Source organism: Neopelma chrysocephalum, unplaced genomic scaffold, assembly GCF_003984885.1.
Source record: "Neopelma chrysocephalum unplaced genomic scaffold, ASM398488v2 Primary Assembly neopelma1_252, whole genome shotgun sequence".
Lineage (NCBI taxonomy): Eukaryota > Metazoa > Chordata > Aves > Passeriformes > Pipridae > Neopelma > Neopelma chrysocephalum.
The window spans coordinates 829525-898342 of record NW_020897914.1 but is presented as its reverse complement, the minus strand read 5'-3'; the positions used below and the strand labels follow the sequence as shown (position 1 = coordinate 898342).

The 68818-nt window shown below is 51.2% G+C and overlaps 3 protein-coding genes across 9 annotated transcripts in view; 2 read left to right on the top strand and 1 right to left on the bottom strand.

Moving 5' to 3' along the window:
- The window catches only part of LOC113977588 (diacylglycerol kinase beta-like), a 23839-nt gene extending 16350 nt beyond the window's left edge, over nt 1-7489 (top strand). For all 3 annotated transcript variants that reach the window (XM_027703846.1, XM_027703847.1, XM_027703849.1), the window contains 6 exons: nt 489-553; nt 1484-1574; nt 4235-4436; nt 5627-5747; nt 5846-5906; nt 6458-7489. In XM_027703846.1, coding sequence (XP_027559647.1) covers nt 489-553; nt 1484-1574; nt 4235-4436; nt 5627-5747; nt 5846-5906; nt 6458-6556 — 639 coding nt within the window. In that variant the 3' untranslated portion in view covers nt 6557-7489. The remainder of the gene's footprint in view (nt 1-488; nt 554-1483; nt 1575-4234; nt 4437-5626; nt 5748-5845; nt 5907-6457) is intronic.
- A 3847-nt stretch (nt 7490-11336) lies between these two features.
- On the top strand, nt 11337-24802 carry ETV5 (ETS variant 5). 2 transcript variants are annotated; one of them, XM_027703876.1, is made up of 13 exons: nt 11337-11460; nt 11997-12133; nt 12310-12397; nt 12547-12594; nt 12698-12748; nt 17763-17892; nt 18003-18269; nt 19945-20204; nt 20891-20950; nt 21412-21480; nt 21837-22006; nt 22756-22857; nt 23032-24802. In XM_027703876.1, the coding sequence occupies exons 2-13, from the start codon at nt 12089-12091 to the stop codon at nt 23251-23253; spliced, it is 1512 nt and encodes a 503-aa protein (XP_027559677.1). In that variant the 5' UTR covers nt 11337-11460; nt 11997-12088; the 3' UTR covers nt 23254-24802. The 2 variants fall into 2 exon arrangements, with proteins under 2 accessions (XP_027559677.1, XP_027559676.1); XM_027703875.1 differs by lacking the exon at nt 11337-11460 and having other exon boundaries at nt 11895-12133; nt 12289-12397.
- A 2290-nt stretch (nt 24803-27092) lies between these two features.
- BOK (BCL2 family apoptosis regulator BOK) lies at nt 27093-61994 on the bottom strand. 4 transcript variants are annotated; one of them, XM_027703861.1, is made up of 5 exons: nt 61704-61994; nt 60519-60877; nt 56526-56654; nt 48738-48901; nt 27093-27212 (listed from the first exon to the last, which is right to left on the bottom strand). In XM_027703861.1, exons 2-5 carry the CDS (start codon nt 60739-60741, stop codon nt 27099-27101), a joined length of 630 nt encoding a protein of 209 aa, XP_027559662.1. In that variant the 5' UTR covers nt 60742-60877; nt 61704-61994; the 3' UTR covers nt 27093-27098. The 4 variants fall into 4 exon arrangements, with proteins under 4 accessions (XP_027559662.1, XP_027559660.1, XP_027559661.1 ...); XM_027703859.1 differs by lacking the exon at nt 27093-27212 and adding an exon at nt 27307-28106; XM_027703860.1 differs by lacking the exon at nt 27093-27212 and adding an exon at nt 43328-44485.
- Nucleotides 61995-68818: the final 6824 nt, after the last annotated feature.

The following is a 68818-nucleotide window of genomic DNA, read 5'->3' as shown; positions in this document are numbered from 1 at the left end:
GTTACCCACTTGCAGCTCTATGGGATGCTTCTGGGTTCACATCAGCTCTTGCCAGGGGGTGTCACTGCAGGTGGCATTTGGTGACAGCTTCTGAGTTGGACTCCTTATGCGACCCCCCCTCGCATAAGGAAAGGGTGTGATGAGCTTCAGGAGAGCTGCCACCCTGCTAGGGGAGCTGTCAAGGTGCAGTGTCCCTGGAGCCCCACTGCCCCACTGGTAGCCCTCTCTCCCCCCTCAGCATCCCCTCAATGTGGTGAGGGAAGGAAGCCAAGTGCACTAATTACATCTCACTTAACAAGCTTTGGGAGGAGCCTGGCTGAGGGTCCCTCCATTGCCTCAGCATGGCTGCCACACCGTGTCCTTGTGCCACGGGGGCCAGCGATGACCATGAAGAGCTGAGCTCCCGTACCTTGGCGGATGCCCACAGAGCGCAGAGCGGGGCTTTCTGTGCTGTGCCACTGATGTCTCTGTGCTCCCACTCCCCACAGGACGCCTCCATCGCCCACCGCTTCCACATCATGCGAGAAAAGCACCCTGAGAAATTCAACAGCAGGTAACAGCTTCCCAGGGGCCCCCCGGAAAGCTGGGTGTGGGGGGACACCCTGACGCTGCCGTGCATCATCCAAAGGGACTTTGTGTTCAGTCAACCTTAGGAGACAGGCAGGGCGTGCACAGGGCACGGTGGAGGTCCGGGGCAAGGCTTGGCAGGGGTTTGGGTGCTCCTTCAAGCCCCGTGTGTTGTGTCAGGCTGCTCGAACTCGGCCACGCACCCAGTTACGTTCATTCATGCTTTATAATTAGCATGGAATTCCAGGACAGGCAGGAGCAGGCCAGGCAGTGAGGGCAGGGCAGGCAGGCAGCAGGTCACAGCTCGCTCCTGCTGTGCTTGGGGCATGTGGAAATGGGGTGATGGCAGCAGGAGCTGTGGCTTGTGACCCCCATCCTCAGGTTCAGAAATACCTGCTAGAAAAATCCTGAATGGATGAAAGTGTCTGGTTCTGCCCTGAAATTCAGCTCCCCTCAGCTTACAGCTCCTCATAGCTTACAGCCCCCCATCAAAGCCTGGCACAACAACTGATGCAGGGGATGAGCCATGGTCAGGGGCTGCCTGACATAGTGCCAGGAGGGTTCTGAGGTGTGAGACATCCCCTCCATGGGGTATCCCATCCCCGGCAGTCTTGTCAAGATACACCGGCCTGTCCCATGCCAAGGGAGCACCCAGCACGCCCATCCTCCCCCTGCACAGGGTGTCTAAGCCAGGTCTGCCTGAGCCACCCCTTGTCCCATCACACAACTCCCTAGAGTCATGATGCTGGCAGTTCCTCTCCAGAATGGCTTGTGTCCCCATCCATAGCTCATGTCCCCATCCATGGCTCATGTCCCCACCACAACAGCTCCAGACAATCTCTGGCAGCTCATCTTGCTGCTAACTGGGGCAAGGCACCACTTCCAAGCAGGATGCTGACATGTCTCTGTGCCCCAGGATGAAGAACAAGCTGTGGTACTTCGAATTCGGAACATCGGAGACCTTTGCAGCCACCTGCAAGAAGCTCCACGACTATGTTGAGGTGGAGGTGGGTTTCCTGGGGTGGTCCCTGGCTCCAGCCATGGCACAAAGGCTTTTTGGGAGCTGTTGGCCATAAATTCCTCAGGTAGGGCTTTTGACTGTTTGGAGAGAGGGTGCCACCATGGCTTTGACCCCTCACAGTGGTAGGAGGACACAGTCGCTGGCAGGACCCCCCATTCCACCACGTGGCACTTGCTGCAAAGCCAGCCAGCTGCAGGCAGAAGAATAAGCCTGTATTCCCCACTTCCAGCTGTATTCAAGAGCGTGCCTGGAATATTCTCTCTATAAACTCCGCGCTGCTCCCAGCGCTCGTTGGATGACATGGAAACAGCCTTTAATTAGAGCTGGGAGGAGGGCCCGTGGTTGCTAAGAGCGCTGTCACTTCTCCGGAGGCGCTGGGGGGTTCGGCCGTAAACTTCCGTCTCTCCTTATCTCCAGATAAACCACCCTTTTATAACTTAGTCTGGAGGGTGAGGGGAGAAAAGCAGTGCTTGCTGCAAGAGACTGGTGGGAATCAGAGCAGGTGGCAGGCACAGGGGTGCTGGTGGTGGGCAGAGAGTGGGCAGAGCCTGGAGACCTGGCCCTGCAGACGTGGGGCCACAGGCAGAACAATTTTTATGCCTGTTTCTAGACCAGGAGTTTCATCCCTTCCCAAAGCCTAAGATGAGTAGCTGCACCCATAGAAGCTGGTGGGAAGGAGCAAAGGCAGCATCAAAACCATCTCACCCCCTTCCCCATCCATGCAGCAGGGTCCCAGGGTAGATAAAGTCTCTGTCTGTGGGATTCGATGCTGCTGGAGATGGGCACGAGGTGCCCCCCATTCCTTACCAGGTGCTCCCCACCAAACATCCCCACCAGCTGAGCCCACTGGCAGGAAAGCGTTAATCCCACAGTATATGAAGTTGAAAGCAGCAGCCTGTCCTCCCTCGGCTCCCAGGCAACTGTCAGCCTTGCAGAGAAATGGCAGTTTTGTTTTGGAAATTGGCACTCATTCCCTCTACGACTCCTGGAAATGAATTTGCTTTTTCCCCCAGCTGCAAATTTCTCCTTCCAGCCTCGCTGCCAGCACGCCGTCAGCTGCCCCTGCTCAAAGAGCCCATTGTAGCTCGTTGGCACGCAAACCAGGGAGGACTCCACAGGGAGAATTGCTCCTGCCCGTGGGTGTGTGGGCAGGCGTGGGCAGCTGTGGGCAGGAACAGGCTCCTGCAGCATCCCATCGTCCCGCGCCCTGGGCAGCCAACTCATTCCCATCCCATTGTGGCTGGGTTGGTTCCCACTGCCTTGCAGGCAGGTGGGAAAGGTGCCTGCAGTTGGGGGTGATGCTCAGGTTGTGTTGCCCGTCCCACAAAAATTGAAGCCCTTTCGCTTGGTACCCACTGCTCAAGCGTTGAGGTCTTTTCTCTTCCTACAAATCATAATATCATTAAGATGTATTGAGAATGAAATGATTTACATCCTTTCCGAGCCCTGGAGAAATAGTTCTTCCCTCCCAGACTAGAAGATTCCTGCATTTTGCTTTCAGTGCAAGGCTAAAAATAAGATCCCGCAGCATCAGGGCAGGCAGAATGGATCTGACACACTGAGGTGTTTGCTCGTGTGAGTGTCCAGCTCTGCGTACGTGGGGCTGGTGTCCTCGGCGTTGGCCAAGAGGGTGGTAAAAATAAGCTCCAAACCTTTGCTAGAGGAAAACAACTGGAGTTAGAGCAACAGCGGGGGCTTATCAGCCCGTTTCATTCCTCTTGGCACAGCAAGTGAGAGCAGAGATGCCTTTGCATCACCAAGAGGCAAGGAAAAAGCTGTGCTGGGATTTGCTGAGGTGCAGAGTGGCAGGCAGAGACCAGATGCCTCAAGGAAAATAGGAATGCTCTAAAGAAATTCCACTTGGATGGGAAAGCAGCTGCTTCCACCAGAGGTATCTAGGAAGGGGATCCGTGTCTGGGTAGTGTGAGAAGACCTGAAGTTAAAAAATGCATTTCCACGGCTGCTGCCTTCAATCCTGTGGGAAAGCTGCAGGAAATGGATATTTTTCTTTTTACAGGGAATTTTCAGCCAGGGCAGTCCTGCTGTACGACAGCAAAACCTGGGACGCCAGTCCTGTGTGCTGTCTTGTGGTTTTCACTCCAAAACCTGACATTTTTCCCTCTGACACCTTTCCCATAATTTCCTTCCAGCCTCATTTCTAGTTTCCTAGTGCCTATTGAAAACAAACTGGTTTGAACTATTTTTTGGGCAGCCAAACTTTCCAGTCTTTTGGAGTCAGTTTGAACAAGGGGAGGTGGGGAAGCATGTGCTGGAGCTCCTTGGGTGGAAGTCACTTCAGGGTTGAGGTGATGTTGCCTCCTATTTTGGGTCACAGCACTAAGCCCAGCCAAGGTTTTCTGTGGTCTCCCAGGAATCTACTTTTTAAAACTGCCATTTTGGACAGGTAGTAAAATTTCTATGGAAATAGAGGGGAGAGCAGCACAAGGAGGGTGAGGTGGTGGTAGTCAGCTCTAGGAAAGCAAAGTGGGGCAGGGGGGTATTTGTTTGTGTCTCCAGCCCCACTCACCCTGGCAGACGATCCAGTGTCACACTGTGCTCCTGTGGTGGGGAGAGGAGGCTGGGCTCTGTGCTGATGGGCACCAGCCCCCCAACCCCATGTTCTAACGCTGCCCACATACCTGGCAGTGTGACGGGACCCTGCTAGACCTGAGCAACATGTCCCTGGAGGGCATCGCTGTCCTCAACATCCCCAGCATGTACGGAGGCTCCAACCTCTGGGGCGAGACCAAGAAGCAGCGTGGTTACAACCGGCTGGGCAAGAAGGCGCCGGAGAAGGTGCCCGGCACGGTGGTCACCGATGCCAAGGAGCTGAAGTTCTGCGTGCAGGGTGAGCCATGGGCAATAGGGGAGTGTGGGGTTAGCACGGGGGCACTGGGCACCCCCCAGGTCTGGAGCAACAGCACTGGAGGGGTTGTTATTGGCTCACTGTCTTTTGGGGTGCCAGGGTGACCCCACGGTGTGGCAAAGGAGGAGCTGGAACAGAGCTGCAGAGCTGGCATCGAGGGCTTTTGTAAGCATCTCTTCTCAGGCTCTGCCACAGCCTTGCAAGCGTGGATGTGGGGTTCAGGAGCAGCACAGTGACCACACTGTGTCCTGGCCAGCACCTTGCACTCACTGCTGCAGCCACCAGTCATCCCCATGGGCAGGGGCAGCCCCAAGTGCTGCCAGCATTCCCCAGTGGGTAACAGTGGGGTAGAAGCAGCCAGCGAAACAGTGAAAGTGCCTTGATTTTCCACCCACCACCTCTCACAGCCTGGAGCTGGGGTTGGAAACAGCCCCCCTGTGATGACACTGTCATATCCCAGGCCATCACTGGCTCTCCCTTGCTGGGTGAGGCAGTGGGAACAGGCAGCAGGGAGTGGGACAGAGCAAAAGCCAGTCCCAAAGGCAGTGTAAGGGACAGCAGGGTCGGTACCCTGGGGACAGCCCCACTTGTGGGGGGGTAAGACGGTATGGGAGGCTCAGAGGGCTTCTTAGGGGTGGAGTGGCAGGGGTGTGTGAAAGGTAACCCTGAAGGATTGAGTTGTGCCAGAGTTGGGTGCCCTTGCTGGTGGCCCAGAAGAGCAGGATGAGCTGGGATAAGGGGCTATACCCTGGGATTTGAGCAGATTTCTCACAGTGAGGATTCTGCCATGCATGCTGGCTCCTGGGAGGCTGCAGCACCCCTGGGCACCCAGGGAAGGGGTGTCACCATTTCATACAATGCAAACAAACAGTTGAAGGGCTGCTGGGGATCTGGGCTGGCACCCTGCAGCCATATAGGCCCAGGTGCTATTGCAGACCAGGAGAGTTTTTTCTCCAGAGATTTTGGATAGCAGCATTGCCAGCACTGCAAACATCCAGATTGGTGGTCATGGGACACAAAGGACATCAGGACACATCCCCCCAGTGCCACCAGCCCTGCTGTACTTCAGGACAGCCAGCAGCCCTGGTGTGCTGGCCCTGATGTTTCGCATGATGGCAGAAGGTAGGTAGGGGATCCCTGGGGATGGGATCTCAGACTCCTCTCTCTTGCAGACCTCAGTGACCACCTCCTGGAGGTGGTGGGGCTGGAGGGTGCAATGGAGATGGGGCAGATCTACACGGGGCTGAAGAGCGCGGGGAAGAGACTGGCCCAGTGTTCCTCCGTCACTATCAGGTATTTGTCCCTGTCCCAGCTGAGCACCCGACCAACAGCAAAACCTGACACCCTGTGTGTCAGTGTCACCCCCTGTTCCCTCTCTCTGTGCTTTGCAGGACGTCCAAGCTGCTGCCCATGCAGGTGGATGGGGAGCCCTGGATGCAGCCGTCCTGCACTGTGAGTCCCCGGGGAGGGAGCAGGAAGCAGGGGGGGCAGGGGCTGGCAGGATGTTGGGATGGGGCAGCAGGTGCTGGCAGGATGGGGCAGGAGGGGCTGGCAGGATGGTTGGGTTGGACAGCCTTGCCTCCTGGTGGCAAAGCCTCTGAATTTGAAGGAAGGCTCCTACATTTGCTGGCGGGTGGCCACAGAGCCCAACCAGCTGTGATTGTGCCCATGAAGGCCCCGGACTCATGACAAGCCATCGTGGGAGCTGTGGGGACAGGGTTCCCCTTATCCCTTTCTGGGTCAGTGGACACAGGAGCGTCCCTTCCTGGGGGAGCTGCAGTGGTGTCCCCCACAATTTGGCAGGCAGCTTGCCCAGAGGATAAATCCTCTTCCCATCCCACCACTGCCTGGATGTGATTCCAGAGCTCTTTGCCCCAGTGCTGGGTGCTGAGCTGCTCCCAGCTTGCTGGGGTCACTCCCCAGGGTCCTGGGGCTGGGGGATGCCTGGAGGGCTCAGAGCCCAGGACCCCCTTACTGAGCTGGGTTTTTCCACTTCTTTTTAGGTCAAAATTACACATAAAAGCCAGGTGCCAATGCTGCTGGGCCCGCCCCAGAAGAGCAGCTTCTTTTTCCTGAGGAGGAGAAGCCGAACTCGGGATTAAACAGTATCCAAGGAGCCACAGCCTGGAGGTTCCTGGCATTCCAGCCACCGCCTGCTGCAGGGGGTCCCCAAATCCCTCTTCTGCTGCTGGGACAGAAACTCCCCCTCCAAGCCCAGCAGAGATTATTTATCCTGGGAGGATCTTGGAGGCTCCTTCCCAACCACCTCAAGCATCTTCTCCTTCCGGGATGGAAACAGTGGGTGAAGGCAGACTGGCATACAGGGAGCACATTTGCTGGAGCAGCACTAGGACTGGGATTTTTTCTCCCTTTATTTAAATACCCCCCAGCCAAGCTGTGAGTGAACATGCTCCTGAGGCAATGCCAAGCTCCACCTATTTATTTTTCACCTTCCTGAAGGCCATTGGATGTCTTGCTGTACTGGCTCTTTGTCCTCCAACCCTTGCAATGGGAGGATTATTTATTTCCTTAAACTAGAGGAGCCGTCTCAGCCACTCACCTCTCTGCTGTGGGGTTTAAGAGAGATGCAAAGAGCCATTGGTGCCAGCCTTGTGAGCCACAAGGCATGGGACAGGCTGGGGACTGACCGTGCACAGGGACAACTGTGGGGTGGATGGGAGGAGACTGTTTTGATGGGGAAATGGCAAAAAAAGGAATTTTGGGGCGAGCTGCCAATCCTGGGAAACCCCCGTGCCCCAGCTCTGGGCTTCACGTTCATATTTATGTATTTATTTAGCAAACTTTGGTGGAACTTTGGGGGTCACCTTTTTATGAGCCCAGGTTGGACACAGATACCACCTCCCTTCTCTGCTGGCTGTCCTCCATGGCACCTCCTTCCACATGGACTTTCCTCTCTCCTAAAGCCTGCCAGCCAGCACCAGGGGCTGGGGACCCTGGGGAGAGACATACAGAAGCTCTTCTCACTTGGAGGTGTCCTTGCTACCTTTCGACACATCTGCCCATGTGCTTCATCAGGCTGGTGCTTTTCCAGTGCAACCAGTGCTGCCTCTGGTGCTCCTGGATGGCTGCGGGGAGCAGGGGAGAGCAGTTGCACCTCAGTTTCTGTGTGGCCCCGTCTCCCTGAAACCCACTCCAAATCCAAGGAGTCTCGTGGTTGCTGCTGCCTGCACAGCTGTCGGAGCCCAGCTGGGATGCACGAGCAGGTTTTGCTGATGTCACCCATGGATGGATAGAGCATGTGATGCAGCTTCTCCCCAGGATGCACAGGGACCAGAAAATGGATGAATGCATGGAGGCTGTGGGGGTCTGGATGGGCCCCCAGGACTCGGGAGTTGGCAGGACTGGCCCATAGAAAGGGCTGCTGGTTGCTTCTGCAGGCACCCACTGCCTCCAGCGGTGGCCCTGCATGCGGGGCACACCCAGATCCTGAATCACCCCTGCTCCCAGGCAGCTCCCTTAGGTCTGGTGGAAGCTGCTTTGCTGCTGTGAGCAAGCTAGGAGCAGTGTGTGCCCCACTGATGTCACCTCTGGCAGGAAAACTGATGCTTGTCCCTACTATGCCCCTGCCACACAGCTGGGACAAGCCACGCTGTCCTCCCCAGTGTCCTAGTGCCCATCCTGTCCCTCCTGATGCTGCAGGTCCCCATTCAATAGCATTCCTCTGGCAGTGCAAAGGGTGCTGCCATTATTATGTTTTGGAGGGAACAGCGAGCTGAAAGGGAGGTGTTCATGACCTGCATACACAGGCACACTTCACCAGCAGTGCATAAATCCACCCTCCTCCTCCTCACCCGAGGTGGCTGTTAATGAGTAGCCAGGTGAAAGCAGTTGGAGCAAGGCCAAACAAAACCCAAATCCCATGAACCAGCTGCCTCCATTTCCCCAGCCCGTTCCTGAGGGCAGCAGTGCCTCACAGCCCCACACTTGGGGAGGGTGAAAAAAACCACTTCTGCCATCTCCAGGGCTTTACCAGCAAGAGGGCAAGTTTGTTCTGTGGGATGGCAGCATACAAGGTCAACAGGTTTGGTTCCGTTTCCCATCCAGCCTCAGCCTGGGGTTTTATCCCACTGCCTGCATGGAATCAGCAATGCTCCTTGCCCCTGGTCATGGTTTGCTGGGCTCGGGGCAAAGATCAGCACTGGGGTCCCTGCTGTGGTTTGCTGTTGGTGGTGGTGGAGCCAGGGGAAGCAAGCCCATGTGTCCATGCCCGCACCCATGGCTCTGGCAGCACCATGGGCAGGGAATGCTCCTCTGAGCTTAAATCCAGGGGGGGTGCTCAGCCATGTGTCCTGCAGGGCATGGAGAGCCCAGTGGGACAGCAATAGGCCAGCACTGATCTGCCAGGAGTGGTGGCAGAGACATTACCTTTGATGGTCAGGGAGAGGGTTCCTGCCACCTGCCCCAGGGGACATGGCTCCTATCTGCTCCCACCCTGCCAAAGGCATGGTTCAACGGGCATGGCAGCTCCTGACCTCCTTAGTCTGAGGATGCAAAGGTCCTCAGCCCAGGAGGGACCCTTCAGTCCAGCTGTCCCTGGCTCCAGGGAGGAATATGCCATGCAGCTGAGGGACACTCGAGGCTCTGAACCCCTCTATTCCCCTCAGTGTCTACCAGCTCAGCCCAGTTCCCAAGGGCATGGGATAGAACAGAAACCCCAAACAACAGCCCCAGACACCAGTGCCAGTGCTGCACTGGGGGACTCCCGAGAGCTGGGAACTCCATTCCCACAGGAGCCCCAGCCCCCTCCTTCCGCTGTGTGTGTAGCTGTGGTTGCCTGCATGGAATGGCGTCCGTAGCGTAGCGCGTGTTACTGTGTACACCTGGACTGCTGTGGGCTTGCCTCTAATAAAGATGGTGATGAACATCTCAGCTGGTCCTGGGGTGAATGAGGGTGATTCCTGGCCAGACATGGAGTCCCCACCTTCAGGGACTGAAGCAGGTTGTGCCCAATCCAGGGTGCCGGGGCTGAGGGGGTGTTGGCAGCGGCAGCACGATGGAGCGGTGCTCAGTGGGAGCTGCATCCGGCTAAATTTGGAGCCTGTAAATTTTTTATTTTTATTTTTTCCCTGAGTGGGCTCTAAATTTAGCAGGCACCCATCTCCAGCCCCCTCCCAGCCTTGGCTCTCCAGGGGCTTTGGCTCTTCCCGAGGCACTCCTGTGACCTCTCACCTGCCTGTCCCACAGTTGCACTCGGCCCCATCATCTCTCCCCATCCCAGGGGTACTGAGCAGCCCCTGGGCAGTGTGTGGCTGCAATCAGCGTGGGTCACACACTGTGCCCCCCAGCTCTGCAGTGACCCAGCTCATCCCAACAGCCCGCCGTGCTTCCCAGACCGGGTTTTGCCACCCACCCGCCCATGTGTCATCTGCTAATTTTACCTGCGGTGATTTAATCCTGGTTGCCTTCGTGCAGAGGGGAAATGAGAGCACCAGCACCTGCAGAGCCCCCTGGGAGTGGGCTCCGGGCAGCAAGGACACTCCGTGCCCTCTATGCACTTCCTGCCCCCAGCACACAGGCACCCGGCGGGTGGTGTATCCTGGCAGCCCCCCCGCCATTCCACCCAGGACACGATGGCAGATGAGCTACCTGCCAAGACCAGCATTATCCCTGGGGGGTGGAGTTGGCCCTGAAGGGCTCTGGAAGCACATCAGTAACCCAAAATTGACAGAGGAGCTCCCACCAGCAGCCCAGAGCTGCACAGCTCTCGCAGGACACCAATAAGTCCGTGACCTGAGGCTGAGGATTTCAAACTGGCCAGGACAACCCTGTACCAACAGGCTTCCTAACCCCTGGGCATCTTCCCAGGATCCGAGCAGAAGTCTCCTCTCCTTCCTAAGCTGAGAAGAGCAGTTTGTAACTGAGCACTATCCCTTGTTTTTGCCTTCTCCATCAATAACTTCTCAGTCCACAACAATGTGAGGCCTCCACACAGTCCATTTATCCTGCTGCATCCTCCCTGAGCAGCCACTGGCAGGTCCCCATGGCAAGTCTTACCACGTTCACTTACAGATGGGGAAACTGATGCACTTAGCATGGAAATGATGCAGTAGAGGCCCTGGCAGGACACAGCAACACCACTCTGTCCTAAACTCATTCCCAAACTTCTGGGACATTTGCAGTCCTGAAAGGGCATGTATCCATTAACTCACTTGGAGGGATTTGTAGCTGGGGCAACCCCAAAGCCCCTGCAGATGTGAACTATTTTTCCCATGTCCCTTTCTCTAAGGCAACCCCGGCTCCAGGGTGCCTGCAGAGGAAAGGCTGCCCGAGCAGGCACTCAGGTGTGGGTTAATGAAGGGCTCAAAGGGGGACTCCTGTGACGACACCTCCCAGGAAAGAGGAGGGGATCTCACGGCCTATGCAGAGGGGTCCCCATTGCTGGTGAGGCCTGACGTCCATCCCATTCCTACGGCGTGCAGGTTCCTGGGCACAGTGTGCACGAACCAGGTCCCCGCCACGCCGGATCCGGACCCTTGGGCTGTCCCACCCCCCACCCCTACCCCTCCCAAGGCCGTCCATTAACCCCCCAGCCTCCCTCCTGTACAAGGTCGCGGCCCCTTTAAATGCTGCGCTGCCCCGGCCCCACCCGCCAGCCTTTTTCCCCTTCTATTTTTTTATGAATGAAAAACGTTCTGGGCGGGGCCAGGCAAATCACGCGGCGCCCATTGGCCGCTACCGCCCCCACCCACTCAGCCTGCGTCCAATGGCGCTAGGCAGAGCAGCGCGCGGGCGGGCGCGGAGCGGCGCTGCAGCCAATCAGATGGCGCGGGCCGCAGAGCGGCGGCGTCCCATTGGCCGGCGCGGAGGGTAAACAAGCACGCGGGGCGTGGCGCGGCGGAGGCCGCTGGCTCGGGGGCTGCGGGCCGGCGCAGAGCGGCAGCGCGGTGCCCGGGCTCGGAGCGGCGCCGCGCCTTCCCCGGCTCCGGTCCCGGCTCGCCCCGCTGCCGCTGAGCCCGCGGCGGCTGAGTCCGCGGCGCCCGGCCGGGTACGTGAGGGCCCGGCGGCGGGGGCGAGGCGCGGCCGGGGCCTGGGGCGGGGGCGGTGTTTATGAATGGCGCGGGCCGCGCGGTGTGAATGGCGGGGGGCGCGCGCGAGCGGGGGAGAGGAGGGGGGGGCGGAGTTTATGAATGGGGCGCGCGGGGCGGCGTGGGAACGGGCCGGGCTGCGGCGCGGCCCTGCAGCACCGAGCGCGGTGAGCGGCGGGGGGAGGGAAGGGGGGAGGCCGAGCGAGGGGCGGGGGGGCCAAAGCATGCGGGCCCCCCCCCCCCCCCCCCCCCCCCCCCCCCCCCCCCCCCCCCCCCCCACTGCCTCCTCCCGCCCGCCCCACTGCCTCCTCCCGCTCCCACGGCGCATGATGTCACGGCCGTTTCTATAGAAATTAGGTGACATCACGAGCTGGGGGGCTGCGACCCGCCACGGCAGGATCGGGCCGGCTCCCCAGGGAGGCGCGGCAGCCCCTCACCGAGCCAACCCCGGGGGCGGCAGGGGCCAGGGTCTGATCCTGACCCCTTCCACCCCCAGCCTCGCACCTGCCGGAGCCCAGGCGGGACCCCTCTTCCTGGGCCGGCGTCGATGCTGAGCGGGCCGGGGGCACTGCCTGCCTCCCCCGCGCCATGGACGGCTTCTACGATCAGCAGGTTCCCTTCATGGGCCCCGGGGTAAGTTTGCCCTCCCTGATCCCTGTTGACACCTCCGTTCCCGACCCTGGGGGCAACACCTCCCCATCCTTGGGAGTACTCCCCTTGTCCTTGGGGGCACCCTGCTCTCCTTGGGGGCACCCTCCAGCCTTGGGGGCTGTCACTCTCATGGGCAGCTGTTGCCCTGGTCGTTGCAGAAGTCCTGTGCAGAGGAGGGCCGAGGCCGGCCGGGGTCCGATAGGAAAAGGAAATTTTTGGAGACCGACTTGGCCCACGACTCGGAAGGTAGGCAGGGCTGGCCCAGGCGGCCATGGCCTCTCTTGTGCCCCGCAAGACCATTTGCCTCACGTTCGTTGGTTTAGAAATAATCCTGCAAATAATGGCAGTTTTATTTATTCTTCTGTGGAGCACATAAGTCTTTCACTCTGTTCCAGAGCTCTTCCAGGATCTCAGCCAGCTCCAAGAGGCCTGGCTAGCTGAAGGCAAGTGTTCACCTCCACCTTTTGCCATGTAAAATCTCTCTGCAACCATTTTTTTTGAGAACAGACAAAGCCATAAACCCACTTTTTTGTTTGTTTTTTTTAGCTCAGGTCCCCGATGATGAACAATTTGTCCCAGATTTCCAGTCTGACAACTGTAAGTGATTGTTTTGGGTTTTTGTTCTTCAAGGGGGAGGTGGTTTGGGTGCCTGTGCAAAACTTGGCGCTGGGTTTGGAGTTGCTTCCTTAGGAAGGCAGTTGTTGCTTGGGCTAAAACGTGGAATCGTGGGCTTCTGGGAGAAAGCATGTGCAATTTGGGTTCATCGAGATGAAACTTGCAATGCCCTGTCTTTTGTAAATGGGGAAAATCATGGCCCAACGAATGGTAATCTCTCTGACTGATCTCTGGGCTCCTCTGAGGCAAGCTGCTCGTTCGTAGTAAGGTGGATTTGCTTCTAAACGCTCCTTTTCCATTTCAAGTGGAAGCGAGAGCCCGTGCTGGGCTCCTTGGTTAGCCACAATCTCTGCAGTTTCTGGAGCTTTTTACAGCCCTGGCCCAGCGCTGTTGGCAAGAGTGGGCCTGAGTGGTGAAACTTGAGCCGCTTTAAGCAGCATTAATCACTGGCAAGCGAGCGTGTTTAAAAGGAGGCCAGTGAAAATGCAGTCCCTCGTGAATTGCATAAGAGCGAGTGTTGGTTCTGAGCCGCGGCGCGTTGCTGGAGCGGGTTAGCGGCGGGGGCAGGGGCCGGGTAATGGCGTGTGGGGCTTGCGCAGCTCCGGGCGCTGCTCTCCGGACGTCTTAAGGGTCGCTTGGAGGGGAAGGGAGGGGGAATCAGGATGTTTTGATTCGTTACCTGGCAAACACAAGTAGTAGCTTGGTGTCGGTGGCTGGGTTTTGCTGCTGAGCCAGACAGCTACGGAACTTAAAGGAAATCAAATTTAGCCTGCAGTCGAACAGATTTTTCATTCCGGCTTTGTCACAGCATGCAGCGGGGTATCTCCTCCGACAGCAAATGCATGTTAATTATTGCTCTTTGATTACTTCGGAGTGGGAAGCTTGCCATTAAGCTGTTCCAGACAGCCCAAGTTTCAGATGTGCTTTTTTCCCTGTCTCCCCTGAGATAAAAGGCGAGCCTGGAGTCAGAAACACAACGGGCTGTTGACATCCCGAGCACAGCCCGGCAGCTCTCGCTCGGAGCGGTAGAAACTGCAGTGTGCGTGGGAGGGTGGCTCTTGGAGCTGAAGCTGTTTCCAGTGCCTTTTGGCAGTCTCTTGTTTCCTTGTAACCTGAAGAGCTTAGGGAGGAGAGACAAACTTTTCTGGGTGATGCAGGGAAAAGAGGGGAAAAATAAAAAGGCATTTGGTCAGGACTCTTAAAATGTTTTGACCTGCACAGCCTGCAGACCTGGTGTTGAAACGACTCTGTCGCTTGAAAAGAGATCTCCCTGCATGACTCCCCACTGCAATAACCTTCCTTAACTTTCCTGAGGAGAGAAAGCAAAGGTTTCCTTCGCTGCTGCTGTGTTGGCTTTGAGGGGGCTCAGACTCAGGTGGAGGGGAATGGGGAGCCTGGCTCTTCCATCCCTGCACTGGAGAGATTTTAAAGAGGAGAGAAACTCCAGTTTACAGCTCTCTGACCCTATTTTCTCATTTCACTCCGGTTTTGAACCCTGTGCCATGTAGAAAGGAAGAGAGGGATGGCTCTGGTGCAGCTCCTTCCTGCACCTGGCTTTCACTAATGGAGATGGGCTGCTTTCCTGGTCACATTGGGGTTCAGTGTCCTTTAGCTCCCAGGGGAAGATAAATCCCTCCTTAGTCCCTACAGATGTTTGTGGGCATGCGTTGGACTCTGTTACTGCAGTTGTGTGCCTTTTCACTGAGAAAGCTACTGCTCTCTTATTCTGAGCAAACTTCCATCTCCTGCCCCATCGTGCATTCCCAGGGCCAAGCTTTCTTGGCACAGCAGCAAAAAGGGACAAACCAGGCTCAGTTTGCACCCCACTGCAATGGGGGGATCATGCACTGCCACATGTGCTGTGTGGAGTCTTGGAGATGCTCAGAACTGCAACATCCTTCTTGCCTTGCTAAAACCCTCTCGTAGCTGCCTGCAGCTCCACTGCTTCCTACTTGCTGTTCCCAATTCCATAGCCGAGATCCTCTGCAGACAGGGGCTTAAAGTTGGGGCTTGGGAGCAAAATAACATGCTGGAGTGCAGTGGATTGCTGTGCTGGGGAGGAAATCCCACTGTAGAGAAAGCAGGGCTGCTCTGAATGAGGGATGTTTTGTTCTTAGCGCCCTGGACTGAGCAGCAAGAGGCCTGATTCGGTGCTTATAAGTTGAACAGGAAAGTGGTGGATCCTCCTGGGAAGGCAGGGAGGCCATAGGTAACTCCACAGAGGTCACCACACTGGCCATCGTGCTGCCTCCCTGGCCAGGCATAGGTGTGGGTTCACCAGCAGTGTGGTCCTGGGGAGAAGGGTGTATGTACAGTGTTATACCTCCATCGGTTGTTTGTATACCTGAGAAGCGATGGAATCATTCTGAGGAGATCAAGCATCACAGGAGATGGTTTGTTCCCTGCGTACTTGTGGCCTCCCTGCATGGGAGGCACGTGGCAAAAGCCACGGGCAGGACACGGAGTGGGTTTTCTTACACACCAAAATGAAAGCAGGAGGTTTGTTTGTGAGGAAGAGTCGTTTAAACAAAGGAAAACAGGAGCCCGGCTTCTATTTCTGGCTTCTCTCCTGGTGTGACCTTGGGTGCGTCCTGTAGTGTCAGGAGATGGAGGGGCAGGCGCAGAGCTCAGCTCCCAGGTGACGGCTTGAGCGGGTGCCAAGGTCCCTGTGCTGGAAGGGGTGGTTTAGTTCCCTTCCCCTTGGTTTGGACAGTGGTTGCCACTGGCAAAGCCAGTGTCCTCCAGGCTCGGCATTTTGGAGGTCCATTTATGCTGGTGGGTGGGAACAATCTGCCCGGTCCCTCACCAAGGGATTCACTAAGAATTCAAGGCCTCGAGTGGCTTTGGGGTGTCACCCTTTTCCATGGGAGACCTCTTGGCTGATGGTTGGCATTTGGGGCATCTACAGCTTGACTGGTTATAAGGCACTGTGATGGTTTGCCTGAGCTCCCCCACTTTCCCTTCCTACCTGGGCACAGCAGTGGCACCTGTAGCTGGTCCCTTGCCCAGCCTCCCTGGGATCCTTTCATCCCTAGGGGCTAAAGCAGACCAGAGAGGGGCTGTCAGGCACCCACGGGCGCTCTCGCTGCGCCCATGGCTTAGCCCTGGCATGGATCTGCCGAGGCATGTTCTCCAGCCCCATCTGTAGTTGAGCTGCTCCCTCTGCCTATTTTTATGTATTTTTTTAGCTTTAAATTATAGTGCCGAGGGCAGGACCGGAAAGGGTAAAAGTGCTCACGCATCCTTTGAGGCATTGGGTGCTGGGGCAGGGCTCTCCTTCCCAGGGAACCCTCCAGCCTGGCTGCTCACTGCTGGGATCCAAACCCACCACCTTCCCCACAAAAGCTGTGCCACCAGCCTTGGTCCCCCCTCAACTCCTGCAGCCTCATCAGCCACGAGCTGGGCATCAGGAGTGCATGGCAGGAGCAGCGCCGGCCCGCCCTGCAGTGTTTGTGTAAGGAATCCAAACGTTGCACGGAGTCCGGGCTTGGACAGCTGGTCTCTGTTAGGATCTTAAGGCTCATTTCCCTTTTTTTTTGAATGGCAGAGCTAAGCTCTGGGGAAATTTTTCCTTTCTTTTTTTTTTTTTCCTCCCTCAGCCACATGAATGGAGCGCTCCGAAGTGTTTGTGAATGGAGGGTGGTGCCTGCTCAGGGACTGGAGGGTTTTTTTTTCAATGAATAACCAGACCCCATTGTACGACTGGCGGAAAAACAACCCGCTCCAACAACACGGAGCCTGTTTGGGAGAACCATACCCGCAATAGGCAGCTGGAGCCCTTCCAAAGCCAGTTCCCCTTTGCTTTCCCGTGGCTCGTGGGGCGCCTGGACTTTGCCGCCGCCGTGCCGGCCCCCTGTTAAGGCTGGAAATGCTGAGAGTGGCAAAACCTCGCTGGGGAGGGGGGAAGGAGGAGGAGTGGGATAAATCCGGCTTGGGAGCCAGTGGAAGGCGTGTGGGGGGCTGTGCTGGCTCAGCGCTGGGCTTTGTGTTTCAAATCCTTCTCGGGGGGTTTTATGCCCTCGGTACCAGCTGTGCTGGGCCCTTGCGAGGAAGGGGGACGGGTAGAGAGGGAAGTCAGCAGCTCTTTAAAGGTTTTGACAAATTAGGGGAGCAGCTAATTACCTGGCAAGCTGTGAACAGTTGTCCTGGAGCTACTCCTCTCCACTGTAGCTGGGCTGTGTTTAGGCTTTGCATGAAGCTAATACTCCACTTCCGATTAGTCTTGGCTCTCCTCTGAGGCACTATTTAGGTGCAGATCTCTGAGGCGCTTTCCCTTTCCTAGAGCGCCTGCTTTTAGAAATTAATTAGCTTAAGCATATATTATTCAGTTTATAATTATATATAGCAAGTGGGCTTGGGAGTGGGTGGTGAGGATTTGGGTTTAATGGGATGTTTGTCACTTGAGTTCATACGATTGTGGGACCCTGGGAGAGGGTCTGCTTGGAGCACCTTGGCTGAGGGAAGGTGGATCCTGTTTACTGACTCTCTGGAAGATGGGTACACCCCTGTGAGGACAAGTGGGTTGCTGTGTTCTGTTTATGAGCTCTTGGAGCTCCAGTCTGTCAAGCCCCTGCATTTCTTGCTCCACGGCTTGGGGGAGCAGCCACTGCCTGTGGTGCCTGGGCTCGGCTCCACTTGCTGAGGGGCTCTGGCCACGGCACATGTCTCGTCCATGGCTGTTGTCAAGCTGCCTGTTCCCCTTTCACAGCCCTTGCTCTGCCCCTCTTGGATCCCAATGGGGAAGGACTCCCCCTCTATGAGCAATGTCCTGGGCTGCTGTGACTGTCCCAGTTCTGCCCTCCTCTGCCACCCCAGCTCACTCCACTGTCAATGTTGGGGTCTGCTGGGGCACCCTCCTGCCCTGGTTCAGTTGTCTGATGCTCCTGGGGCATAATTCAGCACCTGATTCCCAAGCAAAGAGCACCGAAGCAGATGCTCCCAGGGGTGATGTCCCCATTGCTCTCTCCGATGTGTATCTTCCTTGTTCTCCTTGCAGTGGTCCTGCACGCCCCACCTCCGGCAAAGATCAAGCGGGAGCTGCCCAGCCCGTCCTCGGAGCTGTCATCCTGCAGCCACGAGCAGGCTCTCTGTGCTGGCTATGGGGACAAGTGCCTCTACAACTGTTGGTAGGTAACGCAGGGACAGCCGCTGCCCGCAGACCCCTCAGGGACTCCCTGTCATGCGGCGGTGTCCCCGTTGGTGTCTCCGTCAGCCCCTGGCCCATCTCCTTTGGCAGTGCCTATGACAGGAAACCCCCCGCCGGGTTCAAGCCATTAACGCCGCCCGCCACGCCGGTGTCCCCTGCGCACCCTGGATCGGCCCTGCCACCACCGCCACCACCGGCCCCGGCCGTGCCGGCGGCTGCCCACGGGGCGGCCCCGGCCCCGCACACGCTGCAGGAGCAGCGGCAGCAGCAGCAGCCCTTTGCTGTGCCACGGCCACCACACCCGCCCATGCACATGCCAAAGATGATGTCTGAGAACCAATACCCCACAGAGCACAGGTAAGGTGTTCCCCACCCCAGCAACCGCTGGGGGGTTGTGACGACTCTTAGGGTGGGTCAGTGACCCCAAAGCGTGGGGAAGGAGGAGGGATGCCTGTCCCTTTGTCCCATGCTGCGATTGCAGACGGTTGGCCAAATGTTGCTGCCTGGGGTCCCATGTGGCAAAACTTGCTACTTCCTATTGGGATCTTGCAGCTCTTTCTCCTGCTGATGGGGAACCTCTCCTCCCAGCCCCTGGAACACCAGGCAGAGCCTTTGTCTCCCCCTCCGGAAAGGTGAGGGAGGCAGAGGCTGCCTCCTGCATCCATCCCTGTGCCAACAGGTGATGGTGCTGAGTCAGGGCTCTGCTCCCCTCATTCCCATCCACTGCAGCTCTGCTCCCAAGCTGAGCCCTGCCGGGCTGGGGAGCTGTGACCTTTCCTGTCCTGTCCCTGTGCACCGCTAGGCTGGGGGTTGGTCCTGAGCTCCCTTTTGTATCACATTGCATTACCATGATTTTGGGGGCTGTGGAAGGAGACCCCTGCTCCCTCCTTCCTCTTCAAGCTGTGGCTTCATCCCCCATCACTGGGTGCTTTGCCAGTCCTCAACCTCACCATGGGTTTGCTCGCAAGGGTGCTCTCAGTAGGTGCCACAGCACAGGTCACAGAAGACCTCTGGCTTTGCTTTTGGCCCCTGGATGCCCTTTGCTGGTGACAGCCACTCTGTCACCCCTGTGGTCCTGGGGCTAGATGTGGCAGCCTGGCAAAGACCATGCAGTGGGGCCGTGGAAACCCTTGGAAAGTGCCCACAGCAGGTGAATGTCCCTCCCCAGCAAAGTGGAGCTCTGGGTGACCTTTGAGCTATGCGGGGGGCTGGCTGCGACCCCTTGGGAAGCACCGTGCCAGCGTGGGGCTTGGGTTTCATTCAGGAAGGGCAGAGGGACATGGCTCGGAAATGGAGTAATCCCAGCCCGGCAGCTGGGAGAGCTCCGGTTACAAAGCCAAATGGTGCAAGGCCGGCCGAGAGGAGCCAGCACGGAGATCCGAGATCGCCTTTCAAGGTGCCGGAGGACGGGGGGATGCGGCAGCACACCCTCGAGATGGTCCCTCATCCATTGCCACCAGCAGAGATCGTGCTGGGGCTCAGACCAGTGGTGGCAGCACCCTGGAGCTGAAAATAGTGCTCCCTGCTGTTGAGTTCAAGGTTTAATCCCAGCTGCGCAGGCGGATTAGCAACCGGCTGGAGTTGCAGAGTGGATTTGGCTTTGCGTAAGCGCCCACCCATGCGCAGCATCCCCGGGCCCTGCAGTGCTGCCCCCCACCCTGGGGCCAGGTTTTACTGGTTTACAGCATGAGGACTGTTGCGGGCAGTTTTTTTTGGTTCCTTTTCTCACTCCTTTCCAGATATCTGAAGCCCAGAGTGCTTTTCTGTGATGGCCCATGTGCTATCCTGCCCTTTCAGCATGGGGTCCCCAGTGCTTGGAAGGGGATGGGGCTCCTCAGCACCCCACTGGGTCCCCATGGGATTAGACCCTGTGGTGGTCATGCTCCTGAGAAACCATCCCAGCCTGCTGTGGGTGCACCCTGGGATCACCTCAAGCTGAAGACACCCAACTGTCACGCAGTCCTGGTCTGGAATGGGAACCGGCAGCAGGGCTCATCTCCACTCTGCAGTAATGCTGTGTCCTTTCCCCCAGGTTTCAGAGGCAGCTGTCTGAGCCCTGCCACCCCTTTCCACCGCAGCCCGGGGTCCCAGGGGACAGCCGCCCTGTCTACCACCGGCAGCTGTCGGAGCCCCTGGGCCCGGCTGCCCCCCGCCCCCCTCAGGGATTCAAGCAGGAGTACCATGACCCGCTCTACGAGCCCAGCGGCCCCGGCCTGCCTGGCCCCCCTGGCCACGGCTTCCAGCCCCCCATGGGCATCAAGCAGGAGCCCCGGGACTACTGCATTGACTCAGGTGAGTATGAGTTGGGGGGCGGCCAGGTGCTGGGTGGGGTTACACCACTGACACCCAGAGGAGCAGAGCATCTCTGCCATCAGCGTGGTGGGTTCAGGGTTGAGCCTCAGGCATTGGGTGCTGGAGTTCCCGTAGTGCTGGGATACTGCTTCGCCTTTTTCTTTCCTCTCTCTCCTCCTCCCTTTCCAAAGCCAGGAAATAGAGCAGGCATTCACCCAAGGCCGTGTGGTGTGGTCAGTGCCATAGCCATGGGCTGGGGTGCCCCACGGCACCCAGCAGGTCCCCCCGCAGCCCTGGCCTGGGGCCGGCTGTGATTGCTGGCTGCTGGACCCCACCAGCATCACGGAAAAATCCTCTAATCGCCTTAGGACCTAAAAATATCCCAACCTCGGGATGGAGGGTGGCACAGCTGAGCAGATGGTAGGGGAGGCGCGGTGGTGCCTCCCTTCCTGTGGGGCCTGTGAAAACCTGAGCTGACTTAGCCCTTGCTCCAGTGTTCATTGCAGTGCCACCTCACGTCACACTGGGTTTTTCCCCAATGTTGAGGCTGGATGCGGGGGACCAGGGAGGGGGAAAGATGCCCGGACTTTGCCGCAGGACATGCTTGGGGTAGGAAATATGCTGTCAAATGCTTGGTGGGACCCACGGGATTTACATCCTTAATGTCACCTTCGTCTCTCTCGCAGAAGTGCCTAACTGCCAGTCCTCGTACCTACGGGGGAATGTCTTCCCCAGCAGCCATGACGGTGAGTGACCTCCCCCATTCTCCCCCTGTTCATGGCATCCCTGGTGGGTCCCGTCCCATCCCTCTTTTGGGGCAGGCAGTACCTTCCAGGAGGCCAACAGAGCTTCTGGGCACCCTGAAAACACCCACGAGAGCACGGTGGTGCCTGTTAGAGCCGTGTGCACTGGCACCAGCACTAAAAGCAGCCAGCAGCCCCTGCCAGTGTGCCGCAAGGGCACGGCAGCGCCGTGTAATCTGGGATAATATGCCTGATATAGCTGCTAAGAGGGTTTTGGTTCCGCCAGCTCCCCGGAGTGAGGGGGGGCAGAGCTGCATGGTGCTCAGCCACTGAAATAACTGGGGCTGAGTCTGCTGCTGGAGCTGGGGATAGGGTCTTGTGCTGGGTTGGGCCAAGCCAGGGTTTTTTGGGGTCCAGCCAGAGTGGTTGAGGCACTGTGCTCACTGAGGGTCTTTTCCCCATAGGATTTTCATATGAAAAGGACACACGATTGTATTTTGATGACACATGCGTCGTACCGGAGAGGCTGGAGGGTAAGACTCTGACCCCAGAGGAGGCCTGCAGGGGGACCAAGGCTCATGGAGGGAGATATGGGGATGCTGGGATCCACAGTGTCTGGCTTTTAAAGCCAAGCAGTGCTGGTACAGTGCTCTTAGGAGCTGCTGAGCACCATCCCACACAGCAGCTTGGCATCCTTGCCATGCCCATCTCTGTCCCTGCCACCTTCCTGCCTGCAACATCTCTTCCCTCTCCCACCCCATGGCCTGATCCTGCTCAGCTGTCTCAGCACAGGGATGACCTCAGTGTTGCTGTACATGTCTGTTACTGGTGACACAGCCTGGGAGAGGGGCAGAGCCAGGGTATTTAACCAGTGTCTCTGTGCGGGCAGGTAAAGTGAAGCAGGAGCCCACCCTGTACCGTGAGGGCCCTCCTTACCAGCGGCGTGGGTCCCTGCAGCTCTGGCAGTTCCTCGTCACCCTCCTGGATGACCCTGCCAATGCCCACTTCATCGCCTGGACTGGCCGGGGCATGGAGTTCAAGCTGATCGAGCCTGAGGAGGTATGAGAGGTGGTCCTGCCCTCAGGCTGGGGAGTGGCCATGGGGGAAGCAGGAGAGGGCTGGATCCTTCTCATGCAACAGCATGTTCACTCTTGCACTTGAAGCGAGACACGTGCCTTTACTCTCCAGGTAGCTGTAGAAATTCGCCTTTAATCTCTTCCGCTGCCTCTTGGCGTGGCATGTGCCAGCTCTGAAGCTGCAAGTGGTCACCAGATGCGGTGGCGTTGCCTCTGTGCTGTGCCTTGCCGAGACCCGCTGCTCCACCAAGGCTCCCTCCTTCCCAAACTGCTCCCATCCTTTGCCCTGGGTTCCCAGCAGCGGCTCCGTGCTGGCGCGCTGCCGTGCTGGAGCCGTTTGGCTCTGCAGGAGGGTGACACAGAGGAAGAAGCTGTTTGGGGAGTAATTGAAAGCAGCTGTAGCAAGCACAGAGCTGTGCATTGTGGGTAATTACCCATAATGTCTCTTATGCCATGCATGGAAATTGTGGTTTTTTGAAGCAGCTTTTTTGGCAGGCTCCCCCTAATCAAATGGCTTTTGATTCGGCTCCCGGTTTGGCGGTGGCTGCGTGGTCGCAGCTGGAGTGTATAATGGCAGGCGGGGCACCACTCCTGGACCATGGTGATGCCTTCACCCCCGGCTGCATCAGCCCTCTGAAACAAGCCCCTTTTCATTTCTGTTGTGATTTCGTGTGAGGATCCATGTCCAAGCCCTCGCTGAAGCCCTGACTGCTGCCACCTCTCTCCCCACAGGTAGCGCGGCGCTGGGGCATCCAGAAGAACCGGCCAGCCATGAACTACGACAAGCTCAGCCGCTCCCTGCGCTACTACTATGAGAAAGGCATCATGCAGAAGGTGAGTAACCCCACCTGCCACCCCACAACGGGGTGTGACTGTCCCCCGCTGTCACTGTGGCATCCCAAGGGGTAGCAGGAGGGGGGTTAGCTCCGGTGTCAGGTGTGCAGTGCTTCCCCGGGGCAGGGTGAAAGTTCAGGGCACCTTTCACACCCTCCCTCCTCCTCCTCACAGGTTGCCGGTGAGCGGTACGTCTATAAATTCGTCTGTGACCCCGACGCCCTCTTTTCCATGGCCTATCCCGACAACCAGCGCCCTTTCCTGAAGACAGAGCCCGACTGCCCGGTGCCAGAGGAGGAGACAGTGCCGCTGACGCACTTTGAGGACAGCCCAGCATTCCTTCTGGAGATGGATCCCTGTGGCAGCCTTCCCTATGCAGAGGGCTTCGCCTACTGACTCGGCCGGCCGGCAGAGCCATTGGCACTAGCGCATCCACCTGGGGCAAACATTGTTTTCTAAAGAATATTTTTGGCTGTTCATAAGGAGAAAAAAAAAAACCACCCAACGACAAACCGCGTGGGTGCACACACAAATTGGAGGGATCTAAAACACCCCGCGTGTGCCACCGATGAATTCCCACCCTTCCTGTCCAAGGGCTAGTGCACAGGACTGCCCGTGGCCGGCACCTCCTGCCACACATCAGCGTGATGTTTTGGGGCACCGGGAGCCTAAAGCTGCAGTGTCTGCCCCAGGCTCTGGCTCTGGCAGTGCCCCAGGACTGGGCTGCGTGGCCGCTGAGCCAATTGTCACGACAATCTGCTTTGCATCGAGCACAATCCGCGTAGCTGCCTTGTGTGGTGGAAAGGGCTTTGATTTGCACAGAGAGGAGGGATGCAGGGGGGCTGCCTTGGCCAGCACCCCAGGGCTGATGTGTGCAGCATCCTACCCCAACCCTGAGAAGCCTTCTGCCTTCTTCCCGAACCCCCCTCCTCATATAACCTGTTGTTCCCATATAATCCACTGCATCCTCTCCGTGCCCCCTTCGATCCTCCTCAGCTCTGGCTGCAGGCCATGGGTTGCATTTTAGGGGAGGAGACCCTGACACTAATTCCCTCCTTGTTTTGGTTTTTTTGTTTTTGTTTTTGGGGCTTTTTTTGATGTTTTAGGAAAATAAGAAAGGTTTCTAAACTGATTTTTGTAGATTTTTTGTATTTTAAGGCAAAGCTATTTTTTGCAGCCCGGCTGCTGTTCCCGGAGCCCCTGGAGACACCCCCATGGCTTTCCCGGTGGCACGCTTGCAGGGGCAGCCCTCGATGCCTGTGGTTCCCTGGGATGGCTGCCGAAGGATCTAGTCCACTCCATTTCACTGCTCCAGTCCTCTTTCCTGGGCAGCCGGGACTGAACCCTGGTGTCGGCTCAGCTGCTCCCCCTGCTCGGCATGGCCTCGGAGCTGGGCTGTAAGGCTGAGGTGGGCAGGGAGGGGGGTCCCCCACCCCCCTTCCTGGGTACCCCACTTCTCTCCAGCTCCCCCCTCCCTGCTGCACCTCCCAACACTCATCCACCACTCGTATATCCATACCTGCCTCCCCCCGCACCAGGCTACATGTTTTCATTGTAAATGCTGTATAGGAATTTTTTTCTCTTCTTTAGTTAGCTTCGGTTGGAATTTTTCGGGGTTTGTTTGGTTTTGGGTTTTTTTTTTTTTTGTCTGATTCATTCTTTTTTGGGGAAGTATGAAGATTAACTCATGAAGACTCGGTTACTCTCCCCATGGGGGCTGCAGTGGCCTGTACCCATGGGGAGCATTCGGTTTTTGGGAACCCCACCTTGGGGACAGGGTTTTAACCATTTGCTCGGTGTGGCAGGTCTGCAGTGCAGAAGGGGTTAATCTGAGGACTGATTTGAAATATCTTTACTCAAGCAGGGCTATGTATCTCCTGCAAAGCTGCATTACATTCTGTACTGTGTACAATAAAGGATCTTGCTTCATGTTCCTCCCAGGCTACCTGGGCTCCTGCTTTGCCTGCACCATGGGATGCTTCCTGGGCTGGGAGGGAGCCTCTGGGTGTACTTGTGGAATCTGAAGTGGTCTAGAGTACAGGCCATCACTTGGGGCCTGCAGGGCTGTGTGCCTGGAGCTGGGACCAGGTCAGCAGGACTGCTCTCACCCCAGTTCTGGACTCATTGCTCCTGGATCTGGATGCTGCCATGACTTTCACAAAGCTGCATCCAGTGAGAGGATCCATTTGGAATGGGGGTGGCTTCTTCCCAGTGAGGTGCAATTTAATACTGCTTCTTTCCCAGGGTTTCTCCATTAGTGGGTCCTTCCCTTTCCCCAGGAAACCCAAGCCTCTGCCATCAAGCAGTACTAAAGCTGGTGGGGACCTCTTAGGGAAGCCCCTCCTGGAGTTCCTGGTAGCAGTCCCCCAGTACCTTATAGCTCCATTTCTAGGCTAGAAAAAATCCAGGGTTTGCAAAAAGCTGAAGAAGGTGGGTAGAGGGCAAGGGCTGCTCTGTGGATTCAGTTAAAGGGTCTGTGTTTCCCCTGATGTGCTGAAGAAAAGCTCAAACACCCCAGAACTGCCCAGTCCCATTGGCCTCAATTTTAGCTGGGCTAAGCCAGGGTGTCCACTGGCTCCCAGCCCATCCCGTGCAGGGTGCTGGGCTGATGCTGTTGGAGATACTCTGACAGCTCTTCTCTTGCAGGTTTTCATTGCCCAGCCAACCCCCATCCTTAGACGTGGCAGTGGAGAGATGGAAGGTCCTTATGTGCCATGATGCTCTTTATAGACCTCGCCTAGATCCACTCCTGGCCATCAGCCACATGGTCCTTAAGTGTCTCTTCTTCCATTGTGCCTAAAGTATTAAGCTGAGCAGAGAACTGTGGCTGTCTCCCAGCCCAGGCAGAGCAAAACAGGATCTCAAACACCCAGCAAAAACAATTCATCTGGCATGAAGCCTTCCAGGAGCTAAATCAGCTGCTCAGCCCCAGGAGACACCTCCTGCCACTCCCTAGGGAGCTCCATGCCAGGCTCTCAATGCTATCCCATTTTTATTTTCCACAAAGCTCTGTACTCTGCCCAAGACTGAAAAACCCAGGTGATCTGAGCTCCAGACAGCGCCTGGTAATCCCACCTTCGATGGGGATTTTAGCAGACTGAGTCCTGGTGCTCAGGATGGAGGAAGGGGAAAATGGGGCCACCGGCAGCCCAGCCGGCAGGCAGATGGCTCAGGGAGACGGGACCTCGACCTGGTGCACGGCAAGTGTGTGGGACCAGTTATGGGTGGTGAGGATGAGCAGATAAGGCAAAGCTTTCATCAAGCATTTTGTCACACCACAACCCTGACCTCAACCCTCCAAATCCTGCTGTGGGCAGGGCTGTGGGCCCAAGGGCTTTGCTCTTGCAGAAGGGAGAGGATAGGAGATGTTTTTCTATTTCAGCCTGTCAGTGTGGGACAAAAGAGTTCAGGCCTCAAAGGCATTGATACCACACTGGCTTTTATGTACTTAGGGCACCAAGAATTTGCTCCTGCTGCACATCATATCTCACTCTCTTCACACTCCATGCAGATGGAATGGAGCTGCCTTGGGTGCATGGTCCCATTCATCCCCACTGAGAGGGTGAGGGACAAGCCACAGCTGCTCAATGACCTGCCTGCAGCCTCCCAGGGATGGGGACAAGAGCTCCCAGGCAGTGCAGGGGCTGCGCTAGCATTTGTCAGGAGTTGGGGAGATGGAGGGGAAACAGGTGGGAAAGCTTCCCTGCTCCCTGCACACCTCCTGCCCCCTCAGATGCTGCTCCCAGGCACAGGGTTGTGCCCTCCTCAATGCTTCAATGTGTGGTGAGTGGGGAGCCTGGCTGGGAAGCACTGCCATAACTACCACCACTTCCTTCTAGGACCAGGAACAGCTGGGGCCACCACTGCTCCATCCCCAGGATCAGCCACTTTGGTCCTCTCCTCACACACCCCAGCACTGTCCTGCCTCCTGCCTTCCTCCCACTCCTCCCGGCTGCTGGGGAGGATGAGGAGGAGCGAGTAGAGAGGATGGTGAAGGATGAAGCAGCATTTGGGGGAGGATTCCAGCCATCCAGACTGGGCAAAACCCTGGTGCTGGTGTGCAACCCTGTCTCCAACCCTCTAGCTCACAGCTTCCACCTCTGCGTGGTCCATGTGGTGACAAAGCCCATCGGCGACTCAGGGTGAACAACGATCTGTGACACTGTAAGAAGACAATAAAATGGCAGCTGGTACTGAATGAGAACAAACATGGGGGTTTTTATGTTCTTCTCTTCACAGTCTTACAACGTGCCCCAAGTTATCCCCTCCCTGGAATGAGAGCTCGGAGTTACCAGATAGTCCGAGAGCTGTTTGAATGAGAGGCGCAGGTTAAAAATCATTTGAAAAAGAGGAGCCTATAAAAGGGAGAACATCATTATGACCCTCCACACATCCATAATTCACGGAGTACATTTCTGCTCTCCCTGTCTCGGAAGCATATAGCTGGACTGGAAAACATTCAAAAAGCAATGGAGACAGCCAAAGGTCTGCTATGGCTCTTACACGGGAGTGTATAAATAGTCTGGCACTTCCGACTGGTGCAGGATTTGTGGCTCAGAGACTTCACATTTAATAGCCCATGATGGAGTTTTCCATCACTGACTGGAAGAGCATTTTTGGGAAGAACTACTGCCCACGCAGTTTGTTCTTATGGCAGGACCAATAAGCCCAGGGCTGAGATGTGCCACATGGTCCACCACGGGCAGTGAGACACAGCTCCCACTGGGCCCATGTCATGCTGACCATCGTGGTGGCCTCGTGCCTGTCCTTTGCAACTGGTGCTACCAGGGAGGCAGGTCATGTCACAGCAGCTCCTCTTTTCCCCAGCTCTTCAAACACTTGATGTTTTCAATAAGTGGGCTAATTTGGCTCTTAAATACCTGGAGCAACATGAATGGCTGCTTGTGTGAAACCAGCTTCAATACGGGTTTGGGCTGGTGAGTAAGGAAAAGGTGAGGAATCTCTGCCCAGGGATGTGCAGGGCACCCAGCTCCCTTCACATAGGTCTGGCACCACCTCGTGGAAATCCATCTGCTGCTCCTGGCTGCCACAGGGTTTTGTGGTAGCACATCTGGAGAGGTCTTTGGTGTCCAAGACGTGGTTAGGTTCATACGCGCAGGCTGGAGCATTCTGTGGCACAGAGGACTCCAGCCCCAGCCTGTGTCTTGGGGCTTCTTTCTGCTCTGAGATGATTTTTCTGGAAGATGTGGGTCTGGATCACTGACTCCAAGCCTCCCATTCATGGCAGGCTGTAAGTAGAGGAAGACCACTGACTCCACCTTCTCCTGTGCTCCCACTGAGAAGAGAGCCAGGACTCCACTAACACCCCGGAGCCTTGGAGCCCTCCAGCACTGAGCTCCCAGCCCCTCACAAGGCACTAACACCAGAATAAGCCTCTAAGTGGCTTCTGAAATCATGAGCCAATTGCTGCATTAAGGGCTCTTGGTGTCACGGGGGAGGATTCTGCATCCTCTTATCATTAACTATGGCAGTAACTGTCTGTGTTATTCCTGTGTACCCATGGACTATTCCCGAACCCTCGTAGGCGTCTACACAGGTTCTTCTGTCAGGAGTAATCCTGAGGAAGGTGTTCCTGCCACGGCAGGTGGGTAGAACTAGGTAGCCTTTAAGGCCCCTTCCAACCCAAATCATTCTAGAGTTCTATGATTCCTTGACCACTTTTCAGAGAGGTAAGTCAAAGGACACAGAGACTCAGATTTTGGAAGGGGGATGCCCTCACATTGTTGCAGAAGGACCAAGCTGAGGTGAGATCCCTCCTGAATTGAATGGCTGGGTGCCCACTTGGCTGGGTGCTCCCTCTGTCTGGGATGGGATCCTGGGCAGGGGTCAGCCAAAGCTTGGGCAAGACAGGACAAAAGATGCCATATGAGGTTTTGTTCCAGCTGGCAGTGGAGCCAGAGTGAGGGTCAGAGCTGGGGACTTGTCTGGAGTACAAGTAATCAGCAATAGCATCTTATTCAGAAAGCTTTTTAATTTAATATAAACAAAACCATCCTGGAGGGAACAGGCAGCAACTGATGTGAGAAACCACAAGCTGCCACAATACTGGGCCAGTGTACCTGTACCCCTGCACCCCAAGCTGGTCATGCATTGTCTTGCCATAAACTTCACTGGGACTCATGAAGGGATCTGAAAAAAGGTCTTCAAATGGCACATATGGGCAATCCCTGCACCTGCATCCCTGGGCCTGGCACCCTCTGAAGGCTGTTCCCCTTTTTCCCTGCAAGGATGAAAGAGGATCTGCCAAGCATGACTTGCACCCAGACTTGGAAAAATCTCTTTTAAAAAATCATCTCTTGGTTTCTTGGCCGCCTTAGACCCAGGAGAGGGCAGCAGCAGCCCAGACTGCAGCCTCAGCTACCCTTTCCGAAGCTCCTCTTCATCTCCTAAGCTGCACAGAGACAGCTGAGACAGAAAAACAGTGTACAGAGAGAGGAAGCGAAGAGTAAAAACCCAGTAGGCAGGCTAGTGGTACTCTCCTGGGCTTCAGAATTGTTTTCTTTCAAGGTGGAAGTGCAAAGAGAACAATCTTTCATTGAAAACAAACCGGAGTGCCAGGGCTTTCCATGACAGTCTTTCATTCTTTTGGTATTGGTGACCCCTATGAATGCTTGTCATGGCACCAAAAAGCAAGGTGGTGATGCTGGGGGTGCTCCTGATAGAGGTGGGAGGTAAGTACAGGTGACAACATGCACTGTGTGCACATCACACTGCTGCAGAGATGAGATCCTGCTCTGGAGGTCTCATGGCTTCACTCAGAGCACTCCAGAGGGATGAAACACAGTCACCAGTGCTCCATAGGCACACTGGCCACATTGCCACTGGTGAGTTTGCTGTCCCTGAAGGGACAGGAAAGGGAAGGCTGGAAACACGGGAAGTTTCTACTTCTCCCCCTTGGCACACCAGCCATGGGCTCACCCTCATCTCAGTGCACTGCTGAACAGTGTCAAACTCGTGCTGCCCATTTCCACTGGCAGCTTCACTGGTGTAGGTCATCAGCTCCTTGTGCAGCTGTGGCCTTTCCACCCAGCCAGGCTGGCAGCACCCTCCTGCCTTTCCTGGATGAGCTCACCAGGATGAGTCACAGAGCAGGTGAGTGGGAGGATGACATCCTTACAGCCACACTGAATTCCTAGCCACCTGCTTTAACAACATGTTGTAGAGCCAACCTGGGTTTTGCTGCAGGCAGTTCCATTTCTGCCTGGGTTGTCCTGCCCCGTGGCACGTGGACGACAGTGTGCCCTGCTCCTGGCTCGGAGCGTATGGCTGAGCCCACAGCCATGGGGCCTCTGTTCTCAGTTGGGCTCAACTGATGCCTTTTTTTTTTTTCTTAATTCACACCCTCTGAAATCACAGAAGTGCAAAATTATTGCTTACCAAAGCTGTTCTCCTGAAATGAGTCACAGAAGAAGGAGCTTTGTCACTCTGCCAGACACAGCCTGGCTGCTTCTCTAACTGGAACAGCACCAGAGAACAGCTTGCAGCTCCCTTTGGGCTTCAATCCTCCTGCACCCAGGTGTTACCAGCCTCCATCCACAGCCTGGACAGAGAATCTCCTGCATTATTCCCACCTCTTCAAACTACCACCCCTTTTCACCCCTTTCTTGGGTGAAGCCCTGCATGATGTGTTGACATGTTGGTGACACTGTGTTTTGTACCAGGCCAGCAGCTTGTTTGGGGAGTTACTCCTGCAAAACAGACCTTTTATTCAGAAAACTATTTAGCCAAAGTGTTGCGTCATCCATCCATCCATCCCTCCCTCCCTCCCTCCCTGGTGGCCCCAGGGCAGAGGAGAGGCTGTGGAAGGAAGGAGCAGCAACACCTTCACATCTGACACTGTGTCCTTACCAGCTATTGAGAGACATTAAAAACATCACAGCCAAGGTTTGAGCCTACAAGGATCACCAGATTTATGTATGACATAGAGCCCAGCTTCCTTTTTCCCCTGAAATGACACCTCATCTCCTAAGTCAACAGAAATGGTGTATTCTTGGTGCTTGAGAAAAGCTGACCCACAATACCAGGTATCTGACTGCAACTTGCAGTTTAGTCCCTTACCTAGAGGTTTTGGACTTCTCCTTCCCAGCATGAAAGGGGGTATTCTTCTGAAATCAGTACCAGAGGCAGGAGGCCTCTGGGTCTTTCAGAAGTGTCTCATGTGTCTAATGAGGGACCAAGAGCACATGTTAAGCCAGCGCTACTTTTCATGACTGCTTTTAGTTCCTTTTGTGTTATGGAGCTGACATAGCCCCAAAATGCATTGCTAAGGTACCTCTTGTTCACCTCCAGGCAGTTGTAGGCAGCTCACAAGCAAGTGCAGAACATAGCTGCCTGAATTTTTTTCATTCTTGTCTTTCCTCTGCAAAGACTCCCCAGCCAAATTTTGGGATGGAGCCTCTGGCCTGGATATTGTGCACCTGACTCTCAACCTTCCCTGCAGTTAAGCCCTTACAGGGCCTGCAAGAAGTGCACATCTCTCACATGAGGCAACCCATGCTCAAGTTCTCCTAAGTCCAGAGGTGTGTTGGCAGCAGCTTCTGGATGAAAGCAGGTATGGCTACAATGAGACTTAATTAGCTTCTCTTTTTTTTTTTTTTTAAGCAATAAAGTAAACAGATTCCATCCATCAGGTGAGAGGATTTGACAAGATCTGGCCTGATTATTTAATTTTTCTTTAAAAGTGCTGATGGTTCCCAGCGCTGTTGAAACACGTCCGAGGCTGCAAACCTGCAGGCAGCGAGGGCTCACCAGCCTGAGAGCATTGCCCACACAGCTGAGCTTGTCAAAATGAACTCATAGCTTTGTCATGGAAGAGACATCAACGGACAGGATCAGCACGGTGATCATGATTTGAAGCCTGGGGCATTGTGTGGTGAAAAGTATTATGGGTGAGAATAATCTGGGAAAAGCAGCAGAGGTGAGGGAAGGGAGCTGAGAAGCAGAGCTCTGTGGGCACCAAGTGTATCTTACAGCTCCAAAGCTGCCAGAATGGCATCACCACCCAGAACGGCATTGTCACCAACAATGGCATCACCACCAACAAAGACATCATCTGGACTTTCTTAGTGCCAAAACCAGGACCACAGTATCAGAGCATGGCCTTGGCTATTGCTTCAGCAAACACTCAGTCCCAGCCTTCAGAAGACCAGCGATCCTTCAGCTGAAATCCAGTGTGACTGTTGCACAGATCAGCCGCAGACAGGCTGTGGAGGAGATGCCCTGCATTCCCACTGCATGCTGCCTGTTGTGACAGAGCTGTCAGCCTGGAGTGGGTTTATTTTAACCTCTTTTTAGCCTGGTTTCCACAGGAAACAAAACTCTGGCAACCATGCTTCGTCTGTCAAACCCCCCTGCAACTTTTGAAGAGCGGCTCCTGTAGCACTGTAATGTCCATTTTACTCATATGCAACATTTTCCAGCCATGGTATGGGTGGCCAAACACCCAGTTGTAAGGGCTGGGAGGATGGGGCTGGTGTATTTGACACAAAAGCCTTTAGTTTTGAGGGGAAAGGGAGAAATCTGCTCTGCTATTGCCTCCAGCAAGTGACAGAAGAAAAAGGCCAGCCTTGATGCTAAAAGAAAAATAAGTCATTGCAAAAAGGGAATATTTGGGACAGAGTGCAACACCAGCGCCAGAGCAAGGTCCAGCCACTCAACAGAGCTGCTCAAGAGACTTGGGAGCTGCAGAGTATCTCAAGCAGGGACATAAATAACCACCCGTGGCTACAAGCAGTAGCTGTGCCAAAAGGGGAATTCTATGCACACTTATGTCTCCCAGCCTTGAAATATTATTCTCCTGCTGCCTAAAGCACTGGAGTATCCAGACATGGAGATTTTTCTTTTAATCCTGCATTCATTATTTAAGCACTAGGAATGATCATGTGTTTGAATAAAACAGCATTTCCTCTGAGACAAGACCAGACCATGCACTGAGGGGTTTTTGCAGCACTACAGTGGTTTTTGTAACCTGATTCCATGTCTTCAGCCAGACACCAGCAAAGCAACCTGAAGTGTACATTCATTCACCTCCAACCTGACACAAGGAAGGTGGCCACCAGCAGTGCCCTGGGAGCAAGCTGGTGCCCTCCTGACCCCTTGGTGCAGTGGTGAAAGCAGTGCTGTGGGAGAAGCAGTGTTCTGTAGTGCTGGAAAATTACTGGATTTCTCTAAAAGGTCCATGTTTCTATGCTGGCAGTGGGCTCAACATGCCCTTTCTGGCACTAACAGCCTCACGTCCAAAGCCTCATGTTTTCAGGACTGGCTGTGCACCTTTGCCCATGCTACCAAATGCTACCAAGCATTTGGCTCAGTAGCTCTCTGGTCACAATAAAACATAATTCCACTCATGAGAGGCACAAGGAGGGTGGTCTGCTCTCCTGAAATGACAGATTGGTATTTCCAGAAATAGTTCGGAGGTCAAAAAATATTCCGTGTGTAGTAGGAAATGCAATTAAATAGAGGCTGGAGTCTTTTTTGTCTCCTAAACTAGGAGGATATCCCACTGTCTGGAAGTAGCGGGAGTAAGGACTTAATGAGAGTTACTGCAAGTGAAAGAACTTTGAGATCCAGCTGACACACAGGTCAGATTTCATTTAGGCTTTGAGTTTGTGTGGATGAATCCTCTCCATGGCTTCAATAGCCTTCACAAATCCATGCCCATAAATGTTTGCACCTGCACAAGCAGCATCCCAAGCCTGGAAATGCAGCCTAAACTCTGCTTCCTTCTAGTGCACCTTTTTTTTTTTCTCTGATTTGTTTAGTTTTTCAAGAGTGGCAATGGCTCCTCCTTTATTTAATGGCTTTATAGGATACACATCGTCAGGGAGCCAGAGCTCTTAATTACAGCCTTTTAGCAGAAAATGGACCATCTCACTGTGGTGGGTCCCCTCAGCACCACGGTGCTGCCTGGGAGGCAGCAGACACTGCCTGCCTTCCCACCCATGGGCGTTGGGGCTGGCTGGGAGAGGCTGGAGCCATGGGGATGAGGGTAATGTTTAGGTTCCCAGATTGCTTTTTGAGTCAAATAACATCTTTTTAGCAGATTGAACTGTTACTAAAGGTGTTGGGATTTGTTCCAAACATACTGCATATGGAATGCCTGGAGAACAGGCACGTTTGCAAGTATTTTTCCCCTTTAGAGCTGTTTTTCTCAGTCTTCTGTGCACCCTTGACATTACTGCTCCCAGGAGTAAGATGAGGAAGCCAGCACCTGTAAATCCCATTTGTCTGTGCTATGTATGCACACCCCTGTCTGGGGCCCAGTGCTCCCCTGAGACAGCAGTGTGCGTGAGAGGTCTGTGGGGACGTGGTCTTGGGATCTTCTCCAGCTCCTCCCTCTCCAGACTGTGGGAATCAGCACCAGAGGCTGCCCACAGCCTCCCCAGGAGGGGCTGTTGCTCTCTAGTACACCAGACTTCTACAGCAGGAGAAGACAGGTAGTGCTGCCCCCCTAACCCTGCCCATTTTAAGGGGGCAAATTAAACCCTGCTCTCCTCTCTCTGCCTCTTGTGATCCGGCAAAGGCCACTCTCAGGAGCTGTCAGCCATGCAAAATAGGATTAATCATAGAATCTTGGAATGATTAAGGTTGGAAAAGGTCATCAAGTCCAACCATTTCCCCAGCACTGCCAAGGCCACTGCTAACCCATGTCCCTCAAGTGCCATATCCACACATCTCTCAGATCCCTCCAGGGATAGTGAATCCACCACTGCCCTGGGCAGCCTGTTTCAGTGCTTGACCACCAGCGAAGAAATCTTTCCTAATATCCAATCTAAACCTCCCCCTCTGTAAGGCTTGATATGCATACAGGTAACCCCAGGCACCAGGCTGTGGCTAAAGTTTTAAAGCAAATTTATTTTAACAGTGAGGAACACTGCAGTATATATCCAAATGATCAATACAGCTCACCAAAAAGGCAAAAGTGGAAACCCGTTTTGGTGCTTTTATAACAACACCTTTGACATGTGCAGTAAAACCCCAGGCTGAGTTCTCCCCCTGTGCTTTATGGCCTGCTTGGCCACTCTGCGGGAGCCTCCAGGCCTGTCTGTGAGAATTTTATCACTTGTAGCAAGGGAGTTACCTCTCAGCAGGCAGATAAAGAGAACATACACAGCATCCTTCATGAAAATGAATTCCTTCTCACTTTAAAGCTTTTCCCTGGCAGCAAAAGTTTCCTTGAACGAGTGCTAAGCTTTCCCTCCTTGCTATTTTTTCTGAAGGTCTTCTGCTCCCACACCCTCCCATTGAGGGACAGGCTGTTTGGTCTCACCCCATCCCAAACCCAAAGGTAGTTTGGTAGGTTTACGTGCACAGATGATTATGCCCAAAGTGCCCATCCCAGCTCAGAGAGCCCTCTGTTTGCCAAGGCAAACCCAGCACACAGCACTGGGCAGCGGGAAATCAGAAGAACTGGTTTGTCAGCATCACTCAGACGTTTAACACGGCCATGTCCCTGTAGCACGTCCCACCTTCCCGTGAGCCCCACACCTCCTCTGCACAGCAAGAGGTGTCGGAGAGAGCAGCTGCCTCAGAGCACCCCAGAGAGATGGTTTTCTGTAGAGGGCGGGGATAGTAAATCAGCGTCGAAGACCCAACACATATTTATACCCATTTACAGAATCACAGAATCACAGAATGGTTAAAAACTGTCTCACTCCAAACTCTCTGCCATGGACAGGGGCACCGTCCACCAGACCAGGTTGCCCCAAGCCCCATCCAACCTGGCCTTTATATGCAGGATTAATCAGAGAGGCAGTTTTGTGCTATTATTGTTGTAAGGAATTGCTGCACCCATGTGCAGTGATGCTCCTCTGCACTTTGAGGCTTGTGTGCTGTGGCTGAACCTTGACTCCCCCACGCAGCTCTGCACCTGCCACCGACTCAGCCTGGAAAAGAGGAGACTGAGGGGAGACCTCATTGTAGTCTATAACTTCCCTGTGAGGGGAGAGGAGGGGCAGACACTGATCTCTTCTCTCTGGTGACCAGTGACAGGACCTGAGGGAATGGCCTGAAGTTGTGTCAGGGCAGGTTTAGGTTGGATATTAGAAAAAAGTTCTTCTCCCAGAGGGTGGTTGGGCACTGAACAGGCTCCCCAGGGCAGTGGGCACAGCACCAAGGCTGACAGAGTTCGAAAGCATTTGGATGATCCTCTCAGGCACAGGGTGTGACTCCTGGGGATGGTCCTGGGGATGGCTAATGGTTGGATTCCATGATCCTTGTGGGTCCCTTCCAACTCAGCATATTCTGTGATTCTGTGACTCTCTGCAGCTCCAGCTTCCTCTAATTTTCATCACACAGCGTAACCACGGGGTTTTTGACTGGCTTTGGTTGAGTTGTCTTTTGCTTCTCTCCCAGTGCCACCAGTGAGTGCCAGCATCTTCTCATTCTCCTCTGAGCAGCTTCAACACATGCCTGGTCCAGCCACTCAGTCTGGGGCTCCTGGCCACCCAAGGGACATGCAAAGCCAGGTGGACCCATGCACTCTGGAACTGAGAGCTTGGGCTGAATATTCACAATTTTTCCCCAGGCATTTAAAACCAGTGTTGTGTTTTGTAAGTTTAACTTCAAGTCAGAAAAGGTGGGGGAGACAGAAAGCAACTGGCTTGTGCTTAGAGGCTCTTGTCCAATGTTGGCATCAGCGATGCCACCACAGTGTCCTGCCTGACTGTGGAGCCAGCTCTGCCGGGAGCCCCTGCCTGTCCCAAAGCCAGCACCCTGAGCACTGAGCCCACAGGGAAGGAAGAGACTCCCTCTACAAACAGAGTCAGCCTGGGAGAGACGTGCCCTGCAAATACAGAGGTCAGCTGTGCTGTCCTGTGTGATCCCTTCAAGGCATCAGGTCTTTTGTGCATCAGTTCTAGGATATTAAATCACCCTGTTCATTCCCTTGGTGCTCCAGTCTTCCTTCCCTGCTTGGTTTCTGGTCATGGGATGGGAACATTCACCTCTACCCCTGGTAATGAGGCAGGGAGGGCCATGCACATGACTCGCTTCCTCCAGACAAATGGCCCAGTATTTCACTCCCTCAAAGCCTAAGGACACCACTGTTCTTGGAGAAGTTGCTGAAAGTAAATTGGAGGCACTTTGTTAAATATTTCAAGTGAAAGATACCAGGATTAAATTCCACTTTTGATCTAATCCTCAACTCCCTCTTCAAGGGAAGTGCAGCTTTGCCTCTGGCCCCGGCTGGTGCCTCCATGCTAAATCACTCTGATCCTAAAGTAAATAAAGCTCTTTGAAAAAGGGCAAATGTTTTCTCAGCTGCTCTTCTTCCCTTCAATTGCATGGCTGATTGAAATTTTTATGTCTGCAGAGAGAACTATATGCAGTCAACAAATGCTTCTTGCTAAGAAGCTGTCTCCACAAGATAACTGGGTTTTGGAAAGTACACTATGAATCCATGGGATACTCCTGGACCACACTGCACCCCTTACAGCTTTCTCTTCTCCTTTCCTTCAGTGCTTTACATTTTATGAACTCCTAAATAAACTGATTTAAGTCACTGCACATTAATCTTGGCATGTCAACAGTTCAGGCTCCTGGTGTCCTCAAGACGTTGTTTCTGCTCAGCCCTGGAGCTGTGTTTGCTGTGGGAGGCAGCAAATAGAAACAGCCCTTTGGTATGAGATTCAGCAGCAACTCAAAGGGCCAGAGCCCTGGGGTTGGGTGCCAGGCTGCCTTCTCCCAGCTGCTGTGCCCTCACCCATCCCAGAATGGCTGTGTGCTCCTTCTCCTCCAGCTCCAGTTCTGACACTGGAGCTGAAGCCTAAAACGGACAGAAAAACCTTTCTGCCAGTTATGATGGCAGAACACCCCAGAACAGCTGCCCCACACAGCTCCATTCAGTCTTCATTCCTACAGAAATCCTCAAGGCTGTGAATCAATAAAAGTCAACACAAGCCATTCTATTAACTTCTTTATTTTTATTAAACTGTTTAAATATAAGCAAACCTGCTGTGCAATTTTTCCAGTCATCCCCCTGATGTGCTGCAGGGTTTGGGAACGGCACCTCATAATTTAGCTCGAGCTAGTTCCAGCCTCCAAGTTTGTAATAACGCACAGCCTGGGCTCCACTTTGTGAATCTTTTGCTCTCAGAGACAAAACGTGAGCTTGAACATGTAACTATTTTTAGCAGCGCTGTTCTCCTCCTCCAGTTAAGCCATAAACCCCAAGGGTACAGATATTCCAAGCACCTTTTCCCAGCTTCAAGTAATCTACCATTAGCCACAGATTACAGGCTCGTGGTGTGCATCAGCCGGGGAGTGCCAGTGATGTGGTACCCAAACCCTGAGGGCAGCAGCCTTTCAGCAGGACAGGCTGTGAACACAACCCTTGGAGTTGTTTGCTCCCTTTCAAATGCCAGCCATGTTTTCTCCTTTTCCACCCTGTATAAGTGCATGCATCAGCCCTAACCAAAGGGAAAACACAGCAGGCAGTGGGGCACGATGCCGTTCGGGGAAACAGCTGACTCTGCTGTAGCCACCACATGGTTTGCATGGAGTTGCCTTCTCTGGGGGAGAAAACAACCTGCTGAGTCAGGTGACCATGGGGGTCAGACACCTTTGCTCAGGAGCAATGCCAGTGAACTGAGAGGGAAAGCTGACAGCACAAGGAGAGTTAGCTGGCAGATGCTTGCCAGGCTTAAAAAGGACAGACTGGCCATTCCTGGCTGAGGAACTGAGAGCAAAGTATGTTCTAGCAGCTTAAGAGTGATTTAATTGTTCTTTTGAAGTGCCAAGGAGATCAAAATAAAAGGCTATTTTGGGGGGGGCTTTAATCCCCTTCTTAGATTACCAGAAAATCCAGGCTCAGCTCTGGTGGGAAATGGGAACAAACTGTCCCCGTGGTCACTACTGAACAGCCCCCAAGTAGCACCTCCATGTTAGGAGTAAAAAGGCAACACCATGATATTGAGAGGACTTCAACTTTCAGGTGGCTTGATGTTGCCTGAACAGAGCCACAGAGCAGTGGGAGAATGGATCTGCATAGCAGGGACCGGCTGCAGGATCTCCAGCTCCTGCCTAATGAGAGTCAGGTGAGACACTGCAAGGGCTGGTCCTGCCAAGTGGCCCATCCTCTCAGCTCCCATCAGATTAGTGACACTGAAGGTCCTTGGTGCTGCCCATAGTCCTCCAAAGTCCAAACCAGTTGCCCTTCAGATGACTGAAAGGGTCTCAAGAGCAATCCCAGCACGAGTCACATTCAGCAGGGGAAGGGGAATAGAAAACACACCTTATCTTGCTTAAACACAGAGCTCAACAAAAGCAACGGTGAACGTCACAAGATAGGGCTAGAAGTGGAAATTTGAAACAACAGGGGATTGTATTTGACGCCAGTAGAGATGTATCAGCAAGTCTTCCTGCAGTGATGGAGAAGACAAGCTCTGGTGCTGTCTGCTGGTCTATGGGCAAAGAGATGAAATTTCTCCTGAGTTAAAGCTCTGAAATATGCTTGTAAGGAAGCTGGAAATTCCCTTCCCAAGTCTTTATTTTTTAAATTCTGTGAAAGGGGAAGCTTTTTTTTTTTCATCTGACCTTGCCTGGACATGGTCTTCATGTCGTGTGATTGACCCAGGGGCACTCTATTTCCCACAGACTCTGCTTGAACATGCAGTGCACTTCCAGGTCCTGGTGACGGTGTAAAGTTCAATCAAGGATCGCTCTGTTTAGCTGTGCTGGGGGCTCATAATCCCAGTGGGTCAAAATGTTTAGAGTTAAAGAGGTTACAGGCTTTTCAGAGCGAGTATTTAAACTCCAGCTGTCAAACCACTTGCATAGGAGAAATTTATAGAGTCAGCCAGCAGTACATTAAATTGCTGTTTTCTTGTCATTAATCTAGTAGCATGCATTGTTTTCACATTGCCCTAAGAGAATAATTAATCTGTGGCAAATCTATGCCTATAAAATTATAAATAGTAGACTTAAAAAAACGATGACAGTGAAGAAATTCAAGGGGACACACATTGACAAGAGCCACATCAAGAAGGCTCTTGGCAAAGCTGTTGGAACGCCTTCGGGGACTGATCTTTTCAGAAACTCGTCTAAAGGACTTACAATCTGCTTCATATTCAGTTTAATTGTGCACCAAAAAAACCCCCACTTGCAGACTTTGCACATTAAAAGGAGAATAAAAGAAAAAAACAGGCAGAGCTTTTTCTCAGAGTCTAAAGAACAACTCTGAAAATGAGGAAGTTTGGTGTTGCAATTTCCCAGGAAACTTCAATCTCACTCCCTGTCGCTATTGTTCTGTACTTTGGTCTGTAATACAGATGCAAGTCTGATAAATTAACGGCTTCACAGACTGTTTTCTTTCTCAGACTTTTCTTTCTGTTTGCAGGAGAAAAAGCACTGCAGGAACACAGGTGACATCTGCTGCAAGACCGAGACCACTTTCTTCAGTTGCTTTGAAGAAGGTGAACCTGCTGCCAGTGTTTGATATGGGAGAGGTACAACTCAGGCTGTGACTGGAGCAAGATCATGTCTAGGACAGGATAAGCACTGTCAAATGCTCATCATTGAAACTTCCAAGCCAAGACAGCTTTTCTGCTCCTCGCCTTTGTGATAAAGCAGGTATTTCTATGTAGGTCTGCTATAAACAAACAGAGAATGAGGTTGGCGCCGGAGGTGAAGGATGGTGGGATAATCCTTGCTGGAGGCGAGTTCTTCTGTCAACAAAGGAGAGCTGAGGCTCAGGTTCCTCCAGGCACTACTCTCCGGACCCTTACATTCCCTACTGCTACAGCACACAGGCCAATCTCCTCTGCAAAAGGCTCTATAACCACAAAAATACTATATGCCATTTCCCCATCTCCATCCAACCCGTTCTCCCTCCTCCCGCTTCTTCCTAGTCATTTCCCACACCTCCACCTGACCCTGCCTCATCTTTTCCCTATGCTTCCAGTTTTTCTGGTGGGACAGCAAGAAGACAGCTAAAGCCCATCTGGATTTTATGTGTGCCTAATAGGGTGAGCAACAGCCACATGTCCCCGTGCTGAGAAGAGGTCTGCACCACCCCCCCCCCCGTGACTGCTGCCCTTCAGCAAAAACACTGGACTGAAAGGTCACTGGGGACAGGGAGCAACCCCCAAGATGGTTTGTGTGTAGCTAAGTCTCACTTAGAACATTCAGTGCGAGGAAAACAGCTTAAAAAAAATGAAGGCAGCTTTTACTACAAGCAGTGTTCTCAAGCAGATCATTGGAAGCACATTGGGGGAAAAGGATGACATGGTTAGTTTGGATGTTTTCAGATTCTGATGCTGGCTTTTGGTATGGAGCAGCACAATAGTACTACAGTACTAACTTTGGTACTTGTTTTTTCTTGGTTTTCTTTAACAACTAAATAAATTAGACCTACTCCTAGGACCTTCACCGATCATTTAAAAGGAAAATGTTTATTGGGGCGATAAACAACCAACTTGATGTCTCCCATCAGGTAGGACTGGCCAAAAGAGAAGAGGGAATAGAAAAATCACAGAGCCCCAGAATTGTTGAGACTGTAAAGGACCTCTGGAAATACTCTGAAACGCCTAAACATAACAGCTAGGACTGAACACAACCTAAAAACTTGGCTGTATCACGCTCAAGATTGCTACTTTCCAAATGCAGAGCTGTGTGTGCAATTCTGTTTGTTTTGTTGTTTATTTTGGTGGCAAGGCTGCTGCTGATGTGGTTATTACAGGAGTGAGAAGATCAAAAGATCATCCAAGTGCAAGATGAGCAACACACCGTTCAGCCCCGGTATGTATTTCGCAGGGACTAGCAAATGCAAGAAGACAGACAAAAGCCAGAGAAGTCTGAAACATATTTGAGGGGAGCAAAATCACCTCTTCATTATTGGCAGTTTCCAGGCTGAGCTTTTGTCTGCCTCTGTAACCCCCTTCCCACCCACACACATTCCTTTCCAGCAATGCTGCTTTATTTGGCTTGCCATTATCTTTTCGTTAAATCCACTTAATTGGTACATTTAACTCTTTTTGTTCCTTAGTATTCTCTCCGATATCATTAGTTTACTGAAAAAGCAGCCATAACCTTAAGTATTACATTTCAAAACAGCATCTAAATTGAGAGAGGTCTTGCCAGTCCCAGTGTCAGACTGTGCTGCTTCAGTAACTCCCATACACTCCATAAAACACAAGGTGTGATAAGGCAAGCTGGACTTGATGAGTTGTGAAGCTGTCCAAGCCAAAGCCTGCACACAACCAGGGTACTTCCAGAAATCCAAAGTCTACTTTTCCACAAGCTCCATTAGGACAACACAGCTGCATCCCCCTGCTGTGGACTACAGAGCTTTTCATGCCTCTGTTGCAGACAGGAGGGGATCCTCTCTCTGCTGCTCAAAAGTGAGTAGTGTAATTCACTATGTGTTCTGTACCTGCTCTAAACTTCCATAGCCGGATCTACCAAGAATCTAAGGAAGAAAATCCCAGCTGTAAGGGGTGCCAGCAAAACCTCTAATGCCAATATAATTACATCAGGAAGGGAAAAAAAATTAAATATTCTTTTGGCAGTTTGGGATTATTTGGGGAACTGCTGCAACCTTTACATACATTAAAATGCCCCAGCCTCAGGGCACCATCAGCTGCATCCACACTGGGAACTTGTCAGTTTAACTCATCCCAAGGTCTCCCTACCCACTAGCTTTGATATGGAATGCAAGGCTCTCTCCTTGTCAGTGAGTGTTTTTGTTGGGAGACTGTGGATTGGGGGAGGTTGCCCATTAAGGGTTTTGACCCACAAGAATTGCTTTACTACTGAAAACGTACTTGTAGACCAAGCTGGTATAGCACCCTTCACTGGGGATGCACTAGGGCTAAAGCTGGGCCCAGTACCCATACACCAAGGCATCAGCCAAAGTGCAAAGAGCTAGAGCAGCCAAAAGCATGAATGCCCAAGGATCTAATCCCTACACATCCTCTGCTAGAGTTTTTGCTGGTCAGAGCACAGCACTGCTAACAGCTAGCAGAGATCCTGCCCACAGACAGTACCAAAAATCAAGGCTCTGCTTTATTCTCAAACACCTTTGTAACTCCCGTATGGAAGAGTAAAACCCCTCTAAATATTTGGGAGAGAAATCAGGAAAAAAAACCAGCAAAACCTCCCATAGTGCCACATGTTCTCAATCCAGAAGGGTTTTTTTCTGTGTTTATTGCCACACTCCTGGGAGAAAGGCATTGAGCAGGGCCGTGAGGCTTTGGCAGAGAAGAGGCTCCACAGCCTTTCCCTGCTGATGTTAGTAAGGCCCTACATCTGTTGGTGAAAACAGCACATTTCTGACATGGCAAGAACATGGGTTAAATTCCAGGCATGAACTGGGTGAGTTGTAGTTTTAACACGTTAACATGCTCCACCAGGGGAAAAGCTGAAGTATTTTTAGCATGGCCAGAGTGTTTGTCTCTGCACTGTTCTGGCCTTTTTTGGAATTGTTAACTCTGGAAACAAATACAATAGCCTGTGCAATAGTGAAACACCACCTATTTCTTTTATTGTTTGCCACAAAGAAGACTGCAAGTTGTACTTCCAAAGAGATTAAAAGAGAAACATACATCAGCTACTTTTGCCACAGGTCACCCCCTTCACAATGCCAGCCAGTTCACTTACTGTTTCCCTATTTCTGCTCACGCCCCCTGGCCTTTCCTACTTACATGCTTAGCTCCAACAAAATCTCAGTGGAAAAACCATTTCTCTTCATGATGAAATTCCATCCCGAGTTGTTGCTTGAAGGCGTTGCCCTTCGCTCTCCTGTTTGAACGGTGTGTGAGTGTAAGAGGGGTCAACAAAACACACTGTCATGCTGCATCACGTGCAACTGCCTTCTCATCCTGCCCCTCACACGGCTACTCGGAACGATTTCCAACTCATGTGAGGGAGAAGCATTTGTTGACAAAGTGTTTGGTTTTATCCTGTTAAAAACCCACCATGCTGTGCTGGGGCAGAGCCCAGCAAGTCAGTTAGGGATAAAGGAGATGAACTTTAAGCACAAACCTAACGACAAGAATTAACACAAGGCAAGTCGGAGGACTGAAAGGGGAATCACGTGGAGTGAAGGAGGGACTCTCCCCCTCTTCTATTTTCTTATCCCATTTCAAATAATATTCCCTTCCTCCTCCCCTCTGCCTGGCACTAGCATAACCGTGCAACACAGCTGTAAGGAACAGACATCTGACATTCCATGCTGCACGTGGCTGCCATCAGCATGCCCAGGGACTGGCAACATCCAGGCCACACATGCAAGTTACCCAGGGAAACAAGACTCTTGAAAGAATTAATGGTCAGAGAGGCTCCTGTGGCTGCAAAAGGAGCAACAGTGGTTGATGATCTGCTCCTAGATGAAGGCAGAGGAAAACAAGCCTTTTGTTTGTCCCAGTTCTTCTCTTCCTCCTCTTCAGAAATTGCCATTACCAATCTGGAATTACTTCTCCAGTCACTTGTTGCTTGCGGAGTGGGGGAGGAGATGGGGCAGGGGGGTGCACTTGGCAACTTGGACTCATCTCTCAGGCAGCAGGACAAAGAAGATGGCCTTGAGGAAGTGACCAAAGCTGCAAACAGCAGCCACGAGCCAGTGGGAGCGAAGGCTGGGGTCAGTATTCACCACACATTTTGTGATGTCTGCCTAATGAGGAGGGAAGAGAGATCGTCAGAGAGAGGTGCCCACATCAGCCACCACTGCAGGCTCTCCCAGCCCCACAACCCATAGCACCACTGCCCCACAGCACCGCTGCTGCAGCACCAGATGCTTGCTCTGATCCTTCCACACACCAAAAGTTATTAAATAAGGCCCAAGAGCCCTGCAAAATACACTTTCCTCACTCCCCAACAAGGCAAAGTGTCCCCCTTTTCAGCCACCACTGAGGAAAGAAATGCTGGACAGGAAGATTGTCCAGCATTTTCCATTTTGAATAGCTAAATACAACTTTCTTTCCCTGTTTGAAAGGTCTAGGAAACTTTGGCAGTATCAGCATTCCCATCCTTTTCTGTAAAGCCAGATGCTTCCCAGAGGTTGTCCTGTTTAATATCAGCTCAAGTTGCTTGCACTTTTTCTCTTGCCTTAGTGTTTTCTTTGGAAGACAAGCAAGCAAGTCAACCCCTGATTTAGACCTAAAGCAATGCAAGCTTTGTGTGTGGAAATATGTGTGCTGGCAGAGATGCCTCCCAGACGCGTGGGTCAGATATGAAGATCGCTTGGGCTGCTGGTTTCAAGTGTTAACAAGAAGAGAAGCTGGCTTGGAATGAATAAAAAATAACAACACCACAGCAAATTGATGAAGACAGGCTCTCACCTGGCATAGGGAGGAGAAGGTGGAAAATACCTGGAGGGTAAAGTGAACAGGACAGAGGTAGAAAGAAAATTGCATTTTCTGGTGGGGGAATCAAAATTAGAAGCTCTGCCAGTGATATAACTGAGTTGTGGTTAAACTTCAGCTTAGCACAAGGAGATGTGGACTGTGGTTGAGTAACAGGGAGTGCAGGCTCTAAACCCTGAGATGTTCATCCCCAAAACAGGACATGAGAGATGATGAATACCCCAATAATCTTCTCCAGTCCTTCTGCCTGTGTTGAAGACATGGGTGAGCCTCACCTCAGCAACTTTGATCATTATTAGAAGGAAGCAAAAGGCGGCTGAAGGGACAAATGCCGGCAGCTGGTCAGTGAGCACAGCCACAGTAACCGAGCCCTTCATCACCTACAGATCAAAGCTCTGCTGAGAGCAGCCACGTGTTCCAGCAGTTCCTCCCCCACAGTGTCTGGAAGGCTGGCATGCTGCAGCTCCCCGCACTGCTGATCTCCTGGGAGCATCAGGAGATGCTGAGCCCGTGAATAACTGACAAGCAGAGACTGCAGGAGGAATGAATACAGGCACGTAGGGATGGGAAGAAACAGGATGACAGGAGGAAGCTGAGTCAGCACCAAGGTGTGGAAATGCTGCTGCTTACAGCAAAAAAACACGAGCAAACGTAGCACCCAGCCAAGGCAGCTAACAGAAGATGCTGCAGTGTGGTTACAGGTACTTTATCTGTATTGTGGAGGAAAGCAAAGTGGATCTCCCTAAACACTTTCAATGATGGCTTAGCACACTTGCCCTACTTGCATTTTAAAAAAACTGATTCAGCCTATTCAATTTTAGTGACCTGCACAGTGTCATGTCTAAGACAAAGATGTGTCAAACTGTCCCTTCAGTCGAGAGAAGTCACGATGTGCAGGCAGCTGTCTGAACATGTACGTTAGGGTACCTGATCCATGAGAAACATAAGCTGTGAAGGACTTTAGTGCCTCATGTGAGCCAGTACAAGGCCCAAATATGCACACTAGGTTGATTACAGCTGCAGAGGGTTAACTGCCAGATGAGGAAATGTGAACTCCTTAAAGCCCAGCTATGTCCTCCCAAAGACAATGAGTTCACTGCTCTAACCAAGAGGAGCTACACTCAGAAGCATTTACAAATTTGTATGGGGCTTGCTTAGATAAGCAAAATTGCTCAGCTGTATAACAATTGCCTTAGCTGCTCTTATCCAAATCAAGCATACCTGATAAGGCACTGGAGTTGAAAACTTCAAAGCTACTTAATAAAGCAGGTCTTTGAGCCTTGTCAGGCACTGATAAACTGCTGCAATGGCAGTTTGAGCTTCTGTGTTAATTGTTCAAACAAGTTCAAGTCACATGCACTGCTTTGTAGCAAATGCTGCTAAGAAAATTAAAATCTTTCTATTCTACTGTGAAGCCACTACTGAGGCTGCAAACTCTCCACAGGGAGAGATGATGCCTCAAACTTTCTTCGTTCCTCCAAAGAGGTTTGAGTTGGGTTTTGTGGGGTAGGGTCTTCTCCACCCTGTGGAACCAGCATGGGAACCTGCTGCTGAGTGGAGAATTTCAAATGCCTTTTCAAGGTCTCCACAGTGGCTTTTCTGGACCAGCTCAGGGCACGGTGGTTACTCTTGGCAGCCTCCATCTGAGCTGATGGGAGCCATGTGCACAGGAGAAACAAGGACTTTGTGCCAAGACAAACTAACACCAGCTAGGCCAGGCAGCAAGCAAGAGGGTCCCCATGATAGAGCTGTTTGGTCTGGCTGGCCCCTTAGTGAACAAAACTGGGAAATACCTTGCTGCAGTGCCTAGATCAAGGGGAAGAACGTTCAGGGGAGCACAGCACAAGATGGCAGGAAGATTAGTAGCTTTTCCCCAGATTTGAAGGGACCCCTCCTTTCTGGTGGGCAAATATACCCTTGTCGGAGCTTGTTTTGAAGCTTGTTTGCTCTGCAACAAACTTTCCAAAAATATCCTTTTGGAACTATCCAAACACCTTGTTTTGAACTCTAATGAAGTAATACAAAACTTAAAACAAGATGCTAACTTATCAGAACATGCAGGTTTTACCAAAACAAAGAAAAAACATAGTTGGGAACTAGAAGGAGACACGTTCCTACGCAATGTTTCCATTTTAATGAAACTGGATCTTTTCCAAAGGAAAAATTGTTTCAGAGAACACATTTCAAGCAGCTCTACAGGTATGCAGTTAAAATAAGCTTCAAATAACACTGAGGCAGGGACAGGTATTCACAGGCAGGAACAGTGTTACTTAATCCCAGGATATCCTCTTTACCTGCCGCGGCACAATTAATTGTGTGGATGCAAAATGGAATAGATCAGCGCATTCAAATCAAAGGTTGCTTTTAGCCCAACCAAACAGTCACCTGAGTCAGTTGGCCCCAAGGTGACACAGTTTTAGAGAGGGGAGGGATGATTTAAGGTAGGATTGGTACTTAGTAAGTGCAAGGGATCCACTGCTCTTCACCAAAAAGGTGCCTTCACTCCTGGAAAAATCAGGTGACCGAACCAGCTACAGGCACACTTGGGAAGTCTTAGCACAGAGGAGCAATACTCAGTTTGGAAAAAGATGTCCCCCTTCTCCGGGTCTGTGTGGGTGGGGTGCCTGACCATTTCCTGTTGGCTCGGAAATAAATTTCACCTCTTGAAAAAGAGGGAATTTGCTGCCGTGGCTCAGTCTGGAAAGAGCACATGCCTTTGGAACACGACGTCCCATGAGCTCAGTGGTGTCATAGGGCAATATTTAGCACTTTGGGCTCTATCGCTCCAAGGAGTGTCCATGTCCCTGCCAGACAGGCACACAGAACCTGGTACATACGTGCACCACCCAGCTGCCAGCCAGTCATCCCAGTCTGCTGGGAAAGTCACTGGAAAGGTGTCTGGCTATTCCACAGGACCAAAGTAAAGTTCTTTCTCTGAACAATCCTCCACAGGAGCCAACGCTCCCATTGGGTATAGAGAGACCAAAGAAATCAGACGCTTAACGGTGAAAGGAGAATTAAGTCCGAAAGCCTCATTTTTTTTCAGTTTCTGGAAAGCAGCTGGCCAAGAGAATCACAGAATGGCTTGGGTTGGAAGACACCTTAAAGACCATCTAGTTCGAACCCCTGCCAAGGGCAGGGACACCTTCCACTAGACCAGGTTGCTCCAAGCCCTGTCCAACCTGGCCTGGAACAATTGCAGGGATGGGGCAGTCACAGCTTCTCTGGGTAACCTGTGCCAGGGCCTCACTGAAATGACCCCTATTTACAGTCTCCCACTATGACTGGCTGTTAGCTCCAGAGAAGATCAGGAAGAGAATAGGTGCTGGTGGGTCAGGATTGAATTATTGTGGCTCAGCTACACAGGGTAGGACCAGTAACAGAGCTATGTAAGCCTAGCAAGGTGTAAGTAGGACAGAGGTGGCCACAGGGCTGTGGAAGAGAATCTCACACAGCCTTTTTCAGCATAAAGCTGCAGTAGGGACACTCGCGCTTTCATTAATCAGGATATTTTCTGGCCTGCACATGCAGAAGTAAGTTTGATCAGACAGCATTTCTTACCCAGCCTCCTCTCCTTTTCAGCCATGTCACCAAGGTCTTGCGGACGAACTCTCCCAGGCAGTCGACGATGGTGTGAACCATGGCTGGCTGCGCGTGCCGCACACAGTCCACTGCCAGCCCCGCTGCCACGGCATAGAGAGACACCACCTTGCCCCACGTTATGCCTGTGAAAAGAAGAAAGGTCATTCAGATTTACACACACACACACAGAGCTCAGCCTTGAATAATCAAAGGAAATGCCTCTCCTTCATTACACGTGCCCATGCTGCCTGCGTGCAGCCATAGTTCTGCATGCTTTACACCGTGGGGGGGAAAAGAAATACCAGGGGACCAGGACTGGGGAAAACTCTCCACACAGAGAGGCAGAATGAAAGAAGCTGACCTTGGTATGGTTTGACCACCTCTCAGCACTGGGTGCACAGCTTTGGGGAAAGCAGCCCAAAGGCACCACCAGGACAGGGAAGAGATGCACCACCATGGTTTATATTGCCATTGGCTCTCAGCCACGCACATGCTGCACAGGAGGTGATGGAATTCAAATAGTTTGAACAACCCGGGGTTTTTGTCATCAGCACAACCCTTTAACACCCTTTAGACAAAGTGTTCCTGTTTTTTTCTAGATCAGAGAAAACTGTTCCAATGTGACAGGCAAAGCACACGAGAAAAGCATCTTCAGTTCTTCCATGGCACCAAAACAAAAAAGGGAGGTAAAGGCACAGGGCCAAGAGGGTTCACAGAATTACAGTTGGAATATAGGATTCGTAGAATCCTGAGTTGGAAGGGACACACAAGGATCATCAAGACGAACCCCTGCCCCTACACAGGACAGCTCCAACAATCCCATCATGTGCCTGAGAGCCTTGTCCAAACACTCCTTGAGCTCTGGCAGGTTTGGGGCTGTGACCACAGTCCTGGGGAGTCTGTTCAGTGCCCAACCACCGTCTAATATCCAATCTAACCCTCTTGACATAGCTTCATGCCATTCCCTTGGGTCCTGCAGAGTGCCTGCCCTTCCTCTTCCCCTCATGGGGAAGCTGTTGCTCAGGGTTGCCATCCTCTTCAATGCAAGGAGTATGCCCCAGTCTCCACCTGAAAAACAGGTAGCTTTAAGAATTTGTCCACTCTGCCTACAATACTTAACACTGCCTATCCTACCCCACTGAGGGCAGTGCAGGGATGGAGGGTCAGTCAGTTATCTGATCTCCCAGAGGACAGCCTTCCTGCCAGGCTGACCTGCCTGCAGCAAGAGCTCCATGGAAGCTGTCCCAGCAGCAATCATCTTCCTGTTAGTGCCAGCGATAAGCACTTGAGCTCAGCTCTGGGTACCAGCCAACCTCCCGGGGTCTCCCCCACACTTTACCAACACCACCAGGCATAAACCCTTCATGCTCAAACATCCCAGCCAGCTGTCCCTCATCAGGCTTTTATCAGGACCAATGACCTGGAAATGCAACCCTTTTGTTCCCGTGCAGAACCACCACTGCACAATGGCACACTGATTTCCTTTGGATCGGCTAGGAAGTTGAATTCCCCCCATGCTTTGTTATCTGGAATAGCCATATTTATCAAGCATACTGTGAAGTATTTTACAGTGTTAGGTCTCTGTGGCATCTGTCCAAGGTCTCTCCCAAACATAGTCAGAAGCCTGGTGAAGTTCCAGCGTTTAAAAGCCACACAGAACTGTTCTACAGGGTTGCAACGAGAGAGAAAACGGGGGAGAGGATGGAAAGATTTGATCAGTGACTAGATCTGAGGACCTGGAGGGGTTAAACACACCATCAGAAAACTGGATGTGCTCAGCAAGCAAAAATACAATTTAAATGGGGTGAAGAGTCTCTCTCTTTCCTTCACTGCACTCTCAGATCCCCAGGCACCCCCATCTCTGGGATGGAGCTCCAGCCTCCTCACGGGTGTTCTCACTGCAGCAGAGCACCCCATATTCCTCAAAAAACATGCAGATTTCAGAGCATTTCCACAGTTCTTCCACTTAGTGACTCAAAAGGGACACTCACACTAACACCCTTAAGAATCACTTTCTTTTTTTTTTTCCTTAAATAAAAAAAGTACTAAACTTTAGAAGAACTCTTCAAATGTCAGTCACAGGAATACCTTGTTAGACTGGTGAAAATCTATTCAGTGTTCCAAAAAAAGCCGCTTTTCACTCATGACTAATGTAAGATCAAAATCTACAGATGATCCTTTCATGAGGCTCTGCAGCAACAGTAACAGCAGTAGCTCAGTGTCCCCTGTGATACTGTTCCTCCCCAGCACTATCCCCGAGACCAGAGGAAGTTATTAATACGACTAAAGCGACTGTTATTCTTGTCCTGATTTTATTTGCCGAGCGGGCCCTGCAGCGTCCCTTCCCTGGAGCTGTCACTCAGGAAGTTCACTGCCTGTGTGGCATTCACACTATTTATCTGCCTTTCTCACATTGTGTGTCACCATGACAGCCAGTAGAACGAGCCAGAAAGAGACTCTGAAACCACAGAAGAAAACACTAGACAGAGGGGTTCTCCCAGCAAGAAAGAGTCCCAGTACAGGTCAGTATGTCTCTACCTAATGAAAGAGGCTTTAAGGGGTTACACACCTTGCTGATGATATCTCCAGGACTAGAGCCTCAGCTGGCTTATACTCAGCTTTAGTGTAAGTCATTTTTACAGTTCTCCATCCCTGCAGAAATGTGGATCCTTGCATCTCGAGTTACATGAACCAAAGTTACCCAAAATTCCAGGGAAGAGTTCACTGGCTTATTCCCAAGTTTACAGCACTCTAAGTATCTGAAGCAAGTCCATTAGCTCTGAGATATTTACATGGAAGTAATGAAGACTGACAGGGCTGAGGTCACTCTGGTACAGAAAGACAGCTGCAGTCTTGGTTAACTTTGTTTAGGACCCAAGTTTCTCTTTCCAACAGAAGAAAAGTGCATCCACAGCCAGTGACAGATAAAGGCTCAAGAGACCCATGACTTCCCTAGTTCACAGTTTACTCTAAGACACATCAGTCCAGGGAGGATGGCAAGGAAGCCCTTCAGCTCCAGCTTCCCTGCCAAGGTTGTTCCATAATGGTACCTGCTGCAGGACTTGCACGAGGTGAGAGCTTCCCCGGCACGTGGAGAGAACCCCTCTCCCTTTCCCTGGACAGCAGAAAGAGGACAAGATGTTGGCCAATGCTTATCATGGTGATGGATGTGGAGAGCTTGGCGGTCACATCCACTTTCCAGAGCATGTCCATCAGGGTCAAAACAATCTTTAAGTCTGCTTTTCCTGTTACCAGCACAGCCAGGCCATGGGGGCAGAGGGAGGAGGAAATTCCCTCCTGATTTTCATATGTCTATTGTCACTGCTGGAGGCAGGAGATGGAGACAGCTGGCTGGGCTCCTCATCTGCAACACCAGGGCACAGCTTATGCTCTTTTCACACCTGATGTAGGGGAGCCCCGAAATAAGGGAAGAGCAGACATCTCCAACACCTGGGCCTGTGACTGGTCCCCCTGCCAAGGAGGGCTCCAGCAGCCATCCAGCCCCAGGCAGGACAGGGCAAGGGAACATGCTTCAGCAGCCCTCCTCTGCACTTTCCCAGGACACCTTTTCTCTCTCAAGGACTCCCTTGGCAGGGGCAGAGGAGCACAGTCTACTGAAAGGGCAATGCCTCTGTCCCCCATGATGTTCAGGCCAGGTTCAGGGTGACACTAGTGTGATGCATCCCTCAGCATCAGCTGGAATTGCATCTGGCCAGTGCACATGAGCAGTAAAGACACATCATCTTGCTCCAAATTCCTCAAAAGGCCTGGCTGCCATCCATGCTGGGTGAAATGGGCGCACGTCACCTGGCAAGACAATCCATTCATAGGGCTTCCCACTGCGTGGACTACCATGCACAGGAGCTAACAACAACAGGGAATGGAAAACTGGTCCAGAAGGGAATGATCAAAACAGAGAAAGCTCCAAAACTTCTGCTCACAGAGATGGAACAAAAGGATATGGAAAAAGTGAAGAGCTGCTTAGAAGGCATTATAAAAAATAAGAAATACAAGTTGCAGGCTCAAGGCCAGCCATGGAGCTGAAAGTATGTAAACACTGGCGAGCCCAGGGGAAAATGAATTAGAAGGAGAGGAGTGCTCTTGAAAGTGTTCCTGCTCATATGAGCTCGTCTGCCCCAGGGGAGAGCTCAAGAAGCCATGAGACATGGCTGTGTGGTCTCAGAGCACCACACTACCCGAGGTTACTCAAATAAACTTCCCTCTGCTCCACTCGGCATCAAAGCCTCACTCGCAAGTCAGACCTAAGAGAAACATGATCCAGTGCTACATTTCAACAGTTGGAAGAATACAGCCAGACACAATATACTTTGGTGGAGAGAAAGAAGCCAAGAAGGATGTGCACAAGGAAGGGAGCTCAAGTCATAAGGCGGAAGCAACGAGGGAGCAGTAGGATGCATTTCTAACAGCATTCCATGGAATGACAGAATGGTTTGGGCTGGAAGGGAACTCAAAGTTCATCTCGTTCCACCCCAGAACCACAGAATCAACTAGGTTAGAAAAGACCTCTGAGACCGTCGAGTCCAACCTATGACCCAGCACACCCAGTCAACCAGACCATGGCACTGAGTGCCACATCCAGTCTTTCACCAGCCTAGCAGCTCTTACGAACAGCAGGGAACTGTTTCCTTAGGAAAGGAAAACGCATGTCCCTTTTCTACTTTTGTTTCTCCACCAAGTGACCCCTTCCTTCTGGGATTTATTTGAACAGCTAGTGTAAATGCCAGCTCAGCTAAGCCCCAATCCACAGCCTATTAAAGTCAGGGGAAAGTCTCCTGCTGCCTGCAGAGCAGCTTTGAACCACACACCAGAACCAACAGTAACATCACAGAGGTGATGCTGCTGCAGATCCTTCACCATCCAAAGCAGATCAGGGCTCTGGGGTGCACATCTCCACACAGATGAGCTCTCCTCATCCTGAAGAACTAATGGGTTATATGGAAACAGGGGAGCAAAACACAGCTTGAGCCTTACCATAGTGTCTTCTCCCAGATGACAAGCAGCGGGACAAGAGGAAATGGCCTCAAGTTGCACCAGGGGAGGTTTAGATTGGATATTAGGAAAAATTTCTTCACTGAAAGGGTGGTCAGGCATTGAAACAGGCTGCCCAGGGCTCAGACAAGACTTGCAGACAGCATGGACAAGAATGAGCACAGCCAGAGCTACACAGCATTCAAAACCAGACTAGAGTGTGGAAGACAGACGTATGAAAGATAAGGGAGAAAACCTCTCCAGCAAGAAAGGATCAAAATCCTCCGCTCCCTTACTGCAAAGGCATTGTGAGTGACTAGTGGGGCTCCCCAGGCTGTCTAGGCACTACAGTGCCAGACTGTAGCTGTTTTCTTAATAAACTGTACAGTGAAAAACAGCCTGAGATGTTTTAGCCCTTGGTAATTGTCATGAAAATTCAGACAGAACTTGAGTGTCTGGTTTCCTTTGCTCAATAAGAGCCTCTTTCCTCTGAACTATGAAAAAAAAGTAAGGAATGAATGTCTGGTTGTCACAGCCAACTCTGATTTGCTGGATTTAGCATTAAATGCTGAGTCTTGAGACTGCAGTGGGATCCAGGAACGTTAAAAATCAGCATACTCCTCTGCCACTCAGCAACTTCTACCAACCCAAATTACAATAACAAGTTGATAAAAGCAATTGAATACACAACCCCCAGCAGAGTGACAGAGACGAGAAAGAATTAAAAATGGGGCATAGAGGGCACTGGGAAGATTTGAATCCACCCCCTGTGCAGCCATCCCACTGCCAGCCATTTCTGCAGCACCGTGTCCCCAGAGAAGGTGCAGCACTGGCAACAGAGCTTGAGCCTGGGTTTCTACTATGCTCCTAAAGTCTCCAGCATTGCCAGCCTCACAGCGCTGAGCTCAGATTCCATTCTTGCTACCCTGAAAACCAAGAGTTTAGTACCAAGAGTTATAATTTCTAGCTTTAATTTTAAACCATCCACACCTTGCATTTGACTCCTGAGCTGAGAAGTTGAAGAGCACCAAAAATGCAGCTCTCAATGAATTTGTCAATGTGCATTCAGAGCAGGATTCCTAGAAGGCAGCGGGGCTTTCTCCCCAGCATCATGTTTTTGCAGCACAGCAGCACACACAGTCTGCTCCACTTGCAGCCATCCACCTTTCTGGCTTAGGTCCCTGTGTCACTTCAGCTCTGGAGGTGGGCCAGTTCTGATGCAGTCAGCTACAGTCATCTAAGAAGATCACCTACTTGCCTGCAATGCAAATACCTGAGCCTGCCAACTTGACCCTTGTTTTTCTGTAAGCCTTTAAGCAGGTAAAGCTCAGCACCAGGTGACAAGACAGGGCACCTGCCCTTTGAACACAGCCACACTCAGACATTCCTGCCATACTTGCCCGGCTCTTGCTTTCTGAGCTCACAGAGTCTCCCAGGCCAGCGCCATGCCAAGGCAATTTGCATCCCAGGCAGCTCTGAAAGACTGCTGAGGGCTGCAGGACTGGCCACCCAACCCAATTCCATCCATTTCCTATGACACAGCATCAATTTCCCTAACTCAGGGAGTAAATCTGCCCTGCTTGACCTGCCAGAAGCTGTGCCTGAGTAGTGCCTCTCAGAGATCTATTTTGCCATTGTTGTGATTCTAGGGAGGATCTGTTCTCTCCACCACAACACACTTCACACGTTCTGCATGTCAGGGCTTCTCCAGGGTGTCAGTGGTTCCGCATAAAGAAGCACAGCTGACTGTGAAGATAAAAAGGTTTTTAGTGAGGAAGCCTGATTGAAAGTACAACAAAAACCCAGACTTCTACACTGTAGTAACTATTCCCAATGTGACAAGAGTCACTGCGTCCTGTGACGCTTGGCAGGTCGTTGTCACTGGTTCCTGTCACTGCTATGCAAGTTGCTGTCTTTCGTTGTTTTTCCTTTTATTTGGTTTTGTTTCCAGTCTCTAAGATCTACTATCCTTCCACAGACAGCACAAGACATTGTAGAAAACCTAGGATGATGTCAGGACCTGCCTGACATAAATGTCTGTGTGAAAGGTTTCTCTTCCCTCAATTCCCAGAGGCTGCATTTCCAGTCACTGGCAGGGACTGTTTCCAGGGGAAGCTGAGGTACCCTTGCAGGAACACAGCACAGGGCATATCTTTGCTTTTGACCATCATTGCTGGAACCAGTCTAACAGCAGCAGCAGAACACTCACATCTAAGCAGGGAGAAAGTTCAAAGTACCTGCCCATCTGGAACAGCCTTCAGGGCCAAGACTCTACCAATATGAGAAAGGAGAAGCATCAGACTCCATTGCAGTTCTGGCTATTGCTGTGGGAAAGGAAGCCAGGAGGAGAGGAACTCCCTTGTGATGAGTTGGTTCTGGCTCCCAGCATCAGCAGCATGAGCTGGAACAAGGGAGACTCCCATACAATGAATCTTCTGCAGTTGCCAATGGTGAGCAAAGGAGCTTGGAATGAGTGACCTACCCATGCAATGAGGTAACACCACCTCCTGTCGAGGAAGGGCTGGAGGTGCCTTCTAGAATGAGCCAGAACCTGCTGGGAGGATATAACAACACAGGGCATTTCCCTGCCAGAACAGAGCTGAGAGGAGCTCTCATTAAATCATTAAAGTAGGGCACGCTGCCAAACTGCCCACAGCCCTTTCAGAAACCAGGCCCCACCTTGCAGGCTATCCCAGAAACATGCCTTCTCCGAGACAGGTGGCTCCATCCTGTTCTTTTCCACCCAGCCCTGTCTGTGTATCTGTCTGGGCACAGTACCTGCGGTGAAAATCTGGGCAGCCACTGCCAGGAAGGCGTCGGTCACCACTGTCTCCGAGTGCAGTGAGATGTTCAGCTGGCGGGCGATATTCCGGTACACGTTGGGGCGAATGTATTCCAGCTCGTCCCCTGGAAACAAACAGCCAGGAGTCAGCACGCACAACACCAAGTCCTGGTGTAGGAATCACGACTGGGGCCACCCCACAGATCCTTGCAGCCAAACAGACTGAAGCCCAGCTCCACCTGAGTTTAAGCAGGCAGCAGAGTGCTTAGGGTCGTTTAGATGCAATTCCCTACCACCTGCACCCTCCTTTCCCAATATCCCCTGGCACTTCCCCACAGAGTGGGACAGCCCATGGCCCTGTGTCAGTGATGTAGCTGCAGTAATCCCTGAAATGTTGTTCCCAGGCTGGCTGCCTGGCTTTCCTTCAACACAGGAGACAGTCTCTAGATAAGCAAAGCTGTCTCATTTTATTTCAGAAACGAGAAAGAGGCATGTACATCCATGTAAGCTTTTGGGAGATACGCCCTCTCCCAGCACCCCATCAGGCTTGTACAAAAACGCCTGAAAGCACATGAGAGCAACTCAAGAATGCTGGAGGCTGATGAAAGCCAAGGATCCACCCAGAGCTGCACAACATTAATTGAGCAAAGAGACTCTCAGCTCAGCTATTTTACACTCACACAGGCAGAGCATTGATCTGGAGTTCTTTCTCTCCTCCCAATGGTTAAAGAGAAGTTCATTTGCATGACTGACTCCTCAGCAGCAAAGTTCCTGACACATACAGACACATGCTTTCACCTCCACAGTGTTTCTTCCCCAGCTGGGAAATGGCTGGAGGTGTTAGGCCAGCTTGAAGACCAAGATGGAATTACTAAGGACAAACAGAGAACCTCCTCCCACAGGACTGAGCAATGGAGCTGGGGAAACAACAGTAAAGCTTTCCCTCTGTAGCAAAACTAACCATTTTTGAGAAGTAGAATTAACAAAGCCCAGTTTCCAAGGGATTTCTCTCTCTACGGGGGATCACAGATATTTAATGAAGGTTTCATAGCTGCTGTAGGAGCATAACACAACACATCACATGGGATCAAGGCCCTTTGTGCACAGAGAGTCCTATTTGACTTAGATTTAGGACACACTGTGCTCTTCTGCACAAGGGCGCTCTGGGAAGAGGAAGAGCTATCCCAACAGCTTTACATCCCACTGCAAGATCCAGGTGACTTGTCCCAGCCAGAGGGCAACTGATCCTCCTCAAAATTTCGTTTGTATGGGAACTAAAAAGGAAGATGCCACCACAATCAGGAGCTTGTTTCAGAGTCGTTAGCTACTGATCCTTAATTCATTTAACTGGCTCTCAGCACAGTCAAAACCCAGCTCTACAGAATTCCACAGCTGAGCTCTCCTGGCTCTTTCTGAGTGTGGGATTGTCCCAGTCTAATGGCAAGAGGAAATCCTGCCAACACATGGTCAGCCGTGATAAGAAGAAACCTTAGTTGCACTACTCAACAGCTGTTTTCTCCTCACAGGCAGCACAAAGGCTTCCTGGTAAATGGAAGGAAATGGGGATAGCCCTAGTTAGCCGAGAGGGAGGCATGGGAGGCTGGGATCAGCACTTGGTAGCCTGCCACTGTTACAGCTGCTAATAAGCAGTGCCTGGAGGCCCCAGATGAGATCAGGGTCTGTTTGGAGGCACATATGCCCCACCCTAGAGCAAGGCACAGGGCAGACAGGAGCATCTGGGGAAGGAAAGCATTCCCTGTCCCAGCAGCAGTCCCAGGACCTCTCCTGCAGCATGTTACATCGGTGCTGGTCTGCAGTGCCCTTGTTCAGATGTCCGACTTCGCAACATTTAGAGCAATTCTGGGGCTTCTCCTCCTTCCTCCAGTGACTATGGAGGAGTCAGCAGGGAAGCAGTGACAGTTCCCATGTGCAGAAGCTCACTGTAGTGGTCAAAGGGCTTCCCCGGGCCTTGGCCAGAGGAAATACAACTTCAGATAAACCAGGCCTCTGACACACACAGCAGGTTGGTCTGGGGTGCCACATCATTAGGTTTTACCACTTCTGACTCATTAATTGCACTAACTGGCTGCTAAGCCTCACTGAGCTGATGGGCTCTCGCTCCCCAAGACCGCAACTGCATTGCCTGTGCCCAGCACCTCTGCTGGCCCATCAGTCAGTTCATTGGACTCTCTACATGCAAAACAGCTAGCAAATCCTCCAACTTCTCATCTCCACAGGCTTCTTAGCACTATAACGGCAGAAAAAACTGGCCTGGCTTGTTGGACTGCTTAGGAAGTGGCTAAGGACTACCATTCCTGGCAGGTGGCTGGATACCACTCGGCTTTGTGCCAGTGAGAGCAGCAAAGGGGAAAAGAAAGGGATAGGCCATGTGGCAAGTGGAGTTTCTGAAGAAATAGGACAGACACAACTCTTCATCCTAATGAGGAGGAACCGCTCAGCCTTCTTGTTGCATAGGTACCACATGCTGCTCTCCAAACAGATTTGCTCAGAGAAGGCGCCAAGTTCTGAAGACTATCAGCCAAATCTTTCCATCTGGACATAGATAAGTAATAGAAGAGTCATCCAGGAGACGCCTTCAGATCCAGTGTGCCACCTGCTTGCCCTTTAACATGTTCCTGGCCACCCACAGAAGATCTGGCTGAAAGCAAATAAATCTCAACCCTCAATCCAGGCAGAAAGGGAGGACAAAGGGGCAGCAATATTGACAGAAGAACAGAAAAAAAAATTTGCCCCAAGACCAAACAACCACTGGAAACAAAAACAGAAGTCAGCATAGGAAAGAAAAAGCGAAAAAGAACAAATTAAAATAAAAAAAGTCAGTTAAAAGAAACACGTCTATGCCTTAAAAAGAAACTTGGGATAAAATTAAACAGAAGTAGAAATGGGAGAAAGTGGGGAGAGCAGCCCTGGTCCTGAGTTTGTTAGGCCCAGCTAAAGGTTACTTCACCAGACTTACTTGAACTCTGGTGTAATTAAATCAGATGCGAATGCTGGTGGTAGTTTCCAAGCCAGCTGTGAACTAAAACACCAGCCTCCAGGCAAAGAGGGATGTTGGAAGCAACTCCGAGAATGAGGGTGGTGGGATCCCAAAAGACAAACAGCTAGACTGGAGCACACAGGATGCTATAACCCAAAACAAAAGGCCAGGCAACTGACAGCATTAGAGGGTGTTCCTGGTACACGCACAGCTCTAGAGCATGTCTTCAAATCACAGCCTTCAGGCATGACCTTCAAACTGCTCTCCCTGCAGCCCCCGCAGTTGCTGTGCCATGAGGGGGGCACCAAATGGCAGCATATGACAGGCAACATCAGCCAACTCCTCCTTGCTCCAGCAAAAAGCAAGAAACTCAGGTCTGGCAGAATGATTAAGGTAGACAAAGGAGAATTAAAAACACACTGTCATTCAAAAGCAGCTTTCATAAAATCTGCAATGCACATTTTGTAAGCCAACTACCCCCAAATTAAAGGTCCTTGCAGGTGGGTGAGGTACTGCTGAAGCCCAAGTCTAGAGGCAGCAGTGCTCTACTAGATGCCAGGCTGGGTTGCCAGATTGCAGCATGGCAGCCAAGTCACTCAGGTCTGGAGAAAACTCCACAAGACTGCTTAAAATGCCCAGCTGAGAAAGACTGCTGGAAATACTGTGACAACTGTTACACAGCTGGAGTCCTGTGCAGACAGAATTAGTTTGCTGTTGGGCTTTCTTGGACTGCATCACGATTTTGAGTTGTTGCAAGTCCTCAGAACAAGGCAGCTCTGCAGAAACCCTGTGCTGAGCAGTGCTCCAGGGGACATGAGAAAACCCAAGCAACGGAGCTGTGTAGGGAAGATCACCAAAACCAAAACTAAACGCCCCAAGCAGGAAAGAAAAACCTCTCTATCATCACATGAAAAGCCTCTTCCAGAAACCTCAGTCTGGTGCAAATTGCTCCACAAAGTTTCAGTTCCCCCCCGTAGCAGCAGGGACTCACCTAGTCGCAGCAGGATGGTGGACACCTCGGCCAGCTTACCCCCAGGCACCGGAACGTTGTACTCGGGTTTGCTCCAGCTGACACCTGCCCGAATCAGCCTCGAGTTTATGTAGTCTCTGCAGAGAGCCTTGGCTTGGGACACAAGCTCCTTGTCAGTGGGAGACCTGTCAAAAACCTCCATCACTTCTGCAGCAAAGACTGAGGAACGGCGTAGCACTTCCATCCTCAACTGCTGAACCCACGCCTCTGCACGCGCTGGCTGGAAGGCTCAGCCAATGCCTTTGGTGAGCAATCCTCTGGTGTTGTAGCTTGTCACAACTCCCAGCAGCTCTTCTCCACGGGCCACCTTTTCATTTTACCTGGTGAATAAAAGCATCTGTAAGTCCTCTAGCATCGCAAAGATGTAACTCAGAAGCCCAAGAATACAGTTACACTAAAGTCAGTAGTATCGCATTTGTCTCGGTCCATCTTACAGACAAGGGTCAAAGTCTTTTGTCTTTTGGCCACTCTAACTTCCCTTCAAGAACCCTGGCAGCACGGTCAGGGCTGCAGCAGTGGAAGGGCTGCAGTTTTGAACTCTCGAGGTGTTTCCTCTTTTCCAGTTCAGATTTGGCAGTTCTAGAATTACCCGTCAAAGAGACAAAGAGCATGGAAGCAATTCATTGAATGTGTAGACAATCTCAGCTTGTTTCAATTAAACTGGAAAAAAAAAAAAAGGAATCCCAAATACCAGCTACAGTTACCTCAACCAGATGTCAACAGACATTCCAGCTCAGTAGGTCATGGATCTGTCTGAAGAAATGGCACTATTGCAAAAATAGGGGTATGGGAGCATTTGAAATGTTTCAATAGAGACAGTTTACCACATTCTCAGTTTAGGTTTTGGTTCTGCCACTCTTTTTCCCCAAAGCAACGTGCATACTACTTCTTGAAAACCTCTAGGAGTAGCAGAGAGAGCAAAACAGAAAAGTAGATTTTTACAAAGCTTTAAAAAGAGTAATTTCAACATTTCTTCATCTGAGTTTTTAACCCAGTGCTGCTTTCCAATACAGTCAGACCAGTCTTTATTCAGATGCTAGTAAATGCATTTTTCAGTCTGCAGCTTCAGACACCTACTTACAATGATGATTTTCAAACAAAATAAAGCCAGTTATTTCTGTTTATCCCAAGGAAAAATATATTTACCTCTCATGTTGCACTTTTTCCCCCTCAGTGATTTCTTTTTGGGTTTGGTTTCACGTTTCTTTAGAAGATCTGCATCACTGAATACCTGGTTTAGGATTCATAGGTTACTGTCACACCTCTCTGGAGAGCACTAGCCTCCTCTGCTGTGCTCTCTGCAGGGCTCAAGCCAGTCCCTCCTTCCCCATTTCTGTCAGCCCTGCATCCTGGCTGCACTCCACTGGGATCCTTGGGGCTTGCTCTCCCGCTTTTAAGGGACCCAGGCACAGAGGAAAGCTTCTGGCTTTAGCCTTGTAAGGAAGATGAAATAACCGGGAGGTGGGGTTGCAGCAGCCAGAGAGCGACGTTTTCTCCTCCCCTTTCTTCTCTCTTAAGGAGGTTCTTCGTTTTTCTTTGTTGGGCTTTGTTCAAGGACTCGACTTTGGGGTGAGAGTGAGAGCATAATTTCTAGACCAGGTTACCCCACGTAACAGACAGTGATGGAACAGCTCCTGCTGAATTCCCACAGCAGCTTTTGCAGAGTTGATGTTGGCCAGTCATTTTCATACGGTAGCCAAGTGGGGGAACTACACATTGTCGTGCTTCAACCGTGGGTTAGTTCTACCAATTCAATCCCCTCCATCATTTTGGACTTTGTCCCTGCCCATGGCAGGGGGTTGGAACTAGATAATCTGTAAGGTCCCTTCACACCCAAACCATTCTGTGATTCTATGATGATTTTATGATTAACAACGAGAGCCACAGCTCGGGGCTAAGACAAGCGGCGTTTGCATTCCCCCAAGCTACAAGTAGTCTGGTTAAAAAAAATTAAGTGCGTTTGCTGATAGGAAATAGTTTTTCCAGAATGAAGTGTTTTGCAGGAACATGTCCATATTATCTCAGTGTGCTAAGAAAACTAACATATAAAGTTTAAGGAAAACATTTCAACTAGTTCCAACATATTTATAAATTAATTTCAACATCAACTTCTTGTTGCAACGTTATAGTATTGATGCCACGGTGCTCAACTTTCTTCCATGTGCATGTGGAATAAACCACATCTCAATAAACTACATACATATGTTGACTTTTTGTGTTATGATTTGAAACAAAAGAAGTTTTAGTAATAGAAGTTTCCTGCAGCCAAGAAATTCTACCAGCCCAAGCACAAATTCTCCCCAACAAATAACAATTTGTAGATTAACAACTGGGTATGTGGCATGTTCAAAACACAGAAGTGAGAAGTAACTGTTGTCATCTTTTTGCCTTCGGGAAAAGACAGAGGCAAGTACACCTCTCCAAAGGTGTTGATCACAAAAATGCCTCAAGTATAACCTGCACCACTGCTGGCCTCAAAATTGAGGGATAAAAAGGAACAAAAGAACTGCACGAAAAAGCCTTCTTATGTGACGTATCAAACACTCTGGCCAGCATCCAACACGCCACTCACGCACAGATTAACACCGAGCATGTTGGCTGCCATTAACTGGATTGCTGGAGACTGCTTTGCTGTGTTGGAAGAGGGCTGAGGTACCTGATACCCTGCAGCAGTGGATCTTCTTTCTGAGCTGGCTTTTTCTGGGAAAGGAGCAGGGTTAAGGAGAGGTACATGTATGCAGCAGTAGCCATCTGGGACCTCAGCTCAGCCCGATGTGATAATGGTAAGCTGGCAACAGTGACTGTGCATGTCCAGTATTAGATGTGTTTGCTCAAAGATTCTCTCAGAAATCTGTTTTTATCCAGTAGCCTTCCTGAAATTTAAATATAGACAGAGATCCATGCCATAGAAGCTGAAATCCAGACTACAGGGAGCCTGTGCTACTGCCCACCCCCAACCCAGCCCTTCCCTGCAGAGAGGGTCTAATATTCTCTTGGAAAATCATATTTGTGCCTTTGCAATCCTGATGGCTGAAAAAATCATTAAAAGCTATATCTTAGCTTCCTGTAGCAGCTGACAGCTTGAAACAGGAGCCCTATCTAAACTGTCCCTATTCAGTAGGGCTCTGAAACAAAGATGAGTGCTTAAATATCAGTATTGCTTAACTAATGATAATGTTTCCCAGAACTCTGGCAAATATGCAAGTGCCACAGTGCCTCCCAGCTCCCCACGGGTGCCAATCTCATCCCACGTGTTCCCTGCCCAACTGTCACAGCATGCAGCACCCCCTCAACTTCCACCCTGCTGCAAAGACACAAAAACTAGAAGCATGAGGGCTGTGTATAATAAACCAAACTTTGTTACAAAAAAAAAAACCCAACCGACAGTGCATGGTATTCTACCTATGTTATTTACTCACTAAAAATACAGCCTCACACTGAAAGATGCCTCTATAAGTAAAAATAGATGAAACTACAGCATACAATGCTCAGCTGACTGCAAAAGGACAGGGCGTTACAATCCAAGGAACTGTTGGTGTAATTGGAGCCCCTTTTTCCATAGCATGTTTATGCTTAGAGACTTGATCTATCATGGGAAAACCCCTATGGCAAAGGAGTGCCAGGAAACAGTGCAAATGCAGCTTATATCACCCCAAACCACTGTTCCCAGCTTAGCTATCACTGGCATGACAGTGTCCTGGCTGAAACAACAGGCTTCACGCCACAGCTCTTACCTTTCTCGGATGGAGTGACCAAAGCAGCTTGGAGCACTCCTTTAATAAAAACAGGGGACTACAGAGATGAGACTACATTTTATAAGCATGTCAAATGGGAACAAACCCTGGGGAAGCCACATCAGCGAGAACACAGCAATAGTCTAAATGTGGACAGCTTCTGCTCAATATTAAATAGTTTAACTGCAAAAGAAGGCAGTCTCTGGAAAGGCTTTTTAGCAGTTGCAGGGGAAGCAAAACAACTAGTGAATTGTGAGCACACTGAGCTTATGAAAGGGTCTGCATGATATGAATGCCCACAAGAGCACAAGAATAGCCCCAAGGGCCCTAGGAGGTCATTCAGCCTTGTGTTCCCACAGCCTGGTTCCTATTGGAGATATTGTTCTGTCTCACTCTGCAGTGCCTATCCCAGCCACTTCACACAGCCTACGATACCAGCGAAAACTACACACTGTAACACAGGGAAACGATGCCGTAAACACCTGCAGAGCAAGGACTTTGAGAAGCAGAGCGATGTGCCAAAGACACACAGTTCATCTCCAGAGAGCCAGGGAACCAACCCTGCTAGCCTCTACCTTCTACAAGATGTTTCCCTTCAGAGACAAGATGCTCTGGCAAAACCCTGACACTGTAGGCAGAGCAATGCCTTCCACCAAACCATCCCTGAACCACGTTCTGCATTATTTCACCCAGTTTAACATACAATCTTATCCCCACTGGCTCTTCCTGTCTGATTTTTGCAGCAATACTTTGAGTCTGTGTTTGTGAAGTTATCACTTACCACTGTGAAAACATGTACGGTGTCAGGCTTTGGGCTACAAAGCTGTACAAGGAGGTTGGAAGAAACACTTCTTTTCACATAGAAATATTTTGCCAGCTGCAACAGGAAAACAATACATGGAAGTAGCAGCTTAATGGGACCTAACCAAAACACTGAAGCTTTTTGAATGTTTTTCTTGTTTCTGAAGGCCTTGATTCAAAGCCTCCTCACAGCCAAGCAGTGAGTTGTATAAGTTGCTTGATGGGAGCACCTGGGAGCACCTTTCTTGGAGCAGGATTTTGCAGTGCAAAGTGTCACATGCCAGACCAAAGAGGCTGTGTCACATGAATTTATCTTCCACAGCCATTAAACAATTCTCCTTCATGAGGATACAGGTCTAGTGACTTATACACGTCAAGTTTAGCAACGAATCCATTATTTTGGTTTCTGACATAGATTAGCACTGATACCCAGTATTTTCTTCTCACTGCCATGCCCACTGTCACTGTAGACACAACTTCTTTGTTATCCATATGTTTTGACAAAGGCAGAACAGAGATATGGTGTACTCCAGAACTGATGTACAAACACAGCGAAGGGGAAACTGTAGCAGGAATTTAACGTTAGCATATGAGTTGAATCATAGAACCTGTATTCCTGAATCTTATTCTGGAAATGTTGTCCAAGAACAGTTTACCCAGTTGTTGCTGCACAGGTAGCACTGAAAGACAGCAGCTTCTAGCTACATCTAGGACTTTGATGATGCTGCATCATCCGCTTAAGAACCTAATTGCATAGATACAACTGTTTTGTTTGTCTCCTATCTTCTAATTTGTTTCCAAATGGCACATTTTACTGAATGGATCATCTCATAAGCCAAGAAGGCAGCAGACACAAAGAAATAAGAAGTTTTAAGTTATTCAACAGCTGTAGCTTTGTTTTGAAACACAAATAAAATATTTACCACCAAAATTTCTCTTTTGGTAGGAAGAAAATGTCTAATGAGGTCACTGTCCCCAAGAGAGCAGAGTTCTCTTCCCTTTCAAGATCTAACCAATACAGGTAGAGAGTAAGCCTCTGATTCATCCTAGGAATTGACCACCCAAAAAGTTTGGGAATCAGTTCACACTCACACATGGGATACATGCACATGCACAGGTAAAGACAGGAAGATGCCTCTGCCTGCAATGATCCCAAAATCTCAAGAGCCTGAAGTGGGTGCAAGCACTTCTGCACTGATTCAGCAACATTTATGAGCTCTGACATTTGTCTGTGGCTGCAAGACATGTGCTAGCAACACAGACTTGTCCCACAGAGGCAAAGGGATTGCTGGATCTGATAATCACAGGGCAGGACTCTACCCTGCACACATCTTCATGCCCTAAACCTGCTCCAAGGGATTTAGACTCAAATTTTTCTTATCCAGAATGTAATCCTACTTGCAATTAAACGCTTAGTGACTTTTGGAAAACCTCTTCAGGATCTTCAGTCTTAACCTCTGTGGCTGGGCAGGGCAGCAGCTATGCTCTTAAAATAACTGTATTTTCAAGGTCTCAGACAAGGAGGGAAGGCTGATGCCTCTAGTCTGCACAGATCAATTTTGCAGTATTATACCATAGAGCACCTCCATTAGGATGGATTAGTTTAGCTGTTCCACCCTGATTGCCAGCGAAACATTTCTACATACTTAATACACCTCTAGACTTTGTACAACTCCACGCTGACAAAAGTTTTCTTCAAGGCTGCATTGGTAAACAAGATTTTCCCCTCTTACTCAGTGGAGCAGTTAGAGCTGGTTTTTTTCAGCAGCAGGGTCAGCTACAGCAACCTTCGTGTCCAGCTGCTCATACTCATTCCCAAATTGACCTTCCCAATTGCACTGCTATAATTTAGTGGTTGCTGGCACTGTGGGCTAGTTCAGGGAGCTGACTGGTTATTTTTCATCCGGATGTGATAAACCGTCCATTCAAAGCACATCTGCAGAGATGTATTAGTACAAGCAAGGTAGCTACAAGCAGAAGGAAAGAAATTCAACTTTGCCATCAAGACAAATGCCCATGAAACTATAGCACTAGTGTTGGTGTCCACATAAAAATGTAGCTGTGGTGATCTGGAGGTTCTTCCTGCAGAAAACAGATAAATGGTGAGAGAAGGTAATAAATGGGTCCTCCTGTGAGAGCAACAATTGCTCAGCACGTCTGGGTTTTTGTGCACTTTTAAGATGACAGCTTTCATGGCTTCTGATGGAAAAGACTTTAACTAAAAGTGGGAGGGAAGGAAGGAACGGGAAGAGATGGCAACATTCTGTTACCTGACATTGAGGTATCCGAGTCCTGCACGTACAATAACCATGACAAAAGTAGTTCCTTCCTTCTGGCTGAAACAGGAGCTTAATCAAGTAGGTGTCCAAAGCAGGGTGAACTTACATTTCTTGACCATTAATTTCATTATCTCCCTTATTTCAACTGGAAACCTTTAAGCTAGAGCATTTACATGACTGTGAAAGGCAGTTGGGTGCAGTAGCTGCTCTAAGTGTTTGGGATGAGGTGACACACATGCCCACCCATGCTCAGGGAAGAAGGAAAAGCCCACCATTGTTAGTGCTCCCTTTTTAGGCTCCACAGTGCATCCTGGTCATTTTTCTGGGCTCTCAGGAAAGAACTGCTACAGGTCTTGGGCCATCAGTTCAGCAAGAGCCAGTAAGCTCTTGGTGCTCTGCTTCTTGCCCAGCTTGCACATCTCCAGTGCTTCACTTTGCGCTGGTGTGACAAGAGCAAACATCCAGCCAGATGTTAAAAAATATTGCCAAAGACACTCAGGGTGGATCCACTTCAATCAAAGTGATTCAAGTCAATTTTAATCATATTTAAGAATCAGCACGCAGCTAATCCTGTTTTGACGTCACTGATTTTAATCTGAGTTTATATTTATTTCTAAGAGAGGACGAGTCTCAAGCTCACCTGTTTACTTGTATCTGAACACAGCCCATTGCTATGGTCTCTCTCTCAGCCAAAAAGAAGACAAGTGACGTGTGTTTAAGCAATTCTACAGCTCACACCAGTCAGAAATCTGAATGTGTCCAGGGTGTTTTCTACTTAGGCTATTTCAACTTCATCTTGCTACTGTATGCCCCCGTGAACATCCATACAAATGCAATTAAATGAAAATAGAAATAAAATTATGGTTTTAAGTGCTAAATTAATCTATCAAACATGAAATTGAAAGGGTCTCTAGAATGCAGAAAAGGACCTGAGACAAAAAAACCCACAACACAGAATTGTTCTTGTTCAGGTACTGAACTGAGTCAACTGTTGAAATGAATAAGCAGCTGGAGACAAAAAGCCTTCTCTGAGGACAAAGTCAAGACTTCTGAGATGTTGCAAGCTCAGAGAAGTCTTTCTTACTGAGTTAGTTCAGTTTGTCATTTGATTATGAGAAGCCAGAGAGGCAAGGGGGAAAAAAAAATCTACTACCTATTGGGCAAGATTAATTACTTTTCACAAAAAGCCTGAAGAACCACTCAACATAAGCAATGCTGGCTGCTATTTTACAATACTCAAATATTTGCCATGCTTTCCATCACTTCAGACTTTCAACAGATGCTCACGGCTCTAATATTTTTCTTTTACAGCAAAGAAAGGGCTTAAATTGGACTTGATGATCTTAAGGGTCTTTTCCAACCTAAATGATTCTACGAAATATTTACTGACCTACATGAATAAACTCTAAGGGAAAACTTGCACTAAAAGGTCCCTTTAACATTCTAG

Excerpts from the sequence above, each read along its gene's own strand:
- ETV5 (XM_027703875.1), top strand. The coding sequence starts at position 12,089 with ATGGACGGCTTCTACGATCAGCAGGTTCCCTTCATGGGCCCCGGG. Across the intron at positions 17,893-18,002 it reads AAGTGCCTCTACAACTGTTG|TGCCTATGACAGGAAACCCC; the intron begins GTAGGTAACGCA and ends CTCCTTTGGCAG. Across the intron at positions 21,481-21,836 it reads CGTACCGGAGAGGCTGGAGG|GTAAAGTGAAGCAGGAGCCC; the intron begins GTAAGACTCTGA and ends CTGTGCGGGCAG.
- BOK (XM_027703859.1), bottom strand. The coding sequence starts at position 60,741 with ATGGAAGTGCTACGCCGTTCCTCAGTCTTTGCTGCAGAAGTGATGGAG. Across the intron at positions 48,902-56,525 it reads TGCCCAGATTTTCACCGCAG|GCATAACGTGGGGCAAGGTG; the intron begins GTACTGTGCCCA and ends TTCTTTTCACAG. Across the intron at positions 28,107-48,737 it reads TGAAAAGGAGAGGAGGCTGG|CCTGCCATGAATGGGAGGCT; the intron begins GTAAGAAATGCT and ends CTCTACTTACAG.